The sequence below is a fragment of the Acomys russatus genome, chromosome 24, assembly GCF_903995435.1.
Source record: "Acomys russatus chromosome 24, mAcoRus1.1, whole genome shotgun sequence".
NCBI lineage: Eukaryota > Metazoa > Chordata > Mammalia > Rodentia > Muridae > Acomys > Acomys russatus.
The window spans coordinates 47934175-48004381 of record NC_067160.1 but is presented as its reverse complement, the minus strand read 5'-3'; the positions used below and the strand labels follow the sequence as shown (position 1 = coordinate 48004381).

Sequence of the window (70207 nt, the reverse complement as noted above, 5' to 3'; positions counted from 1 at the left end):
CCCACAGTCCCATCGAGCGCCTGCTGAGACCTGTTGGATCCTGTTGAAGAATGAACTTGGTCTCCCAATCAACTTGGCCAGATGCTCACCCTTTTCTCTTCCTGTATCTGACTTCCAAGGCCTGGACAGTCCTGGAGAAGGGGCTGGTCACTCATATCCCATGAGTCCTCTTGACTGGATCCTCAAAACACACAGATGGTTTTTATTGTAGCAAAGTAGACATAACACGAAACAGCACCGTAAACATTAAACACTCGGTTCCGTGGCGTTAAGTACATTGTGTCTTACACCCCCATCACCACCGCCCATCCCAAATCAATGTGGCCAAATTGATTAAGATAGGCTTTTAAAAAATTTTTTAATTTTTATTATTCATGTGCACAGGTTGCCTCTGCCTAAAAGTGAGGTTCAAAAGATCAGGACTGGATGTGAGGAAGACATGTGAGGATGTGAGGAAGGTTTTTATAGCTCAGGGGTAGGGAGTTTCCAAATGAGGAAGTGTTGGGGGGAGGAGGCAAAATATGTGGAGTTACAGGAGCAGAAGATAAGCATAACAAGTTAGTCCTAACAATATCTGAAACAAAGTCAGGATAACAAGCGGGCATGGTGGCGCACACCTTTAATCCCAGCTCTCAGGAGGCAGAGGCAGGCAGATCGCTGGGAGTTCGAGGCCAGCCTGGTCTACAAAGTGAGTCCAGGACAGCCAGGACTGTTATACAGAGAAACCCTGTTTCGAAAAACAAAACAAAACAAACAAACAACAACAACAAAAACCAAAACCAAAACCAAACAAAACAAAACACCGAACTACTTTTGAAACATAGGTAGGGTTGCAAAATGGTTAAAAAATTTCTTTGAAGCAAAGACATGGTTGCCATTTTTCTGGGCCAGACAATAAGAACCGTTCGTAGTTAAGGTCATAAGCCAATCCTTGAGAAACAAAGGTTTAATCATAAACAGGAATGAGCCTAGTTTGTCTTTACTATCAGATGGCTTTCAAGCCCGAGATGGAAGCAGGCTGGTTCAACAAACTGAAGCTCTGGCCGCTCTGGACAATAGCCACACATTTCCTTTCCCCTTACAACTGTCACTTCACTGTGCGCCCCTACAAATCTTACTCTTTTCCTCAGAGATTCACGGAAGCAGATTCACAGTGGTGCTGTTTTGTGACTGGCATATTGTCCTTGAAGTTTGTCCCTATAGCAGAATCTAATCTTTCTATTTGAATATGGTTGTTGATTGTGGATCCATTTGTTAAGGAACAGCTGGCTTGCTTCCAGGTTTTAGTCGCTGTGGGCATTACAGCAATGAATATGTGTGTGTGCTGATGTCTCTTTCCTAGCCGGCTGGCTTTTATAAGCCAGTGCTTTTGAACATTCATTTTATGAAAAACCCTGTCTTTGGATCTTTCACATTTGCGGTCATATTTACTGTTTTTCACTAGCATTAAACACACACACACACACACACACACACACACACACACACACACACACACACACACACACACACTTCGTTGTTTGTTTTGAGATCCGGTCTTGCTAGGTAACCCTGAGTGAGCTGAAACTTATTATGTAAACCAGGCTGGCCTCAAGCTTGCTTCTGTCTCCTGACAGGTCCACACCATCATACTTGGCAGAGAAGGCTGCAAGGACATTGAGACCCAGAGAGAAACTTACCCAAGCAACTGACCTAGCAAAAATAGCAGCTTTCTTCTTACAGGTGCTTTCATCTGCACCAAGCTATGCTAAGCCCCTAACATATTTTATCTGCTTAAAATTCCATAAGATTTACTCTTTTTCATTTATAAGTGCTCTCTCTCTCTCTCTCTCTCTCTGTCTCCTCTCTCTTCTCTCTCTCTCTGTCTCTCTCTCTCTGTCTCTGTCTCTCTCTGTCTCTCTCTCTCTGTCTCCTCTCTCTTCTCTCTTCTCTCTCTCTCTCCCCCTCTCTCTCAATCTCTCATATGTAAGTGCAGGTAACTATACAGGCCAGAAAGGGGTGTCAGATCCTCTGGGGCAGGAGTTACAGGTGGTTGTGAGCCACCTGGTATGAGTGTTGGAAATCAAACTGCAAGGGGAATATGTACTCTTAACAGCCCAACAGTCTCTCCTGCTCTCCTTACTAATTCTTACAACCTTCATGGGAAGAAGGTGTTACAATCCCTACCTACAGACAAGGAAATGGAGGCTCTGAGGGCCAGGGTGACTTGTTCAGAGCCAATCAGCTACTTAAGTGGGTAAAGTTTAATCCCTCACTTCTGCTAGTGGGAACACTTCCCAGACATGCCCAAATCCTCCCTTGGAGCAACTGCCTCCAGAAGCATCTCTTGTTCCTTTCCGCTCTGGCTGGGGCACCACAGACCCTGCCTTCCATCTACAGCACAGATCTCCATGCCACTCACATCTCCTGCTAGTCCTAGCCCCAAGTCACCATGCCCCTTTGTCCTCTTGACCTGTGTCTGTGCCTGGCCTCCTCGAGCAGTTGCTACACAGTTCCAGGAGTGGGATGGAGAGCTAGGACTCAGTTCTTTACAGTCCCGAGTTTCCCAGGCCTAGAGTGTCTGCCCCAGGGTAGGGAAACTGATTGCTACAGTGAGTCCTGGGGGGAAGAGGCCCTAGGCTCTCACATATGACCAAAGCCTGTTGCTTCCAGGTAATGGGGCCAGGAAGTGGTAGGGCCAAGCCTCCTCTGAACATCCTGACTTGGCTCCCAACACTAGGTGGGGCTGGCTCTGGGAGCTGGGAGAGGGTCAGTGGCTTCAGTTCCTTGGATAAGTCCAGCCAAACCCCACTGGCCATCCTCCCAATAGCTGTCCACACCCAGGATAGACTTGGCCAGGGCAGAGACCCAGCTGGCCATGTTAGGGAACCCTGTTCCATGAGACCCAGGCCTTGGCTCTGGCCTGGTTGCCATAGACATAAGTCTAGTCTATGGACACTGCTCAGGGGCCTGGAGACACTGCCTTCTTCTACTTGGTGTTATTTACAGAGATGAGAGGCCAGTGCCCATTACTACTGGCAGTCCCGTTTCTTGCCCCATTTTCCCCCCATAGTTCTATGAATGGGCATCTCTGTCCCTGCTTACAAACAAGCCCAAGTCCTATTTGAAGACTTATTTATATATTTTGAATACAACGTTCTGCCCACATGTATGCCTGCACACAAGAAGAGGGCACTAGTCTCATTGTAGATGGTTGTAAGCCACCGTGTGGTTGCTGGGAATTGAACTCAGGACCTTTGGAAGACCAGCCAGTGCTCTTAACCTCTGAGCTATCTCTCCAGACCCGCAAGTCCCATTTGAAATCTGTAGTCTTCCCCCTACCTAGCTCCAGGCTGCTACCATCCAGTAGGTAAGGATATGCCAAGTTTAGCCTCTGAGAGAAAACAGGTCATCCAGGAACCCTTTGAGAGATACTGTGTATCAGGCCTTGGGTTTCTTTGCTGTTCCAAGGGTCTGGCACCACCCTCTCCATTTTGAAAGGAGGGAACTGAGGCCTTGATTACAGGTGCTGAGGCCTGTGTGCTTTCAAATCCATGGGGCTTGCCAGGACTTGTGCTGGCCCTATTTGGTTCACTGGGTTTCATAATGGCCCTCTTTGTTTACTGACCATTGTCCCTACTGGCAAAATCCTAGGCCAGAAGGGTGGGTGCTCCCAGGGGGACCAGAGAAAAGCAGTGGGCCAAAAGCAAACAAGCTCAGAGAGAGAGAGAGAGAGAGAGAGAGAGAGAGAGAGAGAGAGAGAGAGAGACAGACAGACAGACAGACACACACACACACACACACACACAGAGAGAGAGAGAGAGAGAGAGAGAGACAGAGACAGAGACAGAGAGACAGAGACAGAGACACAGAGACAGGGCAGAGACAGACAAAGTGAGCTCTTGCAGTGAATGGCTAGCTGCCTGGGCGATCAGGAGCTGCAATGTCTAGGGTGAGGAACAGAACAGGGTGGTGTCTTCACAGCCTGCCAGGGCCCTTTGTACATTGAGGCGGAGGGTGGAGGATAAGGGTGCAAGGTGGAGGGTGAGGGTGAGGGTGAGGGTGGAGGGTGAGGGTGAGGCATCTCATCTGGTAGCCACCCTAAGAGGCACACAGAGATCCAGAAATTGACTCGAAGTTAACCACGGAGAGAAGAGGTCAAGAGATGGTCAAGGGCCCTGGATCCAACCGCAGGGGAGGGAGGGGCCCACAGAGGGATGTGAGCTGTGCCCCTCCATCCTGTGGCAGGTACTGAGAGCTATCTGATGTATAGGGGACCCTGGGCAGGTCGCACACGTAGCCAAGATGGGAAGTTAAGGGGGTCCCTAACTAAGGCCCAGTGAAGGGCAGTGGCCAGGATGCACACCAAACAAATTGCTGCCAAGCAGAGCTCCATTCATATCAGAGCAACCATCCCAGGTCTTGGCGTCTTGGAATGGAGGCACCACAGTCTTTCTCCACCCAGTGGCCATGGCCTGGGGAATCTTCTTAGACATGCTTTTGTCCCGGGTAATGGCATCAGGGATCTGGAGGGCTAGAGGGCTTTCCTGGAACCTCCTCTTGTCCCGGCCTTGGAGACGTGGTGATGCCTACTGCTGTAGTGATGTCTGGCTACCTTCTTGGCATGGGTTTGGACTGGTTTAGCAACAGCAACCCCTTTCCCGTGCAGGGTAGCTGCTCCCTGTCCAGGTGAGGTGAGGCCAGGGCTCCTGCTTCATCTCCCAGGCAGAACTGGGGCCCAGGAACCCCAGACATGGTTATGAATATCAGCAGCACCTCCTTCCACACAAGGGGCCCGAGTCTCCATTGATGATGTGCCATCATTTCTTTTGCACTTGTACCTATTTCTCCCGAGTTCATACATCTTCTTCCAATCAGGGCACAGAGTAAGATAAAGGTTACCCCATCACAGTCTTCACTTCCTGGTGCTCCATAGTGAGAGGTTCCAGGCTTTAGGGTCCCATGGGACAGCAGGCAGGGCCTAATTAGTCACTGGTTGGGGTGACATGCTAGTTCTGATTTCAGGCCTTCCTTCTCACATCAGGGGACCTAGGTAATCTGATTCAAGGTTATTTTGCAGATGGGGACCTTGAAACACAGAAGCAAGTAGGTTCTGAGCGGGAATAGTGCAGCCAGGATCTGGGGCTAGAAATGGGCCTTAGAGTCAGTCAGGGTATGAGGCCTTGCCTTTTGCATGGACACTGAGAGGCAGAAAGGGACAATGAGGTGCCCAGAGTCTCCCAGGAAGTCTGAGGCAGAGCCTTCCCTAACAGGGGGACATACCCTTTTCATCTTCACTTGGACCCCCTTGTTCCTTTGAACTCATGAGCTCGCTCCAGGCAGGAAGCAGAGCATTGTGCCCCACCCTAGTCTCCATTCACTGATGCCCTGGACTGAGAGTTTCTAGGCTTCAGGGTCCCAGAAGGCAGGGGCTGGGCCTTGGTCGCTATGGGCCAAACTCCATAGCCACATGGCCCACAAAGCTGCACCACCTTTGTGATTATTAACCCAGGAGGGGGGGACCCTGGGCTGATGGTCACTGACCCCAGGGGTCGAGGTCAAACTCTAATAGCCCTCTGTTAATCACCAACTGGGCAAGCTGGGGGCACACTGTTCCCTGTTCCCGAGGGGGGGCTGCTTAGGCAGGCTAGCTGCTGGCTTAGGCTCCTTATTGTTTCCCAAGTTGGCCAAGGACCAAGTATCCTTTTAAACATATCCTTAAAGCATTCTTTCTAAACTACAGCTCTAAATAAGTAAATAAAAACTCTATTGGATATATTCTTTCTTTCTTTCTTTCTTTCTTTCTTTCTTTCTTTCTTTGTTTCTTTTTGGGTGGGTGGGGGGCTTGTTTTTGAGACAGGGTTTCTCTGCCCTGGAACTTACTCCGTAGACCAGGCTGGCCTTGAACTCACAAAGATCCATTTGCCTCTGCCTCCTGAGTGCTGGGATTAAAGGTGTGCGCCACCACCGCCCAGCTGGTGCCACATTTCAGATCTTGTGCTTTAAGCTCAGTTTTTAGCAAGTGTCTCAGGGTGTAACTTGTGTAGCGTGCACAATTCACTCACTGACGTATACCATTCTGTGATTTTCTCAGCGGTGTGAGAAAATCATTATGGTGTAGTATTTAAAAAATGCCCACTGGGGCTGGAGAGATGGCTCAGAGGTTAAGGGCACTGACTGCTCCTCCCGAGGTCCTGAGTTCAATTCCCAGCAACCACATGGTGGCTTACAACCATCTACAATGTGATCTGATAGCTTGTCTGGACTGCAGGTGTACATGCAGGCAGAGCACTGTATATGTAATAATGAATAAATAAATATTTAAAAAAAAATGCCCACCACCCTGAAAGGTTCCTCGTGCCAAGGACAGTGATCTGAGCTTTCCCTTCCAGCCTCGGGCAGCCCTGGCAGTGTGCAGGGTGAAATCTCTCTCTTCAGAGCATATAGCTTTTAACAGTGTGGCATTTACTAACGTTGCAAATGGTTTGTGCCTCAACTATACACTTATAGAAAGGAAGAGAGGAGCCACTCTATAGCCACCATTGTACAATTTGCATCTCGCACCTGGAGGTCTCTCCACGCCTTCTGAGGGCCTACTATGTGCCACCAGGCACAATTGGCTCTAACTCATTTTTTTTTTTTTCACAGCTGCTTTGTGATCCATTGTGTGACAGCTCCATTACTTATTTCCCGAGGACATTTTGAGTCCTTTCCAATTCTCTTCAAACAATGCCCTCAGTGAATATCCTTGTCCATCGCAAGTAGTTCTGTAGGGACTGCTGTGTTCTGTGCTTTGAAGATGCCTCAGTCTGGTTGTCATCTAGAGAAGTTAAAATGGTGAATGCCAGGAGGGATGTCCACTGGGCTTTAATCAGGTTAGAAAGATGAGTCCAGGGCAGCACACTGCAGGCCTCAGGGTGGGCTGCCTAGACCACGGAGGTGTCATTAGCTAAGGGGGGGGGGGAGGGAGACGTCTCTCTCTCTCTCTCTCTCTCTCCCTCTCTCTCTCTCTCTCTCTCTCACACACACACACACACACACACACGCACACACACACGGCAGAGACAAGTGCAACCAGTTAATAGGCAAAAACTTTGAACAACAAACTAAGGTTTGCTCAAAAACAAAACAACAGCAACAAAAAAACTAAACCAAACCAACAAAAATCCCTTTAGAAATACAAAAAATGTTACTGATAAAAGAAAAACAAAAACAAAAGAAATGTCATTTTGAGGAAAGCAGACCCAGGGGCTACTGGTGGGGAGCCAGCACCCTTGCTTGTAGCCTGGACTGCGTTCAGTTCGGGGTGTCCAGACCCAGAACTACCCGAGATAGTGGCTGACAGTACTATATTAGCTGACTTCTTTGGCTGTGAACCTGTCTGAGCTATTTTTCACCCTCTTCCCCTCGGTGAAATGAGCTCTCTGGAGCACCTACTCTAAAAAGGATCCCCCAGTGAGTCCTTGAGTGGAAAGCGCCACAAACTTTGTTAGTTCCTGCTAGGAGAATTTTGTTGCTTTGTTTAGATTTTTGTTGGACCTGCTAATTGTACCGATAAGAATGGGCTTGCACGGGTCACAGAAAAACAGCTCTCACTGAGTTAGCAGCTGCTGTATGTCAGACCATATGCCGGATCTCGCTCTTGGAAACTAGGGTCCAAGGGGCGACCGCACCCAGTCGGGTCGGTCCCACTGGGAAGGGAACCCAAATGTCTCAGAGATCCGGGACAGAGTCCCGCCTCCCCCGCGGGCCTCAAGGCCCTCCCTGAAGGGCGGTCCCCAGCTAGGGCGGGATGGGGCGACCGGCTACTTAAAAGGTCAGAGAGACCGGGTGGCTGCGGCCGAAGCCTAGGTCCTTACGGTCACCATGGCTCCTCCGTACCGCTCCTCGCTGCTCTGCGGGCTGGTCCTGGTGCTGTGCGCACTGTCGCCATCCTATGCGGCTACTGCGTCGCGGGGCACGGCCCGAGAGAGGGCGCCCCAAGATCGGGTGTCCGAAGTGCGGGTGAGTGCCCGGGGGTCCCGGGGCTCCCGGAGTAATTGTCTATTGTAAGTTCTTGCAGATACAGCGCTAGGAAAAGGGGAGTAATTCAGGTGTAGAATGGAAAAACTGTTTTGTTGCTTTGTAAGTATGTCTTGCTGCTTTGGGGCTCCTGGGGGCCGGGGTGGGGGGGGGGCGGGGCCAAGGCTGTTACCCTCCCCTGCAGGCTAACCTCACCTTGGCCGGATCTTCCTCCACCCTCACTACTGATTCGGATCCCATCTCCTTCATCGTGTCTAATTTCTTCTGTCTAATTTCCTTGCTGGTCTCTTCTCAGTCAGATTCCTCTTCATCTGGTGTTTGTCGTGTCCCGCCCCCTCCCCGTTTTGTTTTCCCTAAAACCGCCTCTGGATAGGGCTGTTGTTTTAGTCTCTCTCTTTACCCTGACTATTGCTCCCTCCCCCTCCCTTCTCCCACCCCCTCCCACCTGTCGCTTTCCAGTTATGGTTTCCTCTACTCTCCTCGGCCGGCCCGAGTTTTTTCTCCCCAATCTGTTCAGACTTCTGTCTGATTTTTGCTCCAACCAGACCTCCCTCGGTCTGAGGTGACCGCTGACTTCCACCCTTAGGCGCCAACCTAACCTGTCTGCCCGTTGCCATCCCCACAGCATGTCTGGCAGCCTTCTCCTAACAGGTCCCCTCTCCCCCAAGACTTCAGGCTCCATCCCTCCCCCTTTTCCAAAACATGGACTTTGGGGGTGGGTGGGTGCTGGGGAGGGCAGGAGGGAGGAGGCAGGCAGCACAGGAGGCCACTTGGGCCCACTAAGCCAATCCTTTCTTGGGGGGTGATGAAAGATGGAGGGGGACAGAGTGATCCTACCCCTTTGGAAGAGCGAAAGCAAACAGGACTGGGACCTGGGGTCAGGCCCCTTCCTTTTTGATCCTGTCTCCCCGTTTGCAGAGTAAGGGTGGATAATGAATTCTAAGTGATGAAGGTTCTAGAAGCAAGCAAGCAGAGAGCCTGGGGACCCGGATCCCCATCTGGGAGAGTCTATCCACAGATGTAGAGAGTGCGCTTGGGGTCCCTGGGCCACCCTTTTATGTTGTTTCCTAACTGGGGGGGGTCCCTGAAAGACAGCCCACCTCTCTGTGCTGTCTCGACCCCGATTGGCAACAAAAGAGAGAGCAAGCGCTCTGCCTCTTCCAACTGGGAAAGCAGAGGGAGACCACCTAGCCTGTGGCCAGGGCCGAGGCTTAGAATACAGTTTCCCAACTCCCAGAAAGGGGCCGATTCTCCGCTAGCACGAGGAGAGCATGAGGCTCAAGTGAGTCCTTCTTGGTGCTAGAACCTGCCCTCCCTCATGCCTGGGGTCGCTCCTTGCTGAGACCCGCACTCTTGCTCAGGCTGTGCCCTGTCTCTCCGCAGCCCAGCACCATGGTGGTGGAGCACCCCGAGTTCCTCAAGGCAGGGAAGGAGCCTGGCCTGCAGATCTGGCGTGTGGAGAAGTTTGACCTGGTACCAGTGCCCCCCAACCTCTATGGAGATTTCTTCACGGGTGACGCCTACGTCATCCTGAAGACAGTGCAGCTGAGGAACGGAAATCTTCAGTATGACCTCCACTATTGGCTGGGTGAGTGAGGAGCTCCTATTCAGCCTTGTCCCTCACCCCTGGCCCCCCCCTTCCCCCTGGCCCCCTCCCTGCAACAGCATGGATATGCCTGGAAAGGTTGAACTGAGTGCTGTGTGCAGCCTGGCCAAGTTCAGATTGCAGCTCTGCCTCTTGACTATGATGGCCCTTCAGCAGGTTTTTTTTTTTTTTTTTTTTTTTTCTTCTTCTATAGAGTGGACATGTTGACAGCAATGCTACCTCAAGGGGAAAACCAAGCTATTTCAGGTGTCACAGGGACCTTAGATTACCCCCATCCCCACCCAGTGCTCCAATCACCTCATTTTTCTCTTTGAGCTGGAAGCCTAGACTCTCTCTAACACGGTCTCTGATCTGTTTGTTTTAGGGTCACCCCACTAGACAGATGGAATGACGGAGGCTCTTGGAAAGCAGGGAGGGTTTAGGTCAATTTCTATACTCAGGCCAGAGTAGAGCTGTTGACTCCAAATGCCTCCTCCTCAAGGGGCCGGGAGCACCTTCCAGAAGCCAGTCTCACTCTGCCCTGATGTTCCCTAGGCAGTGAATGCAGCCAGGATGAGAGCGGGGCTGCCGCCATCTTTACCGTGCAATTGGATGACTACCTGAACGGCCGGGCTGTGCAGCACCGGGAGGTGCAGGGCTTTGAGTCGTCCACTTTCCTAGGCTACTTCAAGTCAGGACTAAAGTACAAGGTGGGTTGGTGTTTCTCTCATTTGGGGACACAGTGACAGGGCTCACCGCTTTCCAGCCTCATGTGGAGTGATGGACAGACAGGCCAAGTGTCAGGCTCTGGTGTCGATCAGCTGTGGTTTGAACCCTGGGTCCTTCTTACCAGTGTGGTCTTGGACGAGACACACACACACACACACACACATACACACACATACACACACACACATCCTTTGGAGCTTTTGATTCCTTATCTTATGATGAAAAGAAGATTCTCTACAACCTGATAGAGTTTCCCCCAACATCACGGTGAACACATGAGTGGCTTTCTCGTGGCTTTCTCGTGGCTTTCTCGCGGCTTCCCAGGGGCTTATGCCAAGTCCTGATCCTGTACCGGATAACTGGTAGGGCTTTGTTGGCAGAGGCCCTGTGATAGGTATTTGATAGGCTCTTTCATTCACATCCTTCTTCCTGCCCCTCCCCTCATTTTCCCCGTAACTTGGACTTCTGCAAGTCTGTACCACATTATTTGTTTGTTTGTTTGTCTTTTCCATAAGCTTCTAGCCAGAGCAAAGCGAGGCCAGGAACTCAGGAAGCCGTATCCCAATATGCTATGCAACCTCTAGCCAGCCCCTTGATACCCTGGGCCTACCCTGCCTCTCTGGTTGCTGGAGAGCCTGTTATACCTGCCTTACAGGGCTAGGGAGAGGATTTGGTGAAGAGATAGCTGGGAAACATCCCACATTGGGGCTTGGTGCCTCGAAGGGCTCAAGAGAAGCCACATATTTATTTTGATGCTCAGCTTTCTTCGTTTAGGGTAGAGAGGGGATTGCAAGATTATGAACCAGATGAACCTAGATGTCTCAGCTTTTAGAGGCTGGGGGCAACTAAAGTACAGAGGGGTTGAGCAATTGGACCAGGGTCATACGGTGAGTTGGTGCCGGGGCTAAGGCTAGAACCCAGGTCACCTGCCTGTCTCCCATCTCCCAGTGTTTCCACTAAGCCAATATGTCTCCCATGACTGGTTCTAAGGAGGACACATACGCTACTTTTGCCACTGCCCCTCTCTGGGCCTCAGAGTTGTCTTTGTCCATGCAGAAGTGACTCCTTCTTTCCCAGGTGAGGGGCAGGGATTGAGTGGTGGAGGAGTGCCCAAGAGACTTAGATAACAAGGCAGGGCATGTCCTGGGACCAGGCTGGGTGGGGCTGGGATGCCTTCCCTGGCTTCTGCCCAGCTCCATTTGCTGGGTTACCATGGCAGAGCTCCTGCTGCTGAGCAGCTCTGCCTTCCTACTACTGCTGTTGTCGGGAGTCCTTGCAATCCTGAGGAAACAGGGAGCCTAGTCCTGGGCTGCGGAAAGACCTGCCTAGTCTCTCCGGTGGCCTTTCCCTCAGCAGTCAGTTTCAAGCTTCTAGATCAAGCTGGGTCTGGTGGCACACCCTTCTGATCCTAGAATTAAGGAGACAGAAAGTCAGGAGTTCAAGGTCATCTTCTGCCAGATAGTACACCTGAGGTTAGGTTGTGCCTCGCAAGACCATATATACGCGAGGAGCAAGGGAAGGAAGGTAGACCCATACCAGCATCCACTGTGGCTGTCATGCTGCGGGTGGGGTTCTGGGAACATCTGTGACCTTGTCATATCCCTGAAGATATCCATGGGAGGAGACCCGAGGCTCAGAAGAGTCATATAACTAAGTGGTAGGAGTTGGATTCCCCCATGGTCAGCTGTCACGGGGCTCAGTGTTGTACCTATTGCTTTGGGAGAAGCTGAGCAGATATAAATGTGACAGTTGTCATGAACATAAGAACAGACTGCCTTGCCAGAGAATGTCGCAGAGCAGGCTATGGGCTTTTCTGTAGAGTCTCATTTCGTTCTCATTGGTGCTGTTAGGGTGTCAGTCCCATTTCATAGATGAGAAAGTCGAGGTTCTGTGGAACGGACCTACAAGGTAGTAGACTGTTCTTACATCACTTGACATCTATGGACTTTGCTGTGCACTCTATTCAGTTCATGTCAGGCTATGAGGTAGTTGCTAGTACTGGCCCCATTGGGTAAGTGAGGAAAGGTGTGAAGTGTAGGGGTGTGAAGAAGTGCAGGGGTGTGAAGAAGTGCAGGGGTGTGAAGAAGTGCAGGGGTGTGAAGAAGTGCAGGGGTGTGAAGTGTAGGGGTGTGAAGAAGTGCAGGGGTGTGGAAAAGTGCAAAGGTATGAAGAAGTGCAGGGGTGTGAAGAAGTGCAGGGGTGTGAAGAAGTGCAGGGGTGTGAAGAAGTGCAGGGGTGTGAAGAAGTGCAGGGGTGTGAAGAAATACAGGGGTGTGAAGAAGTACAGGGGTGTGAAGAAGTGCAGGGGTGTGAAGTGTAGGGGTGTGAAGAAGTGCAGGGGTGTGAAGAAGTTTAGGGGTGTGAAGAAGTGCAGGGGTGTGAAGTCCAAGGCCACGCAGCTGGGAGTGATGGGAATGAGACTCAGCCTCAAGTGTGAAGAGTCCCACACAGCCCAGAGCTAGTCCAGTGTGGACTCTGTAGGGCTCATCACCTGCATGTCTGTCTAGAGTGTCTGGAATGTTCTTTACTATGTTCTGATTTGTGGCTTCAGTCATGAAGGACACTGGCCCCTGAAGGGCATCTGAGGCTGATGACCAGCCCTGGTTACCGCCTCCTGCGGTTCCCCGGGCTGCCCCCGCACTTGGCAGGCCCAGACCAAGGCTCTCGGCCTCCCCCCCTCATCTATTATAGATGCGGAGGATCCAGGCCTGTTACACAAGACTCGTTTCTATGAAAGCCTCCGGGAGCCACTTCTGTCTTGGAGTCAAAGAGAGAAGGGGCAGAGAGAGGGCGCGGAGCCGCCAGGGAGAGCTGCCCTCATTGTTCTGTGGCCCGGTCACTCCTAAGTCACTGTCCTGGGTGGGGGTGGGAAAGGTGGCCTGTGGCTCTCCCCTTTCATCTTCACCCGCAAGGCTGGGTGAGTTTGAGTCCTTTGTCCTTTGCTGGAAGGGAAGCTGGGCCTATCAGGGTCCTGGGCGCGCTGGGCCCTGGGACAGCTGGAAAGGAGACCTCTGCGGGGACTCGGGCTACAGCTTGGACAGGTCCAGCCTCATCGAGACGTTCTTTTATTATGTACACGCTTTGACTTTTCAGTTTTGCTCATGGAGATTTTAGTGCCTCCCCCCCCCCCCATCCCCATCTCACTAGCTGAGTAAGTCAAGCTTGATATAAGCCAGCAGCGCTGAGACTTGACCGGTCCTGGGACCCCACCCCCCGCAGGCGCGAGGCCAAATGGTGGTCGGGCACTTTGGTTCTTTCCATAAACCTGCCTATTAGCCGCCTCATGGCTTTAATTTCAGAGAGTGGCTCTCTAAACAACTCACCCTATAGAGTTTAGTTCAAAGATTTTTTTTTTTTTTATGACAATCTCTTCCTACACCACCCCAAATTAGATTAGATAGCAGTAATCAATTCTTTCAGTTAAAAAAAAAAAAAAAAAAAGAAAAAAGAAATAGAAAAAATTTCAAAAAATTCCCATCCTTTCTCTTATAGATCCACTCACTGGTTCTTCTGAGAACTTGCTTTATTTAGTGTGTGTGTATGTGTGTGTGTGTGTATTTATGTATGTATGCATGCATGTATACGTATGTGTGTATGTATGTATGTGTGCATGTATGTGCATTTATGTATATATGCATGTGTGTGTACATTTATGCGTGTGCATGTGTATATATATGTGTATGTGCATGTATGTATGCATGTATGCATGCGTGTGTGTGTGTGTGTGTGTGTGTGTGTGTGTGTGTGTGTGTGTACCTCTCCAAGAGTTGTTCCCTGGGTCAGCAGCAGTGACTGGAGTGCATCAGGACACTCAGGCTCACCAGTCAAGGATTAATGCGGTGACTGTTCCTACCTCAGTCTCGTTGTGAGTCCTGCTTGGACAGCAGGTGCCCAGCCTTACTACTGCTCAGTCATGTGGCCCCGGGGTCCGGTGCGTGACTGTGGAGTGAGCGCAGGGCGATGGGGTATGCTGCCCAGGATCCGCCCCTTGCTTCACCCCAGTGACTCCCTCAGCTCCTGGACTCCTCCAGCAACAACAGCATGCGTGGCTCTCAGGCATCATGGCCACCTGAACTCAGATTTATTCTTTCTATGTTGGGAAAAGTCCCAGGCTTGCTATTGACCTGTGGACTTCTAAGCCAAGAAAAAAGCCATGGATGTAGCCCTGCTCCATCCTGAGGTCATTTGTGCCCAGTAGCACTACAGCTCTGCCTCAAGTGCTCTTGACAGCTCAAGGGCCAGTAAGTCAAAACTGAGTGCTTTGACCTAGGCCTGGGCTATGCCAAGTAGGCTTTACGCTCATACCAAGAATGGACACCAGAGGGCGCTCCACCCCCCAGAAACGGAAAAATGCTTGCTCCTGGCTCTAAGAAGACCTGATTCCTGGGAAGAACATGGTTTTGTAGCTTCAGACACACTGGGGTTTGATCCTGGCTCCACCACGCACCGCACTGTGAGAGCTTGGGCAAGTTCCTCCGCGCCTGGGTTCTGCTATTCTTATCTGTGAGATACATGTGAAATGTGTGGTGTAGTGGGTATGCGCATGTGACAAATACACCCATCCGTCCTGTGCATAGCAGGAGTCTGACTTGAAATGTCTGCCTCTGCCTCTGCCTCCTCGCCTCCATCAAGTTTGTATGGCTAGTGTCTGCAAGGAGATGGGAAGATAGGGTCCTGGCTAGAGTGTTCGGAGGACCTCTAGAAGCCCCCCCCCCCAGCTTCTGTTCCCCCCCCCCCCCCCGCCCCATGGTGCACAGAATGCGCATCAGACCCCCCTTCCCTCCAGCAGGCAACAAGGCTGGAAGCCTTGACTGTGCCACAGGCTTGCTGATCATGCCTGAGGAAGTCTCTTCACTTCTCTGGGCTTTGGCTTAGACAGGACAAAATGAGTGTAAGGTCGCGAGGGCTGGCGGGTACCTGGGGCTGCAGAGATCCCAGCCAGCTTCCTTTTGGCGTCCTACTGAACCAAGGGCATGTGGCAGCTGTGGCAAGGAAGCCAGCCCATGAACAGGCTCCTTCAGAGTAGGGTGGGTGGAGGGGAGGCCTGAGGCTGAGAGAGGGGAGGAGGTTATAGAAAGTCGTCCAGCGCCGTGGTGGAGGCTGCCCCTTCCCTCTCCCTGCCTCTGAAGGCCTCAGTGGACTTGACACAGCGGGAGAGAGATGATGTGGGCTGGAGAAGTCCACAAGGATCTTCAGAGTACCTCGAAGGACGGAAAGGACAGAGATGACTTGGATGAGCACTTACCAGAGTGTCATGGAGAAACAGGTGCTGGAACGGAGTGAGATGGAGAAGAGTGGTGAGCTAGGGAGAGACTTTACTTGTGTGAAATGGAAGGCAAGTCTGAGTGCTCGCCATAGGCGCCTTCGCTGTGTTCCTGTGCAATGTGCAACAGTCAGGGTCACTCAGTAACGAGCAGTCCCTACACTTCGATCCTAGATCCCTTTCCTTGAAGAGTATCTTGTATAGGTTGACACAGAGTGTCCCTTGGGGAAAGCTGGTTTTGAGAGAGGAGTGTTTGCCATCCTCTGACCTAGGAAAGTGGCTCCAGGACTCTTTTAGGCGGAGTGTAAGGTCCGGTGGGATGTAGTGTGTAGAGGGTCTAATGCTTCTCAGCCAGGTAGTCTTTGGTAAATATTATTCCTTTTCCTGAACTTCAGAAAAGAATGTCTCAGTGTCAGCCACATTCACAGTGAAAGTCCTGGGTTAGCCGAGCATCCACTGGTCAGAAGTTTCCTCACCTCAGTCTAATGTCAACTCCGGCATCCACTTCACTGGACTAACACTGTTCCCTTGACCCGGCAGAAAGGAGGTGTGGCATCTGGATTCAAGCACGTGGTACCCAATGAGGTGGTGGTACAGAGACTCTTACAGGTCAAAGGCCGCCGTGCAGTCCGCGCCACTGAGGTGCCTGTGTCCTGGGACAGCTTTAACAACGGCGACTGCTTCATTCTGGACCTGGGAAACGTGAGTCCTTCTCGCCCTCTTTCAGGGCTGTTGTGGGGAACTCGGCCGGGTCTGACTCTGCGGAGGGGCAAACACTTGTGAATGGGGGCATGAACACTCGGGGGATGGGCCATGGTGGCCAGAAGGCCCAGTGTGTCAGGCAGACAACCACGTGTGGATGTGTCTGGTACTAGAGTCCCAGGTGTGGACTCAAGCATGGACCTTGGGTCCCCATCGTCTGCACAGTGTTCTTGACATTCGATTTCCCTCATATCAGATGTGCACAGCTATAAACCTTTTAAAAAATATATACATTCACTGCTAAGCACATAGCAGTAGTGGGCAAAAACGGACACCAACGTCGCAATGAGTGGCCATGCATGTACTCTTGGACCCACAGTGTATGACGTAAGCATCGTTGGTTGCACATGAACCTGGTATGTGACAATGCGTAGGGTACACACTCCCAGGACCACTTACAGGTAAATGGGTGATGCATCCTCCATACTTTTGCCTCATAGCTCCACATGAGCACAAACCTGCAAATCGGCGTAGGCAGACATCGCACCCTAAAACTTTTGTGCATATGAGCCCGTGGTGTGTGTAGGCACCATGTGTGCCTCGTGTCCACAGAAGCCAGAAGAGGGAGTTGGCTTCTCTGGGACTGGCATTGCAGGTGGTTGTGACTGCAGCGCAGGTGCTGGGGGTCGAACCCGGGTCCTCTGCAAAAGCAGCCAGTGCTCTTAACTGCGGAGCTGCCTCTTCAGCCTCGGTGGTGTCTTTTGTTAAATAAAACATCACAGCTCCCTGAATACATTGGCTTTGTCCTCCCAGTCCCTTCGCCCCCGAGGGCAGCCAGCAGGACACTCTCAGCAGGACTGACTCACTTTTGCACACTTCTGAAGTTATGCGCAGGAGACCTTCCTCTTCCTTTCAACCTCGTGTCGATGAGGGCCCTCCATATTGCTGCATTTTGGTGTCGCTCGCTTGCTCCTTGCTTTGTAAGAGTCAACTCTGCAGGGACTCAGCTGCTTCATCTGTCGTGTTGTCCATGGGCACTCGGGTGGTTTCTGGTTTGGGCCGCTCTGGACATGCTGTCACAGGCCTTTTGGTGGCGTGCAGTTTTATACATGCAGTTCTGGCGGGGATGTAACTTAGCGTGGCGTTGCTGGCTCACAAGGTGTTCTGGTTTGCTTTCTGCTGCTGTGTTAAGCACTGTGTTCAGAAGCGACTGAAGCAGATACCATGGAAGAACGCTGGGGCCTCACCTGCCTGGGGAAATTGCTGCCCACACCTGCAGGCCAGAAGAGGGCACCAGATCTCATTACAGACAGTTATGAGCCACCATGTGGTTGCTGGGAATTGAACTCAGGACCTCTGGATAAATAGTCAGTGCTCTTAACCTCTGAACCATCTCTCCATTCCGATAACATAACTCTTAAGCAAAAGTTTTAGGCTCACAGGCTGAGGCGGTCGAGATCTGGCAGCAGGGTCTGGAGGCTGACCTCCTGCTTTACAGAAGGGCCAGTGTGACAGGCAAACGGCCATATGCAGCACAATGGAGATACAGAGGGGACCTGCACTGTAGTAGGAAAAACACAACCCAGAAAAAAAATGTTAATCCCACGAATCACCTAGCAACCACAAAGGCCTTTCCTCAGAGCACTGCCGCACACTTGGACAGGAACTTCAGAGAAACAAATCATAGGCAAGGCAGAGCAGCCTGCAATCTGGGTGTCCTGCACGTCAGTATCCACAAACGCAGAGATCACCTCGTTGGGCGTTTGCGCCCTGACAGCCCCGACCTGACAAGCACAGGCCAGGGGACCTTGTACACAGCCACGGTCTGCGTATCGCCATCCTGCCGGACAGGCTCTAACTTCCTGGGTTTTCTGTCTTTTTACAGAACATCTACCAGTGGTGTGGCTCCACCAGCAACAGATTTGAAAGGCTGAAGGCCACACAGGTGTCCAAGGGCATCCGGGACAACGAGAGGAGTGGCCGTGCCCAAGTGCACGTGTCTGAGGAAGGTGGAGAGCCAGAAGCGATGCTCCAGGTGTCTGTGGGGCGGGTGAGGTGGGCGGGAAGTGTGGACAGGGGTCAGGCTACTCCTGGCTCCTTTTTGAAAACTTGCCTTTCAAGACTTTTCTTTCTTTCTTTCTTTTCTTTTCTTTTCTTTTCTTTTCTTTTTTTTTTTTTTTTTCCTTTTTTTTTTTTTTTTTCCTACTTAGCCTGAACATTTAGGGAATAGGAAGATAGCTCCCTGCAACTCTAACTCCCCTGAGATCTGAGCTGGGATTTCAGGGTGTGATGCATGCTGGGAGTACATGTGACACCCTTCAGCTAGGAGAACCAAATCTTCCGAAGGAGCAAGCTAGGAAAAACGTTCTCCTGACATTCCTTGAGGACTCGCTGAAGCAATTGTGACCCAGCTGTCAATGTCCTCTTTGGACATGCCTGTTTATTTATGGCTCCTTTAGCTAATGGTAGGATGGGATTGTCAGCTCAGCTACCACGCTTTTAGAATCTACCAAGAGAGAGGCAAGGCCCCCCAGGAGAAGGAGAAGGAAAAAAAAATGTCTGCTCCATGCTACTTTGCTCCTGCTTGACGGGAGCATCACGTTCTGACTTTTGCAAAGGGATTTTTATGGAGAGAAAGAAAAAGACCCTAGACACCAGGCATAGTAGCTGGGCTGGAGCAGAGCAAACCCAAGCTCTGAAATCCTGACAGTTGAGGTTCCAATTCTGACAGCCTCCTAAAGGCTGCGTGGACGAGCACTCCTGCCTCTCGGCTTCTGTTCCTCTTGCTGTGTGGATGGAGAGTCTTAAGTGAGGTGTCCTCCAGGTCTGGCTAGAAGGTATTTGGCAGATGCAGTTGGCTCAAATGCATCTGAGGGAAGAAAGTTCAGCCTGGAGGCGGGCACGGGAGGAGTAGATTGAAGATGTCAGGGCCAGGCAGGTTCCGCATGGAACACGGACATGGCTGTCCATGTAGCCTGGCCTCGTGGGGTGCTCACTCAGAAGCTTCCGTGCTCATGGGCACCTTTCTACCCCATCTTGACATCTCCTCCAGGTGCTGGGCCCCAAGCCAGATCTGCCTGCAGGTACCGAGGACACAGCCAAGGAGGATGCAGCCAATAGAAAGCTAGCCAAGCTCTACAAGGTGAGGCCCAGGGGTACTGTCTCCCATACTCAACAGGGTCAGGCTTGGCGGGGTGGGCAGAGGCCCTGCCCTCCTCAGCTGCCCTGGGTGGGGGACTGATGTCCCAGGTCCCAGTGTGCTTAGAGTAAGAAGGCATGCTGAGCTCAGCTGAAGCCTGGAGCTCTTAGCTCCCCACCAATTCCCTGCAAAAAGAAACAAAACTTTTGTTTTGTTTTGTTTTGTTTTGGATTGGGTTTTGGGTTGAGTTTGGGTTTGTGGGTTTTGTTATTGTTTGTTTGTTTGTTTGTTTGTTTGACAGACTCTTGTCTCACTGTACAGCCCAGGCTGGCCTTGACACCTCCTGTCTCAGACGTTTAAGTCCTGGGCTTACAGGCGGGCACCACTGTGCCTAGCCAGAGGGTCATCCTTGCAGAATTTTGTAGGATTTCTGGGAGTCTGTGCTGGGGCGAGGAGGATGAGAGGTTGTCATAGGAAAACACTACACTGCAGAGCTGGGTGAGGGTGAAGGTCACAGCTAACATTTCTGATGACATCTTCCTTGTGCGTATTTGGGTCTACGTTTCAGCGCTGGGGGCCATTCCGGGCATTGGCTTGTGAGCACTGGGCAGATGCCAGCCCTTGCCATTTCCTGGTCTGTTTTTGACCCGCGGGTTCAGTTATTTGTGGAGTGGTGAGGAGGGTTGCGACCTGTGAATAAAGAATCGGGTGAGAACAGAGACATGGGCCCAGGAAAATGTTGCTTATTGAGGGCCGTTTATTGTAAGGGGGTATTTAAATTTAAAGTAAGCTTTTGAGAGGGCGGGGGTAGGAAGGAATGCAGTGGAAAGTTACAAAATTTTTTGGTCCAGGCCCAAGGACAGCAGGTGTGGAGTGGGGCGATTATTTAGAAGTCGCGATACACCGAATTTTTTTTTTTTTTTAAGGTCAGGCTGGATCTATGTGGTTGCCAGGCAGAATAATTATTTCAAGTATGCAGACAGCTGTGGCTTTCAGCCAGCAGGGCCTCTCAGCCACTGGGGCAGGTCAGGCAAGGTCCTATGACTCCTGACACTGGTCATTATGGAATCTGCCTGAGGCTAGTGGGCTTTGCTCTGTGGCAGCCCCCAGCTCCCAAATCTTGCTCCTCAGGGACCCTGCAACCTTCGCTTACCCAGAGGCAGTCGTGTGAGATTTGGCTAGTGGACACCTTGTATTAAGTTGGATGAACTCTTTATATTGGAATTTCTTAGATTTACAGGAATATTGCAATAGTCCATATGCTCTCACCTGGCTTCTCCTTAGCATCTTAACGTAAGTAGGCATGCTTGTCCGCTAAGCAACTGCTGCCAACCAGTTACAGGCGTTATTCTGATTCCAAGCACAGTCCAGGATGGCACATCATGTTTGGCTCTTGTCATTTTTTTTCATTATTCATCATTTCAAAAGCTTTTCAGTAAACTCTCCATCTTCTCAGAGGCCCCACAAGTTTCATTTGTTGTTTGTTTTTTGAAACAGGGATTGTCTATGCAGCCCTGGCTGTCCTGGACTCACTATGTAGACCAGGATGGTCTCAAACTCAGAGATCCACCTGTTTTGTGTATGCTAGCCTAGCACTGGACCAACTGTAAGCTACAGGCCCGACCCCAAGCTCCTCCTCCCTTTCCCTCCGTCCTCCCACCTTCCTCTTTCAAGTGTAGCATCCATGTGACACGCTAGATGGAAAGGCGAAAGAAGACTCGGCTGTGCTGCAGAGCTTGCCGGGCCTGGATGTTCCCTGCCCCTCTGCCTGTGTCAGGTGCTCACAGGCCCCCTTCTCCGTCCCCACAGGTCTCCAACGGTTCAGGGAGCATGTCAGTCTCCCTCGTGGCTGACGAGAACCCCTTCGCCCAGGGCGCCCTGAGATCCGAGGACTGCTTCATCCTGGACCATGGCAGAGATGGGAAAATCTTTGTCTGGAAAGGTAAGAGGCAGGCACCTAGGTTCCGCCTGTCACCAGAGGCTTCTGGGATCTCAGCCCCAGGGAGAACAGTGCTGGAGGCTGCTGGGCCAATGACGTCAGTCAGGAACCCAGACTCATGCCCTGTTTTGCAGTTGAGTTAGGCCTTGCTGGGTCCCGGGTCCCTCTTTGGGCGCAAATGAATGTTTGTCAAACATGTGACAAGTTCAGTCCTCGGAGAAGTTAATTGACACCATGTAATAAACACACACACACACACACACACACACACACACACACACACACACACACGATGGAGCTCTATGAGTTATGAGTTCAGTACTTTCTGGGCGCCAGTATGCTGAACAGGGTTGAACAGTATGCTATCTTGAGACTTGGAACTCTCTGCTGGATGTGGGGGCCTTTTGTGAAGGTGGCGGTACCAGGAGGCACCAGGGAAGTCTTTGAGGATGGTTGGCTCCTGTGAGCCTTTTGGACCCAGGTGTTTCTGAGACTCCAGAGACCCCCAGTGATTCCTCAGACATTGGGATGGGCTAGGAAGAGGGAGGGAGGGAGGCAGTGAGTGGAGACAGCAAGAATTTGAGAGGCCCCCTGAACCTGGGCTGTTTGTCCGAGGGATGTGGGCATGGACCGGCCAGGGCCTCACCTGACTCTTCCAGGCTCTGAGGGCTGGAGCAGAGGTGAGGCTGCGGATAGGGAGGGCCACATTGCCTCAGAAGGAGGCTCCTGGGCAAAGTGTGCAGCCTGCGTGTCTGTACCAATGCGGCAGGCTAACTTCCTATGGCCTCTCTGAGATCCCCGTTTCCTTATATATGAGAGGGGACAAGGCAGCCATGACCTCTGTGACCTCTGTGAGTTAAGGCTGTCGTGTGGATAAAATGGACAAATCTGTGTATAAGTCTGGCACCTAGTCTATGTTCAGTAAATCGACCACTGGTTGTCATGGTTGCTGTAATTGGCCAGGACCCCAGAGGGTGTGCTTCCTGGCTATTGTCTTAAGTCTAAGGAGGGCGGGGAGGTGGGCCGGCTGCCCGTTCCTGGGACCTCTAGAGGCTAACCTTGCATTGTTCCTCTGACTTCCGGCAGGCAAGCAAGCCAACATGGAGGAGCGGAAGGCTGCCCTCAAAACGGCCTCCGACTTCATCTCCAAGATGCAGTATCCCAGGCAGACCCAGGTGAGGATCTGAGATCAGGGAAAAGGAACTTTCAGTGGGGGTAAGGGATGGAGAAGGTCCCACCCCACCCCCACCCCCACTCCCGTGCTCCTCGGAGAGTGACGGGGCACCCAGGGCTCCCTAAGACCCCTGCTCGGCAGTGTGGCCACATCCTTCTCCTCCCTTGCCAGGTTTCAGTCCTCCCAGAGGGTGGTGAGACCCCGCTCTTCAAGCAGTTCTTTAAGAACTGGCGGGACCCAGATCAGACGGACGGCCCCGGCCTGAGCTACCTCTCCAGCCACATTGCCAACGTGGAGCGCGTGCCTTTCGATGCTGCTACATTACACACCTCCACCGCCATGGCCGCCCAGCATGGCATGGACGATGACGGCACTGGCCAGAAACAGGTACCGGAACCACAGTTCTAGAGCAAAGGCCTGGCTCCGCCACATTCCACAGGCCAGGCTTAGAATGGCGAAGGGCCGACCCAGAGTTTATCAATGTAGCCACTTTGGGGAGAATAAGAAAAAGGGCCTCAAGAGCCCCCAAGTCCATCTTCACGGCCGGGACATGAGCTTTAGGCTTAAATAGGGGTGGAGTTGGGCCTGGAGGTAGAGGTGTGTATTAAAAAAGCAGCCTTGAGCCAGGCGTGGTGGCACACGCAAGCCTTTAATCCCAGCACTCGGGAGGCAGAGGCAGGCGGATCGCTGTGAGTTGGAGGCCAACCTGGTCTACAAAGTGAGTCCAGGATAGCCAAGGCTACACAGAGAAACCTGTCTCAAAAAATCAACCAAACAACCACCACCAACAACAACAAAAAACCCCAACAACCCCAAAACAAAACAAAACAAAAAGCAGCCTTGAGCCAAGCATGTCCTGGTTAATGATCTCCGATCCAGTTCCCAAGGAGGTCTGAAGAGGCCAGTTTGACTCCAGGGTGCTGGCCTGTCCTCTTGGGTATGCACCGTCATTGGAGGTGACCAAGGGCCTTGTCTTGTGCCTTCAGCCTTGAAGGCAGGTGAGATAGGTCAGCAAGACACCCCTCAAGGTAGTAACATGTCTCCATGCAGGGCTGAGCAAGTGACTCAGCTGTGTAAGGGAGACCCAAACAAAATGGAGCCTAGATGGCTTTATGTCCTCCCAACTTCAGTTACCCCGTCGGCCCAGACGAGCCGGTGCTTTCTAACCAAAGCAGTTTCTAAGTACCTGTTACAGTGTCGCTGAGCCTGGGCTGGCTTCGACTACATGACTCCCCTCTCCGTCTCCCTCCCTCCCAGGCACCCACCCTCTGCCGCCCTGATGGTGTTTCAAGTCTTCCACCACAGTTGTGATGGATGAGATTCTTCTTGTCTTTTTTTTTTTTTTTTTCTCTTTGGTTGGTTTTTTGACAACAACCGTTCCCTGTGTACCTACTGTGTGCCAGGCTCCCAGACCCCATCCTCTTCTCTAGGAGTGCCTGGATGGGAGGGGAGGTGACCGCAGCCACATCAGAATCTTGAAATCTGTTATTCCCAGGGGTGAAGGGAAGCACAGGGGATTTTGTGGGAACACAGGAAGGACAGTGGGGTGGCTGGGCTTGGGTACTGGGGAGAGGGGGCACATTCCAGGCAGGACCCTCGCCTTAAGGAGGATGACACTGGTGGCATCCTCAGGAGGGACCGTGAATGCCACCCATGAGGTACGGCAGTCATAAGGTATTTGGGGGTTTCCTTTGTTTTTGATAGCTAGATTTGGTTCTGTGCTTTAAAAAACCCACCATAAAAATAGTAGGAGGCAGAAACGTGAGCTGGGACCCCTGGGAGGGGTCACTGTGATGGCTTGGGGAGAGAAGGTGAGGCCCCTGGGCCTGTGAAGACAGGGTGCCGCTGGAAGTGTGTCCATAGAGTCCGGTCCAGGGCGGCATCCATTGTTTCCCCACGAGGCTTAGCAACAGTCGTCGTTACTGTCCTGGGTGCCGACATTTCGTTCTTGCAGGGTGTGCAGAGGAGGCAGCGAAAGCATTATTTAGTAGTCAGAGTTGAGTCCCCTGTGGCCGTTTACTCTGCCTCTCTGAGCCTCACTTTTTCTCTTGTAAAATGGAGTTTGATCCATCACCTTCAAGACTCCGTGTTGTAGGGCTCAGTGCCTCTACTTTACCACCAGGCGTCACTGCAGGGCTGCCCAATAACCAGAAAAGTCCTGTCTCCGGAGCTCTCTGTAGAACTCTGCCTGCAGGGGTCATTCTGAGGCCACCTGGCCAAGGCCCTGAGAAACGAGGTGACCCACCAAATCCTAGTGGTTCTGTAACCATGAGGAAAATAGACATGGTGTTATAACACCAATCCCATTAATAGCAGCTGAGCCTGATAGAGCCAGCTTGTGGTACGGGCCGTCATGCCATCTTCCTGACTAAAATTTGAGGCTCGAAGGATTTCCCCTAACTATAGTAACCATCACTTTACTATAGTTGTCGGAAGTCATGTGTCCCTCTCAGGGGGCAGAGTTTAGGTTTGCCTCAGGCCTGACTCAGTCTTCAATCTAGCGCTATCTTGAGGGGGGCCTTTCAGCCAGAGGTACAGGGCTGACCAGATGTGGTGGGGAGAACAGAGCAGGAACCCCCGGGGGATCATATCCCTGCCGTGCCTCTCAATGGCTCTGTGTGCCAGGCAATTTAGTTCACTTTGCTTGGGCCTGGATAGCGCTGCGTGCCCATGAAAAGCTTGTCCTGTGATCTGAACTGTCCACTGTCCTCAGCTAGCCCACTGTGGTGGTGTTTGACCTCAGCTCTACCTCTGCAGATCTGGAGAATCGAAGGTTCCAACAAGGTACCAGTGGACCCTGCCACATACGGGCAGTTCTATGGAGGCGACAGCTACATCATTTTGTACAACTATCGTCATGGCGGTCGCCAGGGACAAATCATCTACAACTGGTGAGGGGCCTGGGCTGTCTGCTGGGGATGAGGGACAGTGTGTGTGTGACCCTGACTGTGCCTGGATATGGTGACAAAGGGAGTGAGTTGATCTGAGGGAATCTGGAGATACAGGCCTGAGTCTGGACAGCCATACCCTGCCCGGGACCCATTCGCACCCAGGGTCACAACTCTGAACTTTTTGTCATCAGACTATGACATGTCTCATCTTAGGGACAGAAACGCCACCACCCCATCAGCTCTGGGCAGGTAATGGCAATCATAATACAAGTTTATCCTTCTAGAGGCTTCCATTGTAATAATTACAGATTATCCTGTACTACATAAATACGTATTATATATCAATTATGATAATTATTTAAACAGTTGTTTTAGAGCGCAGCATAGAATGGCATCGTTCCAAACCCAAAGCAGGATCCAAACGTGTCACCCCTGAACTGTTTGTTGCACCTGTGCCCAGGTGACTCACCCACCAAGCCCCACCCTTTCCGCTTGATCAGTTTAGGAATGTGTATGTCTGCTTTTTCCATAATCTCTGGAAGGATTATGTAATGTGAGTGCATTGCCTGGGAGCTGCCCTTTTGGATACTAGCTTCCTGGAAACTGACAGCTTCCTGATGTGATGTGGGCATGGGTGCCCAAAAGCCGTGCCATTCCTTTGGGTGCTATGCCGTGGTTTACTGACAAGATCCCACGCCCATGCCTACGTGGGTGCTAGTCCGCTGCTCCTTCGGCGTCATCAAGATTAATAACAAACAGGTGGTGGCTTAGAGAAAGTCTCTGTGGTGAGTTCCCAGAAATGGACTGCCAGACTCAGAGAGTCAGTGGGCCCGTCATTTTGATAGATGGCCCCAGTTCCCCTGACTAGTAGTGCTCGGGGCCTTTCAAATTCCAGTATTCCTGCCAGCTGCACGCAGGACTCCCTCTTTCTCTAGATCTACCTCAGCTGACTGTGTTGTTAAACTCACGGATGCTCATCAGCCTGATAGTTTATACAGTGGAGTCTTACTAGACTTTGAATTCGTGTTTGGGGTCAACAGTGTGGTTCAGTGGCCGAGCAGGCAAGTGGATGCTGGCGGCTCTGGGTCGCTCCCCTGGCACTGAAAAACAAACAGTAAGGAAATGGTGTTCCTGTTACTAGACAGTTTCAGACTTTTGTCTGAATAATAGTTGTTGAATTTCTTCTTCGTTAACGTTTTCATTTTGAAGTAATCTTGGGCCCACTGAAAAGTTTCAAACAATAACAACAAAAACCAAAAAACCCAACCAGTTATCTGGCCAGTTCTCACATCCTTCATGCCACAGGCTAAGCAGCTGTGGACCAGCTGATGCAGGGCCGTGCACTTGTCTGCATCTAATCCAGTGTCACCAAGTCTTCATTCCTGTGTCTTTCCTGGCCCAGGCTTTAACCCAAGACCCCACAGGACAGTCTCTAGGGCTTAGGACTCCACAAGACATTTCTTCCTGTGTCCCCTCGGTCTTCTGGGATCTGCTACACAGCCTGCCCGTTTCTTCTATGACCATAAACTCTGGAAGACACTCAGGAATCATGCTCCGTTTTAAAGTACTTGCTTTTTGTTTGTTTGTTTGTTTTTTGAGACAAGGCTTCTCTGTGTAGCCTTGGCTGTCCTGGAACTCACTCTGTAGACCAGGCTGACTTTGAACTCACAGAGATCTACCTGCCTCTGTCTCCAAAGTGCTGGGATTAAAGGCATGTGCCACCACCTCCTGTCTGCATTTTTAAACACATCATTATTGGAGGGATATAGGGATGCTAGAGTTTGAACCCAGAGCCGGGTACATCCTAGGCAAGCCACTCCCACTGATCTAGAAACAGGCTCAGTACCTTTTTACCTTTTGTTTTGAGGCAGAGTCTCGCTAATTTGCCCATGCTGGCCTTGAGTTTGCAATCCTTCTGCCTCAACTCCCCAAGTATCTGAGACTACAGGACTGTCCCACTAAGGTCAACGTATGATACAAAGTTCCTAGAAGGCTTTTTGATATATGGTGTATGCCAGGTACAGGTGCAAGGCCTTGGCAAGAAGCTGAGGCACAGGGACCCCAAGTCTTTCGGTGAGCGGCCAGGCAGTCCTTTGCAGATTTCCCCGTGAGGCTAATGGGCTGGTGTCTTTCTCCACAGACGGCACGGGTCATACCTGCTGTTTCTGACCCGCCTTTGTATACAGGGAGATGCCTTGACTGTTTTTGTACACTTTGCATTTAGGTCTTGGTGACCTCTCTTGCATGTCCTTCAGGGGACCCAGGGAGCTCCCCACGTGCACATTTAGGACAAGGAAATCGCCCATTGTGCCAGGACCTAAGAAGGCAGACGATGTGCTGTGCTAGGGGTGGGCAGGTTGGCGAGGCTGTTGTCTCTGGTTCTCCTCATGGCTCACAGACCTCTCCAGCCCAGATCCATTCCGGCAACAAGCAGGTTCACGGGTTATAGAACTCCCGGCATGGAAGAATCCTGGAGCGCTGTGGAAACTAGAGCAGAGTCTCTCTCCTCTTTTAGGCAGGGTGCCCAGTCTACCCAGGATGAGATTGCTGCGTCTGCCATCCTAACTGCTCAACTGGATGAGGAACTGGGGGGAACTCCTGTACAGGTGAGCTTCTTAAAGCTTCAGCCAGGGTCTCACTTGTCTGCTCACTTAGCTGCCTGGTTATCCATCCACTCATCTATGCATCTGCCCATCTACCCACCCACCCACCAACCCATCCATACATCTGTACATCCATTCATCTACCCACCGAACCATCCACCCACCCATCCATCCATACACCTGTCCATCTGTCCATCTGTCCATCTGTCCATGCACTTTCACCCACCTACCTACCCATCCATCATCCACCCATAATCTATCCATCTACCCATCCATCTATCTATCTACTTACCTACCCATGCAATAAATATGTATCCAGGGCTTCTATGCACTGGACTTAATGTCTGCATGCATATATAGAGACCCTGTCCTTGCTGGACAGTGTTTCCATACCCTCCCTTGGCTGTCCAGCAGGGGATGATGACACAGTTGGTCCCTACAGGGCACGTTTAAGACAAGGAAATCCGTGTGCTGTGTTTAGATCTAAGTAAGACGACAGGCTAGGAACAGGGGAGAGTTGGGATCTGGGGCTGGGTGGGGTGCCATGGTGCCACGGTGCACCCACCCACCCTCTCACGTGTCTGGGACTGACATCAGCATTCAAGCCCGTACTCAAGCCGTCTGTCCTTCCTTTTAAGGTCACACTTGCAAACTTGGGCTTCCCTGGTTCTTGGACCAGACTCAGAGGCTGCAGGCCAAGTCTTCACAGAGGCAAAGGGTGGGAAAACAGCACCCAGAGGACCTTGGCAGTGACATCATTTCAAACTTTCCTTATTCGGTACCCTGGTGCTGCGGAGTCACGGTGCTCCCTGCATGGTGCTCCCTGCTATGGTTGCTATAGTTAGACACAGTATGGTGGCCTTACTGGAGGGCATGCCCACCCACCCCCTAAGACAGAAAGAAAGAAAGAAAGAAAGAAAGAAAGAAAGAAAGAAAGAAAGAAAGAAAGAAAGAAAAAGGAAAGGAAAGGAAAGGAAAGGAAAGGAAAGGAAAAAGCTGACTTTCTTTTCTTTGACTGCCAGAGCCGAGTGGTCCAAGGCAAGGAGCCTGCACACCTCATGAGCTTGTTTGGCGGGAAGCCCATGATCATCTACAAGGGTGGCACCTCCCGAGACGGTGGGCAGACAACCCCTGCCAGCACCCGTCTCTTCCAAGTCCGCGCCAGCAGCTCTGGCGCCACCAGGGCTGTTGAGGTAATGCCGAGTCCCAGAACATGGGCATGACTGCTCTCCTGAAGTCTTCTAGGCCCAATGAGTAGACCTCCAGAGGCCCAGGGTTGGGTGGGCCTGGATGGGAGAAGGGAGCAGGGTTTTCAGAGCTTCCTGCTCTGGCAGCCCTTTGCCCATGCAAGATTCCTCACACACTTTCCATCATAGGCAGCTTGCTACTTCCTCTAGGACTCATCCTGGGCAGCCTGGACACTGTTTCTGATTCTACTCTAGTAGGCTGCCATGGTCTGGGCACTGTGGAGAATTACTCTATTAGTGCCTTTTTTTGAACATCCAACTTTTGTTACTGCAACTCCAAACTCCAGACCATCCTCACTCATCATAGTGCGTCCAAGAAGCTCGGGAGCTAGCCAGTCCTGTCACTGTCTAAAGTCTGCTCTCAGAAGTTTGTCCCAAATGGATGCAGGGCCTTCCTGCTGTAAGGAGGAGAACTGGATTGATTTTTTTTTCTGGTTCCTGATTGGTTGAGTGCTGCCTGTCCCACCCCGCCTCCAGGTGATGCCTAAGGCCGGTGTTCTGAACTCCAACGACGCCTTTGTGCTAAAAACCCCCTCAGCCGCCTACCTGTGGGTGGGTGTAGGAGCCAGTGAGGCGGAGAAGACTGGGGCCCAGGAGCTGCTGAGGGTGCTGCAAGCCCAGCCTGTGCAGGTGGAGGAAGGCAGTGAGCCAGGTGAGAGCAGGGAGGGGAGGGTGGGTGGGTGGGGGGCGGGTGGCCCACCACTTCCCACTGTCAGGGCTCCATCTCCACACCCCTTTTCCTGTGTCTTCAGCCTCTTGTGTGTTGCTAGAATGAGGGTGAAGGCCAGTAACAGGATAACCTCCTGTCTCCTGAGGAAAGGAGAACTTGGAGTGGGTGGTCCAAGAGGCCTCGGGGGATGGTGACCATTTCCCCAGAAGTCTTGTGAGAGAGAGACCAGTGATGGTGTCAGAGGAGCGCCTCACCTTTAGATGTACGGAGAGGAAGGCCCACAGCTTCAGCCCTCAGCCCTCTTTTTGCTGATACTCAGAACCACCCCCCAACCCCACCCCCCCCCCCCCCCCCCCGGTTCTTGGTATCTCTCAGAAGCAGCGAAGGGACAGCCTCGATCTGCATGGAGCCTCTCTGTCCCGCAGACACTTCTGCTAGGGTGGATGGTCTGTGTCTCCCAGTTCCAGACTGGTGGCTGATGGGAATGAGAGGGCGCGAGGAAGGTGTATCTTTAACTGTGATAGACTTCTATAGAAATGGTCACGCACACACAGAACACACATAGATGGAACAAACATTGTAGAAAGAATATGGAAATTGGATGTAGGAAAAGTTTGCCTCCTGGCTTCACCCCTCCCAGGCTATATGAATTTAGGTGAAGTGCTGTCTCTGGGCCTCTACCACCTCACATGCTGAGTGGAGGTAATTACCTCCATCCTGTAGTGCTGTTGTCTCTGCCAACTGACCCTCTCAGGCCTCCTTACGTTTCAAGCCTCTGGGATCTTAAAGTGGAGAGCAGCCAGCTGGATTTGGGCACAGTTCGATCTGGGTCTGGTGAGATGTGCTCTGAGGGGGCCCGGTTTCCCTTGGGAATTGATGTGATCTCCCCTCACAGATGGCTTCTGGGAGGCCCTGGGCGGGAAGACTGCCTACCGCACATCCCCAAGGCTGAAGGAGAAGAAAATGGATGCCCATCCTCCTCGCCTCTTTGCCTGCTCCAACAGGATCGGACGTTTTGTGGTGAGTCTGGAGGTGACACCTCTGCTTGTATCCAGCGAAGGGTTTAGAGGTCACTGAACCTCAGAGCCCAAAAGGACAGTCTGATGACCCAGTGCAGGGGGTGGGGGGGGGGGGGTGAAGGTGGAGGGTAAGCACCCAAGGCAGGACCAGCTCTTCAGACGCCTCCTGGGAACCAATGGGGCCTGATGCTTCTTCACTGACCCCCTTTGACCCTTCCCAGATCGAAGAGGTTCCTGGCGAGCTTATGCAGGAAGATCTGGCTACTGATGACGTCATGCTCCTGGACACCTGGGACCAGGTGAGTGAAGGAGGAGGCCAGGGTAGAGGGAGAAGTTGGATTCGTAGTTCCAAGATGAGCCATCAGGAGAGCATAAAAGAAGCAACGCCAGGTGTTCCCAGGAATGGCTACAAGCCACATGCCCTCTCTGAGCCTCCTTTCCACAGGTATAAAATGGAAGTGGTGGGACCTGCCTGGTAGGTGCATGGCCCTTCAAAAACTGCAGAGCACCCTAGAAACCCGGGTCACTAGCCTTTCTGCGTGCATTTGTTGGATAAGGGATTGAGTTGAATGCCTCCACACTTTGACCCTGCACTGCAATGATTATGAGTGAGCCCTCAGGGTTGAGGATGTGTGGCCTGAGGCAAACTGGAAAAGCCTACCAAAGAGGCACACCTTGGAGCATCAGCCAAGGGATGAAGGTGATGGCCCGGCTTCCAGATCCTCCTGGCTCAGGAGAAGCTGGCAACCCAGCCTCTTAACGCCATTGTTGATAACTAAGTTAGAAGACAATATTATTACAGGCCAACCAACACACGTTAACGGCAAACACGTATGTGGGTCACTACTCTCCAGGCCTCTGTCCCTATGCTCATCCAGGAGCTGTCTAAAAGGTTGTGGGGAGTTTTGTCTTTTTCTGTCACTCAGGACCCACTTCCATCCTTGTTCTTTATCCGTCAGCGACTGTCACCAGCACCTCTCATGTGCTTTTCATTTCATATCTCACCTCCAGGTCTTTGTCTGGGTTGGAAAAGACTCACAGGAAGAGGAAAAGACGGAAGCCTTGACCTCTGGTGAGGACCCGAGGCTCTAGGGTGGGGGTGGGGGTTAGGTCTCTGGCTGTGGGTGGGTGGGAGCAGCTTCTGATGCTGTTTTAGTAGTTAGCATCTGTGGAGCTGTGGGCTTTCGCTCATAGGCTGACCTTCTAGAGCCCTGCTTGGGGTGATGTCCCAATAGCTTTTTGATGACTACCCAAGGCAATCAGTTCATAAAGATAGAAGAGGGCTATTTTGGAACTTTCATCAGCCCAGGTGGATTGACTCTGGTGGTTTTGAGCCTGTGGTGGGGGCATCGAGGTGTGAAGTGTGTACGAAGTAAAGCCGCGGGACTTAGAAGGGAGGGGAGAGGGTGGGTGTCACCATCGCCTCCGAGGCTTGCCTCACGGAGCAGATGATACCACCTCTTAGGGTTCTCACTGCCCCAAGCTGAGGGACAAGGCTTTGAGGGACAGCCTAAGCTCTGGCGGGTGTGAAGAGACAAATGTGTCCCTTCAGAATGCCCGAGGGCTTGCGGGGGGTGGGGCTAGGGGAGGAGAGGAAGGAACAGAGGTGAGTCCATGTCCGATTCCCAGCATGCCCAAGGGATCCCCTCATTAGGGTCCCCAGGTAGGAAAGCAGAATCTTGGGAACTAACCCAGAGGCTGGGAATTTATGAGCAGTTTCTTCGTTTAATATCGTTTCATCGCCAGGGGGAAGTGATATCCCCAGGGAAGGCCTGAGAACTTCATGAAGCAGGAGTTTAAGCAGAAGTTTCTGTTCTTCCTGTGTTGTGGGGAATCTGTGTGGGTCTTGGCCTGTTCGCCATGGTAGTGGTGGTCAGTAGGGCTAACAGCATATTTTCTGGGAACCCCTACTCTCTCCCGGAGGAGAGGGCACTAAGGCCTGGTCTCCTCCTCCTTGCGTGTCTGCAGCTAAGCGGTACATCGAGACGGACCCAGCTAATCGGGACAGGCGAACCCCCATCACTGTTGTGAGGCAAGGCTTTGAGCCTCCGTCCTTCGTGGGCTGGTTCCTCGGCTGGGATGACAACTACTGGTCTGTGGATCCCTTGGACAGGGCCTTGGCTGAGCTAGCTGCCTGAGTAAGGACCAGAGCCACCAAAGTCACCAGTCAGTGCCTTCGAGAATTGTCGATCTTCCAAAGATAGACATGGCAAACAGGAAAACTATGGTGTGTGCATGCATGGTTTTTGGTTTGGGTTTTGGGGGGGTTTTGTTTTGTTTTGTTTTTTACAATAGCCAAAAATAGCCCTGGGAAAATTCAGGGTCTTTACAAAATTTCTTCAAGTATCTATGCTTTGGAAATTAAATTCAATAAAAGCTTTCTGAAGTGTGCCTTCTCAGTTGTGTCCCTGCTTTTCTCACTGCATGGCTCATGGCCCTGGTGATTCTGTGCCCAGGCAGATGGGCCAATGAAAGAGCAGATGAACTCCACCCACCCTATGTGAGCATCTTGGTTCTTGTGAAGCCGACAGCACATTGAGGAAAGCTGCGCGTAGCTCGTACGGAGGACTGCCCTCGTTTGCGCTCTGTTACTGTGATAAAAACACCAAGCAAAAGCAACTTGGGGGAGGAAATGGCTTATTTCATCTTAGGGCCTTTCATGAAAGGACGTTGGGTCAGGAACTCAAGACAGGAACCTAAAGGCAGGAACTGAAGAAGAGGACACGGAAGAGTGCTACTTGTTGGCTTGCTCCCCAACCTGCCCGGGGTGGGCACCCTCCCTAGTGGGCTTAATGGAGAAAATGCCCCCACTGACTTGCTTACAGGTCACCTATTAAAGGCAGTTGCTCAGTTGAGGTTCCTTTCCCCCCACCAGAAGGCCTGGCTTTTGTCTAGAGGACAAAAGCTAGCCAGCATGAGAAACCATCAAACCAAGAGGCAGGGCTGACCTACAAGAGGCCAGAGGGGAAAGGAGGTGGAGCGGAAGTGTCCTGCTCGCTGTCCAGTCCAGTCAAGTTTGCGAAGCTCCTAGCTAGGCCTAGGCCAAAGCTGAAACCTGTAAAAGGAACTGTTACTCTCCTGGCTCAATTATTGTCTGGGAGTGGGAGGCTAACTGCCTCCTCCTGCTAACCTAGGCCTAGTCCTGGAAGCTTCTAGCTTCCCTATAATCTATCCTAGGCCTAGAGTGTTTTCAGCCTCTGAGACTTACTGCTTAATAAGCTCACCCTTACTTGTTCTTTCTGAGCTCTGGGCTGGTTCAACTCAGCTGTTCTGGCTCAAACTCTTCTCCCAGCTGATTTGCTTAACCTGGCTTCTCTCTTGGCCCAGAATTGCTCTGCTTGGCCTCAAACTAACTCAGCCATCTGCTCTAACCTTCTGGCGTCTTCTCATTTTCTGGCCAGTTCCGTCTTCACCTGAGTTCTGTCTCTGCAGCCCATCTCTCTGTTACTGCCCTGGTAAAACCTGCCTCCTCTCTCTGCAAAATTATCTCTTAAGTAACTTCTGTTTCCTCGCTCTTCTTGTGAGAGTTGGGCCTATCTTGTCAAATGTCTGATTCGTCACTTTTTCTGCCACTCAGTTAGACTTCCTTTTCTTTCTTCTTTCTTTCTTTCTTTCTTTCTTTCTTTCTTTCTTTCTTTCTTTCTTTCTTTCTTTCTTTCTTTCTTTCTGCCTTGGCTGTCCTGGGCTGCCTTTGTAGACCAGGCTGGCCTCGAACTCATGGCAATCCACCTGTCTCCTGAGTGCTGGGATTAAAAGTGTGTGCCACCACACTTGGTTTAGATTTCACTTTCAAACATGAGTGCTTCCTTCTACAAACTAACTTTACCTTTGTTTGGGATTAAAGCATGTATCGTCACACCTGGACCTAAGTTTTTCTTTTTCTTTCTTTTCTTTTCTTTCTTTCTTTCTTTTTTTTTTTTTTTTTTTTTTTTTTTTTTTTTTTTTTTTTGGTTTTTTTGAGACAGGGTTTCTCTGTGTAGCCTGGGCTGTCCTGGACTCACTTTGTAGACATCTTCCTGCCTCTGCCTCCTGAGTGCTGGGATTAAAGGCGTGAGCCACCATATCCGGCTATTTTTCTTTACCTGATACTTGCTCTGTACCAGGCTGGGCTTGAACTCAGATCTGTTTGCCTCTGTCTCCTGGATTAAAGACGTGTTTGTATTCCAGCCAGATCACACAGACCTAGAAGATCTTTGGATGTGATCTCTTGCCAGAGCAGCCATGTTCAGAATTAACATTCCTCTACAGAAACACTTTGTTTCATTTTACTTTGATGGTAGTGTCTTGTTTTGCTTCTTTTTTTCAGGCTGAACCCCAGATTCTGCAAGTTAGACAAGTGCTCTATCACCAAGCTATACTCCTAACTACAGCCCCTACCCTGTGTGTGTATGAGTGTGTGATGTGTGTATGTATCTCTGTGTATGACCTCCCCCGTGTGTGTGTGTGTGTGTGTGTGTGTGTGTGTGCATTTCTCTCTCTCTCTCTCTCTCTCTCTCTCTCTCTCTCTCTCTCTCTGTATATCTCTGTGTCTGTCTGTCTCTCTCTCTGTTTTGTGTGTGTGTGTATCTCTGTATCTCTGTATGTGTGTGTATCTCTCTTTCTGTCACTCTGTCTCTCTCTGTCTCTGTCTCTGTCTCTGTCTCTCTCTCTCTCTCTCTCTCTCTCTCTCTCTCTCTCTCTCTCTCTCTCTCTCTGTGTGTGTGTGTGTGTAGGTGAGGGGACAATTTTGAGGCGTCCCGTCTTCTCTGCTGCCACTCTGGGTTCTAGGGATCAAACTCGGGTTGCCAAGCTTGAGTCGCAGGTGCCTTTACCCTCACAGCACCCTAAGCAGCCCTGTCTCCCCTTCCTGAACCCTCTTCTGTTTTGTTTTGAGATACTCGCTAAGTTGTCCAGATTTGATTTGAATTGCATTGCAAATCTTATCCTCCCCCAAAGCTGAGATTCCGGGTATGTGCCACCGTGCCCAATTCTTTGTTGTTTTTCATATAGCAAGCTGTGTATGATAGAGTATTTAACTTGAATCACTCTTAGGCATACAACTCTGTGATATTAAACAGATATATAACATGATACAAGGTGTTACCGCTACCTGTACCCAAACGTGTCTGAGTGTTTTGCCTGCGTGTTTTGCATATGCGCCACGTGCATCTGTGCAGGCAAGGAAAAGGCATCGTATCTGCTGGAGTTGCAGACTGTTGTGAGGTGCCATGTGGGTGCTGGGAATCTAACCTGGGTCCTCTTGAAGAACAACAAGTTCCCTTAGTAGTTGAGCCATCTCTCCAGCACAATCTAAACATTTTTATAGCTCTCAACTGAGTGTATTATTATTATTATTATTATTATTATTATTATTATTATTATTATTATTAATGTTGTTTTGTTTTTCAAGAAAGGGTTTCACTATGTAGCCCTAGCTGTCCTGAAACTCCCTGTATAGACTAGGCTGGCTTCGAACTCACAGAGATCGACCTGTCTCTGTCTCCTGAGTGCTGGGATTAAAGATGTGCACCACTGGCCCTGGCTTCTAAGTCTCTCTTTCCACCACCCTAGGAATTCTCTATTTTTCTTTTGCTCTCGATAAATTTGCCTATCCTACGTACCTCACCTAAGAGGAGTCATACAATATTTACTGTGTGTCTGGCTTGTTTTACTCAGGAGTATGTTTTTCTACACTGCTGGGCGAATACTATCCCACTGCATCTATACGTCTTATTTATCCGCCACCCTGGGTGGTTGGATTATTTCCACCTTTTGACTACTGTGCACGGTGCTTTTGTGAGTGCAGGGCACAAGTACATATTCTAGAATGTTCTGACAAATGAGTTGTATATCTCCTGTGAGCACATGAGTCTTGCCTCCCCTGTTCGGTGCACTGTCATTAGGAGGTTTGGCCTTAGAGCAGTGCTGGGGATAGAGGTGAAAACCAGCTACATTCCCTGGCGTAGGAAGGGGGCAAGATGTATTGTCACAGGGCCACATACTGTGATGTCCACCCGGGCCTGTTTTTACAGCTGGTTCCTTCTGTTCATTCTGTTACTCAAAAGACTCTTTGATGACATCTCTGCACTGGCAACTGCCACAGCCTGGGAGGCCCTGAATACGCTCCAGCCTTTCGAACACAGGAGAGGGACTCCTTGGTGTCCAAGGACTCCTTGGTGTCCCTCTAGGCCTGGATCTCTGTTGGTGTTGAGAGCGTCAAAACTCCCTCATGGGCACTCCCACGAACTGCCTCAAAAGCTGTCCTCCAGGGAGGTGCCAGACCAGGGCAAGAAACTGAAGGCCAGGGCCTGTTCCCTCCCCTCCTTCCTTCCGGTTTCTTCTTGCCAGCTTTCCTCCTCTTGGTCCATGCCATTCCACGTTATGGCATGGACCATCTGTTCGTGACTGTAGATCAGAGCCCAGGGCGAGGTATGGTAGGAAGAGAGAGTTGTGTGTGTTTACGCTGTTGTATCCAACTCTGGCTGAGCCCTAAAACTGTCCAGGGAGCTCTTTAGAAACATAGTTCCCTTGGGGCCTTTTCTCCAGAGATTCTGAGTCATTGCCAAAGTGCTGAGGGCAACAGAGGAGGAATTTTCCAAGTGGAAGAGGAGATGGGTTATGGGTGGAGGCAGATCATCATGAACAGGGCTGTAGCAGAAATAAAGGTGGGGTGCTGTGGCTACAGTAATGCACCTGGGGGCAGACGGCCGGCCAGAGCAGCTTGTGTGTGCCAGGCTTCAAAGCTGAACCGTAAGCAGGAGCCTTGAACGCTCTGCCAAGGGGCTTGGACTCGATTCTACCTCTGAAGGGCGGCTCTCGGTAGTCACCGTGATTGAACCGGCCAAGTGTCCCAGGCTGAGAATGCACAGCAGAGCTGGAGACTGCTTCTAGGGCCTGTGAGCAATTTCCTCCCACAGATAAAACACTTGATCTTGGAGGGGAATCCATGAAGCAGACAACACAGAAGCTTCAGGAAGTCCTTGAAATGGACCAGAATTGCCAGGGCTCTCTCTTCCCAGATTTATATAAGCTGTTACAGACTGTTGAGAGACAACCTCAGAGAAGCCAGACTGTCTCAAAGAATCTCAGAGGTGCTGGACTGAGGTGCCCAGAAGGGACAGCTCTGTCAGCTCCAGGTCCCCAGTTTCTACAAGCTGTTCCCCTTGCTGGGGTGGCCTTTGGGGATGCAGCTGTCTGTGAGTCATTGCTGCTCCTGTAAGTGACTCCAATAAACCCGTTTGGTCCACCAAGTTGGACTTCATTGATATCCTGTCTCCATTCTGCAGTTGGATCACTGTCTGAGTGAGTAGACACACCTCCCCAGGGACAGTGCCACACCCCCAACAGGGATTTCCCCACAGGGAGGTAGGAGGCCACTCTGGACAAAGCCAGCTTACTTCCTGGAAATCCATGGTTCTGCCTTAGCCCAGTGTAGGACTCCTGCTAAGTGGTAGGAAATTACACATACAGAGTCTAGTGCTTTGAGGTAGCAAGCACGCCCTGGGCTGGGTTGGATAGGTTGTGTTGGGCTGTATATGATGAAGAGCCAGCCCAAAGCAAATTGCCTCAGCTCTCTGTGGTGTCTGGCTCAGGCTGTAAGGTCTAAGTTTCCCACTGGCTGCCTTGGCTTTGAGTGTCAGCGTGGTAGTGAAATGTCTGCAGGCTTTTGGCTCTCAGTTCTGCATGGGCAAGTCAGGGAAAGACAGATGCATTGTTTGTCGATGTTCTCCTGGGAGAGGGAGGGTGAGCTGCTTCCAAGTCCATAGAAAACCTTACTCAGTTCCCAGAGAGGTCATAGGTCAGTGAGGTCCATCTGGTTGCTGGGTGAATTTCTCCTCTCCTGAGTGAACATTCTCAGAGGGATCCCTGGGAAGAGGGCAGAGGTTTTGAGAAAGGATGAGGCAAATGGACGCAGTGGATGATGATTCTGTTGCCTTGAGGGGATGGGGGGAGCAATGCTAAAAAATAAAAAAGTTTTAAAAAATTAAAAACTGAACAGTAGGCTTCCTACAGCTTTGTGGTGTATAGCCATTCTCAGAGGGCTCAATTTCCAGCCCGTTTCTCCCTTTCTCAGCAAAATCTTAAGGATTTACTTCTATTTTTATGAGCATTTGCCTGCATATACATGTGTGCCTGGTGCCTGAGGAAGCCAGTGTTGGATCCTGAGGACTGAGTTGCAGCTGCTTGTGAGCTGGTTTTTGTGACAGATAAGACAGTGCAGAGGTTCCTCCATCTTGTATTCTTGCTGAGGTTTTAACTAGAATTTGATCTCCTTGATGGAGAAGCCCATGGGGAACCAACTACCTAATTGTATCCTAGGAACCCAAGGTCAGGACATCCCAGTTAACTTCTCTTAGTGCCTGTTAAGCTGCCTGCTGGTGCAGAAATGCCTCCAGCTAACTGTCACAGCTTTTGTCAAATTGCTTGCTTGCTTACTTGAAGCATACCCCTTGCAGCTGCCAATCAAGTGTGAGACAAAAAACAGGAACAGGAACAACACCTCTTGCAAATTAATGGGAGTCCCGAACAGGAAAAATACACCTTATAGGTTAAGAGTTCTGTTTGCAGTGAAGACCCAGTTAGGAGTAAATTCCCATTGGTCCTGTGTCAGTTGGACCATTCTGCACAGGAAGTGTTTGATCATATGTGGGAGGGAGCTGTGTGGGCAGGAAGTGTGTCAGGACATATGTTTGCCTCGATTGGACCTGATGGGATATGTGGTGAGTTGTGGGTTGGCCTTTTTAAACCTCTGCACAAATGTGACTCCTGGCCATCTTCCTGGAAACCTGGGTATGGACCTGGTGAGAGTCCATCCATCTGGCCGGTATTACATTAAACCTTGCTTCAGATGTCGTGGCCTTATTCTCCACTGGTGGGATTAACACAGGCTGCCCATGCTCTGGCCACTCAGGGCTACCCCTGGGTTCCCAAATACCTGCCCCAAACTGGTATTCCAGAGGGATAAAGACTTTCAGTTGGCTATAAACTGCATCTGAGTGGTCGTCTCTGGTGAGCTCCCTGTAACTATGGGGGTGCTGGAACAGAGCCTGGGGTCATCTGGCAAGGAACAAGTTCTCTTAACCTTGGAGTCATTGCTCTAGTCTCTTTCCCCAGAATCTTTAAAGAGGATTATATTTTGTATGTGTGGGTGCATGTGCGTGTCATGGCAGGTCTGGGGAGATGGGAGACAACCTGTTGGTTCTTTCCACCATGTGTGTTCTGGGAATTGAACTCAGGTCATCAGGCCTGCAGGCAGGTGCCTTTACTCACGGAATCAGCTTGCTGTCCCTACCAGGAATCTTTTAGACCATGTTACGCGTGCCAAGTCTCTTGATTTCTAAAACCTGCTTTAACAATGGCTTTCAACATCCTCTCATCAAACCTTTCTGGCAACAGAGCAGATCCAAAAGAGCTGCCTGCATCTTTTTAGTGTCCTCTCTAGGCACCTGAGCCTGGGCCCACTGGATACCTGCTGTCGTGGGCAGCACTCTGAGAGACAGATAAGCCTAACCGAGCAGGGATCCTCCCATAAGCTGGTGCACACATCAGGCAGGACCAGGAAAGTAAATGAAAGATGGCAGCCTGCTGTGCACAGCCCTTGGCACTGGATAAATTACAGTTTCCTTGGTGCAATCTTCAGTTGGCACAAAGCTGTCTTAGGTAGCTGGGTATTTGTAGAGTATAGGGGTAAAGTTGTCCAGCAGGCCTGATGTCTGGAAGGTACGGGTAGCCGTGTCAGTGTGCGTGTCAGTATGTTCCCCTTCCTACTTAAGTGTACATGTTTGTGTGCTCCTCCATGTGAGCAGTTGTCCAGGATGCTTTACAGCGTTTAACACACTCTCACAGGACGGCACATAGGAACCACCCAAGGTCAGGAGCATGGTTTTCAAACAGGGATCTGCAGAATTCTATGAGGCACTTTGGTAATGTTACAAACAGAATTCAAGCCCCATTTCAGTGGTAAGAAAATCTGACGCACAGCTGAGTGGAGAGCCCGAGTTAAAGGCTGCCATCTGTGGCTGATTAACAGCCTTACTTTCCCCACTGAATTTAAGTGGTATAGATGTGACCGACACTCCCTGTAACCGATGCGTTAACTTTTTCAACAATGGATCATTTCCTTGGAAGGAAAGTTTTGCTGCTAAAAGAAAATCTGAAAAGCACTGGTGGGTAGGCAGGCCTGGGATGACCACAGTGCACGGACTCGCATAAAACAATGTACTTGAAAGCACAATCAGACTCAGTCTTTTGAGTCTTTTTTTTTTCTATACCAGCGCTGTAAACATGTGGTTACAGCTACTCAACTAATTCCCCTCTGCCCTGAATCGGTAAGGATCCCACAATCCAAAACTGAAGTTAAAGTTTAAGGTCCTCTCAAGTGTGAACGCAAACTTCAAAACAGCCCGAGTGCAGACAGAAACAAAACTCTCACAGACTGAAACGGGTCATGGGGCACACACTTTATTGTACACGGCTGAAGGAGGAAGCGCTGAAACCCTCCAGCACGGCTCCTATAAGCTTGCTTTTCCCCACCTCTCCCCGTGGCTGAACTTCAGCCTATTGCATTACTAACTCATAAGGCACAGAAGCAAAGGCCAGCTGGTGTCTGGAAGGGGAAACTGAGAGAACCAAGTTGCATCATTTTTCACCTCCAAGAAGATGTTTTCACCAGGACACGGGCTTTCCTGGCCCTCCGTGTAGGGCGAGCCACTTCTCCAAACAGATGAAACCATCATTTTAAATTCAAAATGTAAATGCAACTTGAGTCCAAGGTGGGGGTACTCTATACACTTCTAGAAACCCCAGCTGAGTTCCAAGCTTAGAAACAGGGTGTGTATGTGTTGTGGAGGTCGGTGCTCCATGTGGGCCTGACAGTGAACAGCTAAGGGCAGATGTCAACAGCGTTGCTACAAGAGGGAGCCGTTCCTTCAGGCTTCTCCGAGTAAACCAAGAGCCTTAAAGACGTTGCAAAAGTCACCACCAGCCTTTCCAGGTGCCACAATAGCAGACTGTGGTTCAGAGGGCTGGACCACTTCATCTATTGGTATCAATGTTTTGTATGAGAAAAACAAAGCCAAACTAGTCGAACATAAGCATTCTCCTGCACGGGATGGGGGGGTGGGTGGGGGGGTGGGTGGGGCTCAGTACGCTGTCTGTGCAAGAACTCCTTAGTCATCATAATAGTCACAGCACCCAACAGCCAATAGTATGCAAAGAGGAAAGTATAATCTTAAAATTTTTATCTTAAAAAATTTAAAAAGCACTTCAGAACTTAAGCTATTCAAAGGGGCATATAACAATTATCTACGAAACTGAAGAAGTAATTTCTAAAAATCAAAATGATTTTAAAGACCTGATACATGAAAATAGGCAAAAGTGAGAAAAAAAAGCACTTCTGCGATCAGAATTTAGCTCCTTTTAAAGGTGACACGCAGGGATCGGCAAGTCTGAAGGTGAGGCTCACAGAGGCCTTTAAAAACAGGAGCCTCTTGTTGGGTTCTGACAGGATCAAGCAGGAAGAGTGGATTAGTCCAAAGCACAGGCTGGGCTTAGAGTGGATGGATGGACAAAAGACATGCCCTTCCTTAAGGTTCCCCAAAGGGCCAGGCTGTGGTGGTGCACACCTTTAATCCCAGCACTCAGGAGGCAGAGGCAGGTGGATCTCTGTGAGTTCGAGGCCAGCCTGGTCTACAAAGTGAGTCCAGGACAACCAGGGCTACACAGAGAAACCCTGACTTGAACGAAACATTAAAAAAACAAAATTCCCTGAAGAGAAGGCACAGGTGGCCAAGAGAAGCGGGTGGCACAAGTCTTCACTGTCGCAGAGCGTTTGCCAGTGGGGTCGGGTGGCATGTCTAGGCTGGTCCCTTGCCCTGACTTGACTGCTCACACATGGCTCAGAACGACTAACAGGAAGTCAGAAGAGGGTTGCAACTTACTCCAGAGTAAAGACAGAAACCTAAACAGTCAGATGTCGCAGGTAACTCATCTGTCTCTGTTTTTTGTTTTGGTGCAGAGGATTAAACTCGGAGCCCCGAGCATGTGCTCTACCCCTGAGCTACGCTCCTAGCCCCAAAGGGAGTCCCCCACTGGCTTTAGGACTGCTATCCACTCTAAGAGCCCCACACTCTACTACAGAGAAGGAGGGGAGGGGACAGTCAGGCTTTCTGCTAATCTCAGGCTAATTTGGTCCCCACTTCCCCGGGGAGGGTTTGGCCCTCGGCCCTGCCCTGCTGCTCATTTTTTAGGACTCAGGAGGCCCTGCAGCATGTCTATGGGCAGGGGGAAGACGATGGTGGAGTTCTTCTCTGCAGCGATCGTGGTCAGCGTCTGCAGGTACCGGAGCTGAAGGGCAGCAGGAGACTCGGTGATCACTATGGAAGCTTCCTTCAGGGCTCGGGACGCATTCATTTCCCCCTCAGCGGCAATCACCTACAGAGGGGAAGAGGAGGTCAGACAGGCATGGAGTCTTCAAGTGAGGGTTCCTATGCCTTCGACAGCATGTGGGACTCCCAGGAGCCATCAGTCCCCAAGTACTCAGTTTCCAGTCAGTCTTTCTCCTGATGCTGAGTTACTTAAGGACATGTCAGGCTCAAGACATTCTCTCTCAGGGCCGCCTAGTCTTCCACGGAACAGCCGGCAGCACTGCAAAGGGGTGAGCGGCTGACCTCAAGTGTGCATACTTTGCAAGTCAAGTGGATTGCCAGGTATTTGAAATCAAAGGAAGGAAAGACTTTACTGAAGCGAAAACTGGCAGATCTTGTTTGCTAAAAAGATGGCAGTGTGAGTTTCAGCTAACATGTGTGCACGCTAGGAAGTGCATGACAGAAACCAAAAGCCCCGCCTCCATCTACTTATTTAAATACAGTTTCCTAGTTCTATCAGCACAAAAGCTAATAAAGTTGGTGCTTCATGCTGTCTCTTTCTAGTCACCCGTGCTAACTGCACAGACGTGTGAATGACTCCTCTGTGTTCTGCACTCCGAGGAGCGTATCTAGTAACGATGACTTACTTAGGAGAAATTCTGAAACACTTACAGACTCCCTTTCATACCTACAGAAAGCTTTCGTTCCAGCCCACCCTAAATACACCACCGTACAATAAAAAAAGAATCCCCAGTAAGGTGCCGTGGTCGTGGTGTTTTCTGCACAGCAACAGAAAAGCGGCCGATACACGTGAAATGGGGCGGCCAGCAGACAGAGCAGGGAGCCGGGTTCTGAAGGAGCACGTGGAGCCTGCTACCGCGCAACAGTAGGACAGGGTCTCTCTGCAGCTCTGGCTGCCCAGTACTCACTGTGTAGACCAACCTGGCTTCAGCCTCACAGCACTCCACCTTCCTCTACGGCATGGAAGGGGTGGAGACAGGATGTGAGTCCAGAGTTTCCAAATCCTGGCTGCAAGTGCAGTATCATTAAATAGGATAGAGGGACCCAGATGTTATGCTGAGAGAAATGATCCAGTTTATAGGGTTAATCCTTCAGTTTAAGGTGGGACAAACTGTCATGTCCCACCTTGGTCTATGAGATAGGGCAAACGTAACAGTGTTCTGAGGCAAACACTGGGGAGTACATGAACACATTCCACTACGTGTGGCAGGCTCAGACTTTCTTCCATGTCATCGCATACATCCAAGTAGGTACATTTTTTTTGTCTGGGCACGGACCACAGATATTTCATTTCCCACCTCCAATCAATAAGCCATTTATTGGCCAGGAAGCGAGACCCACTGTGTTGGGCACACATATAGTTCATCAAAACGCTACTCTGTGTAAACTACCGAAGATGTGAACACAGTGCCACCGGCTTTCTCGGGATGTAGCCCAAGTGCGCTCCTGTGGATAGCCAGGTGGGTGTCTGGCCAAATGGGCATCAATTCAATAGAAATCAACACTTCATTTTCACAGACCACCACTAAGGTTATCACATGTCTTACTATGATGGAGACTCAACCCACGAGTTGGTCTACACACTTGATGGGATTTGGTCAGAGTTCAGTTCTGTGGGGGAGACTCTTCCCTCAGCTGTGTCTTCCTGCGCAGACACGCTGGCATGGCTTCCTCTCCTCAGAGGATGTTTGGGAGCAGTTCTATGTTCATTTGTCCTGTGTACTATTATATTTTGGGGTGTGAGCCTAGCCTTTAAGGGCTGGCCATCTCTCCTGCCCTTTTCTGCATACTACTAATTCCTGTGAATCATTATGCCCTTATGCACGCGACTCGGGACGGGGACTTAGGAAGTGTCCAGGTTCCAGTGAAGGGCTGCGTTGGCACACTGCTGGTGAACATGAGTGTATACTGTGAGAAATGTGTTGAGGGGTAGAGCCACTGGCCACAGGCTCTGCAAACATGTAGTTTTGGTAGAGCTTGCTCCACTGTCTTCCACAGGTGGCACCAATGGACACTCCCACAGAAGAACTCCAGTGCTGCCTCCACACTCCCGAGTCCTCTCACCTTGTGTTTTCCAGCCATCCTGATCAGTATCTAGGGTGACATCGGCCTGGGACTTGAAGTTGAGTTTCCCTGTGGCTAACTAACTTGAGGGCTGTTATTCTGAAGTCTGTGTCTATGGGTCCTCTCATCACTCTCTGTCTCTGTCTCTCTTTCTCTCTCTCTCTGTAATCTGCTTACTGAAGAAGTGGCCACCTTCTGTTTCCCATGAGAGCTTGCACGTGAGCTCACAGCTGTTTCAGAGTTACTCATTTTACTAGTGAGGTTTTTCAGAAGCAGGTCCATTGTGTGACCCTTAAACCCTGAGGACCATCAGCCCTTGCCCAGGATCATGTCACAGCTGGCAGGCTAACCCGACAGCCTCGTCCAAGGGACCGCATTCTATCTGGCCCTCCCTTTACCTTTGCTCCTTGTTAGACAGTGAAGACAGGGACTTTTGAGACTGGTGGGAGGTTCCCGAGAATCAGGAAGGGAGCGAGGGGAGTAGAGAGTTCTCACCGCCTCTCAGCTGTGGGACCTTGAGGCAACCACTCAGCTGTTGGGCTTCAGTTTTCACTGAGGAGGATGGCAACAAGTTTTATTTTCAGGGCTGATGCCAAGCAGTTAAGGGTTGTTATCTGGAGCACTGTAAAAGGATCCTGATGCCAAGTCTAAGCTCAGCGGAAAACAGCTCTGTAGTTAATCACTGACATGGGAATAGAAGGGCGGGCTCTTGGATGCTCTAATTCTGATATTCTGTGTAGGAGAAACTATTATTCTATATGGTCTAAAAATGGGCTTTTAGCTAATGACAGATAATAAGGTAAAAGCAATTCCTAGTTTTCAAATAATTGGATGGTAATAACATTTAATAATGCTATACATAGGTTTTAGTTCCTGAAAGTGATGGCTTTGTAAGCAAGCACTTGAGAGCTATGCAATGTTATCATGGGCAGCCACAAGCACACGCAGACTACGTGGACACTCTGGCTGATACAACATTCTGGAGGCAGTACCTGCTGGCTAAGACATTGCAACGGCAGTGTGTGCCTTAAGTGGGCGGGCCTCTTGAGATGGACAGGTTTCTGGGGTCAGCCAATCACCATCTACGACTCCTGTGTTCAAGAGATTTGTCAAAGGCACAGCAAGCCCTCCTGTGAAAACTGCTCTAGCTGCTCAGAGGCTGTGTGGCCAGGCTTGGATGGAGCCTCGGCCTTGCAGCAGACAGAATCTCTCTTCTATACATGCAGCTCTGTCCTTTACTGCTCCCTTGGGAAGCCCTCCACCACGGCCACGCACAGTGAGACAATGCTTTGTCCAGTTCCAGTGAGGCCTGCCTGAATTTCCAGTCCCTGGGTTTGATGAGATACCTTTGTATTTTGACACATTGTCATTTTGAAAGATACATATTTTTTTTTTAAGTTAGCTTAACAAGTATTTACTCAGCACTACCAGAAGGGCCATTCATGCAGGCTAAAGATAAAGGCAAGGTGAAGATGAAAAGAAAAAAAAAATGTAGAAAATGTAGAAAGAGAAGGAAAATGTGGGAACAGAAGAAAGAGGAGGCAGTCTGAAGGAAAAAGTTCCTGGGGAGGAAGGAGGGGATGAAAAAGACAATAATGAGTGAGTGAGGGATGGATGACAGCAAGCTGACCCAACTGTCTTGTGCTCTCAAAGTCAACCTGCCTTTAATAACAAATCAAGGAAATAAAGGACGCAGCTCACCACCGTGAGAGAGCGACACAACTCTAACAGACCTACACGAAAAGGCCAAGGTACAGGACAGTGTGGTAGCGGGCGGCGTGGCTCCACCGGGGCCACTAATCCGATGACCTAGTCAAGTAAATGCAAGTAAAGGACTAGGGAGGGGCTCACCGATAAAAGTGCTTTCTGTACAGTCACGAGGACCAGCCTTTGGATTCCCAGCACTCATGCAGAAGCAAGGCGTGGCAGCACGCATCTGCAGCCTCAGTATGGAGGAGGAACGCAGGTGGGGCCTGGGGCCTTGCTGGCCAGTCTCACCAGATGGTGAGGCCCAGGTTCAGAAAGGCCTTGTCTCAAAAATGCACACGCGTTCTTGCAACACCCACCCCCCACAGCACACACATGTGCATGCACGCACACACACACATGTGCATGCACACACACACACACATGTACATGCACACATACACACATCTGTTTAGAGTGGTGACCTCTAAGGAAACAGGGCTTGAGGTGACGGGCATGGTTTCATCTTTAAGCGTCCCTGGCTATTTTGCTCTTTTTCGGTGACAGAGTCTTATTACTGTGGTATTGAAAAAGAAAATCAAACAAAAACAAAAACAGCAGACGCTAAACAGACAGGGAGCGTTACCTTGGCTCTGGCCTCGCGGGACGCTTCCGCCTCCGCAGCCATGGCTCTCTGGAGCTGCACAGGCAGCTTCACGTCCTTAATCTCCACACGCTCGACCTTTATTCCCCAGTCATCAGTGGCGTCATCCAGCGTACTCTGGGAAGAGAAGAGAAGGCAGTGAGGCACCTTTGCTCCTGTCCAGATGCCGGGAGTGGCAGCATTCACCGGATGTGTTGTAGATAAGGTTTGGTAAGAGAAACAGCGTCATAAAAACGCTGAGATGGGGGCCAGAGCGTGAGGAAATAATGAGCTAATGTAGGTTGGCAAATTTCTAAGGGGCCATAAAGAAACTGTTTATTCCAAATAGTCTGTCCTGCTACCATAGGTCAAGAGCAGCATAGGTAATACACAAGTGAACAGCCAAGGCTGTATTCCAGAGAACCATTATTACAAAAACAGGGGGCAGCCACCTCCGTGTTAATGTGATGCACGTGAGCCTGTTTCTTTTTCCTCGTTTACATTGGTAGATTGACACTCTCTATCTCTCGAGGCCGTGCTGGCGTCATACAGGTCAGACACTGTTAGCAGGGAGGTGGCTTAACACTGGGGCAGAAACACAAGGCCCACCTGGGCAGCACAGCGCATTACTGGACACTCAGAACTGTAGAGTGACTGCTTATTTCAAACAAACAAATCACAGGTTTTAACCACAATGAAGCCTCTGTGAAGAGTAGGATTTGTATTTTACAGTACTCTAACTTTTTTGAACAAGATATTAGCATCTACATCACAGGCAAGACTGAGAAGCCTGGCATTTACGTGGGGCTGCATGGGACTTGTCCTTAGGCCAGAGTTTTAGCAGTGCTTATACTGTCTTGCAGAACAGCCCTCAACCCATTATGATCTACAAGGACGATAATATGGATTCCAAGGAAAATAAAACACCCACAGGAATTCAAAAATAGCATACACTTGAGTTCCATGAACCCATGGGTGCTGGTCTGAAAACATGTCTATAAAGTCTGGAAAACCTGAAAAAGAAAAAAGGGCAGCCCTTTACCTGTCTGGTCATGAACTCAGCTTCACTTCTCTGCCTCTGGTTAGCTAAGCAGCAGTGGGGCATCCCTCGCCTGCATGTGAGTGTGATCCCATCCTCACCTGCACGTATGCGATCCCATCCTCATTCCCACGTGTACGATCTCATAATCACCTGCATGTGTGTGATCCCATCCTCACTCCCATGTGTACGATCTCATCCTCACCTGCATGTGGTGCGCGATCTCTTCTCTGTCAGACAGGATCTGAGACAGGTTCTTGGTGCCCAGCGCATTCCTGAGTGTAGTTTGAGCTAAGAGACGAGTTGCCGAATCAGCATTGGTGATGTTTGCCACAGCCAGGGTTGCGTTCTGAACACGGTAATAGACCACGCCATCCACGCTGATGGTCACGGAATCCTTCGTGAGGACCTACAGGAGGAGGAAGGCAATCATACACTCGCTGTAGCTTCCTCACTGTCACTACAAACACCATCCTATGGACCCTCTTAAGCAATGGGTGATTTTCTTTAGGAAGTCATCAAGTTATTTATACCTTTAGAGATTTAATAAAGCAGTCCTATTTATCCAAGTCCATAGATTCATTCAAACACTCAAACATTCAACACTCTGGCTCGTTTCTTCCCGCCATTCCAATGCCTTCTCAGTGGACTTCCTGACTCTCCACCCGGAGCGCCATTCTGTGCGCAGCCATTGCCCATCTGTGGAGTGATGCACTGAGCGGAATGGATGGGTGCCTCTGCCTCTCCCTTAGACTGTGAGTTTCTGAGGGGCACATCTGTTTCCCTAGCACTGGCAGTGTGACTGACACATGGCAGAGGGTCACTAAGTGACAGGGGAACTCAAACAGGAGCCTAGGAAATGAGTGATGAACCACGCAGGAGTGGAGACCAGAGCCTGAGCTGGGTGGGCTGCCTCGGGGCTGTGCGCCATGTGACCGGCCAAGCCCTGGTCTGTCAGCTGAGGCTGGCAGCATTGCCTCCTGTCTGGGATTCTGATAATCGATCGAGGGAGGAGGTGTCATGCAGGAAGTCTTCCGTAGGCCTCCCCAGCTGTGCCAGTGAGAGGTAATAGTAACGGCTAAGCAGCTACGGAGCCCTTAGCTCTGCAAGCACCACAGCAGCAGTAACTCTCTTGTTTTGTAATCTGAAACACCTCTGACTTGGAAGAGAACAGCAGATTTGTTAACAGACGCAGAGGTCTAATATTACCATCTAGCGAGGCAGCCTCTCATAAGGTGGTAGGAAAATGAATGCTACTCACAGATTCCTGCCACAGCTGCCAAGTCGAACTCTGTGGCTTCTCAGAGCCCTGGCTACTGTGGGCAGACTGTTCACCTTCCCCCTGCTGTAGGTTCACAGGGGCTGGGAAAGAGTCACTTGTCAGGTTCCAATCACTTGGGGTTGGCAGCTTGCCGGGAAAGGGAGCAGAGAAAGGCAGAAGCTCACAGTCACATGCCAGATGCCCGCGGTGTTTACACAAGGAAACACCTCGAAGGGGCTCTGGAGAGCCGGTCTTCCTGAGTGACAGGGAAATGTGGAGAACCCAAGATGCTCTCGGGCGTCTTCATGTCAGGCGTGGGTGGGGTTCTCTCTGGCTCACTGAGTCTGTATGGACTGAAGTCTGTCCCTACCAAGTGTTTGGTAAGGGAGTGCTCAAGCTGGCTCCTGGGTTTTGTGATTTACGGTAAGAGAAAGCTGCGCTCCCCAGCTAGCCCCTCAGCCGCCTATGGGTTTCCTGTCTGCGATGGCTATTATGTCTCCTCACATACGGGTACCAAATGGCCATGGCAGAGCTGGGGTCCAGTGCTGGGAGCTGAGGGTCTTTCTCAGTGCGGCCGTGTCCATCTAGGAACAGGCTGTAACGCCGACTATGAGCTGTTTGTGAAGGGATCTCAAAGGGCTTGAAATGATCACAGAGATTCCTAAAGTGCCAGATGAGCAGTTTCTAATTCTTTTGCTTCCAATCAATTTATCTCGAATAAAAATGAAGACCTTAGAAAGAATGGTGAGCTAGATTGTTTGTTTCCTGCCAGGAACCATGGAAGAGAGTTGTGGCCAGCATGCCCATTACAACAATGATGGCAGCCCAACGTCCTTGGCGTCACTGCGTGCTTCCAACAACAGTGACAAGCGCCCACACAGCACTTCAGCTCCAGGTACCTCTCCCTCCGTACAGCCCACCCCCCCCACCCCCCCGCCAAGTAGACCTTACCATCACAACCTCCATTTTACAGTTGAGGACACCAGGTCACAGAGCTGGGAAAAGAGATGGCAGGCAGGCCTGCAAGCTCAGGCAGCCCTAGTGAGAACTGCTTACCTCCTGGGGAGGAATGTCGAAGGAGATGGTCCTCATGTCCACCTTGATGAAGCTGTCAGTGCACGGCAGGATGAAAAACAAACCTGGAGCACACGGGGTCAGAGACAGCGATTAGGCTCGGCTGACCCTCATCAGGTCTATGGCATCAGCTCAGACTGCTCTTCCTAACAGGGCTTGCTCACTTCTCACCTCTAAGAACTTAAAGTTTCTCTCTCTGACCCATTTTCCTGAACGACAAAGCCAGAGACACACATGGTCTCTCCACCCCCCCCCCTCCCTCCCTCCCTCCCGTCTCTCTATCTCTGTTTCTGTCTCTCTCTCTCTCTTTCTCTCCTGCTCTGCGTATGCTGTGGTTTCTGGCAGGGCCACCTCAGTGGCTAAGCCTTCTCTGTGCCTCAGGACTCAGGACAGCCACAGTGGTGCAGACAGGTGTTTACAGTACTTGGAAGACTAAGGCAGGGGGATTGCTGAGAGTTTGAGGGCAGCTTAGGGTACATGGCGAGTTTCAAGTCAGCCTGTGAAATACTGTCTCAAAAAGAAACAACAGCAACAAAAACCAAAAAACGAGCAAAGTAGAGGGGCTGAGACGGCTCTGTGGTGAAGAGCACTTACTGCTCTTCTCAATGACCCATGCTCCGCTCCCAGTGCCAGACTGACAGCTCACAACTAACTGCCTCTAACTCCAGCTCCAAGGACTCCGACTCCCTTCTGGATTTTAAAGGCACCTGCAACTCATGTGCGCGCGCGCGCGCGCACACACACACACATACACAGACATAAAAATGTAAAACAATAAAAATAAGTACTTAACAAAACAAAACAACGAGAGAGCTTTGGTCTGTGGCCACTGGCTCCTAACACTAAAGGCAGGCCTTGGTATCTATTTCTTTATTGGTGTCGGGCTGTTGGATAGCAAGCCCTTTGGTAAAGGGCCTGTGTTCCGCTCTCCCTGGAATCCCCAGAGCCTTGCTGGATGTAAGGCATGTTCCTGTAAGGCCAGCGTTGGAGGGACTGTAGTCCTTTCCTTGGAGAGGGCGCTCCTGCTCAGCCTCCCACAGCCAAGGCCGTTGTTGGCCAAGGCCAGTGATAACCTAATCACTCTACACAGATAGCAACGGGAAGGCTGGACAGCACCCAGACTGGCCAGAGCCTCTGCTACTGTTACGCAGCTTCTGCTCCAAGCAGAGGCCTCACTGGGGAACTCACGTCAGTAAGACCGGAGGAAAGGCTCAGCAGTAAGAGTACTTGATGGTCTTCAGAGGACCCGAGTTCAAGTCCCAGCGCTTACATTAGGTGGTTTCCCAGATTCTGTAACTCCAACTACAGGGGGATTCCACATCTCTGGCCTCTGTGGGCACCAGTACTCATGTGCACACACCCACACATAGGCACACACATACACAAATAGGTTTAAAAATACAAAACACAACACTTCGGTTTCCAGACTGAAACCCAGTACTGACCAGGTCCTCTGGCGCCTCCTTGCAAAATGCGACCCAGTCTAAAGATGATGACTCTTTCATATTCTTTTACAATCTGGAATAAAAACACGGATGGAAACCCATCAGGACGAACACTGACATTGACGTGCATAGCTTCCAAATCATGTTTCTGCTCTGGCCAGGCTCAATGCCTCCTGCTGTTTTCTCCATTGCCTGACAGTTTCTATAAACAGCGTATCTGGTGTTTACTCTTTCCAAGCACAGTGCTTATTTATTATGTACCCACTGTTTTTTCTTTTACTTCTTAGAAAAGCAACAGACCATCCGGGGAGTGCTAACACATGCCTCTAATCCCAGGACTCTCCAGGTAGAAGCGGGAGGATGGTGAGTCTAAGCCAACCTCAACTACAAGGCCAGCCTGCACGGTCCAGGAGCCCCTGCCTCAAAACACGGAACTAGACTGGTCATGCAGCCCTGGAGATCACAGCGCAGAGACATCCGTCTCCAGGCCCATCCCTTGCCTGCTAGCATCCCTGCTGCTTACTCACAGTTTGTTTGCCCAGAAAAGCTTATAGGTCTTCTTCTGATTCCATTAATTACGATACAATTTATCAGAAAATGCAGCCACATATTCGTTATGTTAGGAACATGCAAATGACAGTTACTTGCCTAAATATTAGTAACTTTGAAGGAAAGACAACTGGGCCGGGGAGCGTTGGCTCCATGCCAGGCTCCGCAGGAAGTCTGTCAAAGCAGGCTGTTTGCGTCCTCCCCACTGTCCGTCCTAAGGAAGGACTGCCATTTTGTCTGCTTTTACAAGGGAGGAGACACAGGAAAGGAGGTGCTGTCAGGGAGCCTGCCACCCAGCCCTGCCACCCTAGCTGTAGGACCTCTTCTCACATGCCAACACAGAAAACTGTGGCATGGTGACCCACACTTGGCCTGTGGGGAAGGACGGAGTGGACAGCAGCTGCAAGGAGGTTAGGATTGTGCTATAACTCACCTGCAGAATCTACTCGAAAGAGAGATGAAAGAAAAGAACCATAGGCCAACATGGCATCCCCAATGCTGTTTCACAAGTGAAAGAAATGTTCTTTACCTTTATGCAAATCCATATTGAGATCGGGAAGGTTATAACTACAAACAGGATGGAGGCAGCCACCAAAAACCAGCCACAAGGTCCCAGTTCTGCCTTGGGATTATCTGTCAAAACAAAACCATGGGCCTGTTACAGGCACAGTCACTTCATCCCCGCTTCTCACTGAACAGCTCTGCTTGGCATTTTGCTAGCTGATCTTCCCGAGTTCCCTTGTCTAATCTCACACAGCCCTGAGGCCCTGGAACATGCGTACCTACTTTTTTTGTTGTTGTTGTTTTTCGAGACAGGGTCTCTCTGTGTAGCTCTGACTGTCCTGGACTCGCTTGGTAGACCAGGCTGGCCTCGAACTCACAGCGATCTGCCTGCCTCTGCCTCCCGAATGCTGGAGTGCTGGGATTAAAGGCGTGCGCCACCACGGCCAGCTGCATACCTATCTTTTCTCGCATCACCTATGGTTTTGCTCAGCAAATGCTGATCAGATACTGCTTGTTTATTTTGCTTCACGACGTGAAAGAACAAAAACGAAGAACACTCAGCTTCTAACAAGATCTGAGTGTCGTGAGGAGTAAAGACAGTTATAATGCTGGGCGGTACACAGAAACAGGAGGGGACGGAGGGGATGGAGGGGACAGAGGGGACGGAGGGGACAGAAGGGATGGAGGGGATGGAGGGGACGAAGGGGATGGAGGGGATGGAGGGGATGTGGAGCACAGCCACCGTCAGCATCCTCACAGTAAGGAACAAACTGGCAGAGAACGAAAGTGGATGGGGATTCTAGTTTCAGGCACAGCATGACTCAAGATGAAAACCATGACCCAGGCACATAATCCCATGACAGTGTCTTTCTGCAAATTACTTCTGCACACTGTTGCCCTGGGCATATGGCCCCCACCCATTTCCTGATTAGTGGCAGGATATTTCTGGTTTCTCGCCATTAAAAACAATGCTGCGATGACTCTCATGTGTATAAATAGTGCTTTTGTCAGATTACAAATATAATGCATACACGCCTGCTGCAAAAAGGCTACAAAAGTACAAAAAGGTGGGGGAGATACTCTACACTCAGAGCCAGTAAGCCTTTTGGTACATTTGTCCAATCTTTTTCCTGGTTCACACTATATTTTAAAATTCACATAAATAAAGTTAGTAGCATATCCCCCCCCCCTCTAGCTAACATCTATATAGCCATGAACTTGTGCTTTTCCTGTATTTGATTTTAATTAAAAAAAAAAAAAAAGGTCAAACAAGGGGCCAGTAAGACGCCTCAGCAGGTAAAAGTGCTTGCTGACAAAATGGAGCATCTTGAGTTTGGTCCCTGGAACCAGCAAGGTAGCAGAAGAGAACTGATTCCTGCAGGTTGCCCTCTGACCTACACGTGTACTGTGGCGTGCACATGCACAGAAACACATTTTTAAAAAGTCAGACAGTTCTACAAGCTAACCCAGAAAGGTGCAGTTTCTGCTCTGCCCACTTCTCACCATTTCTGTGTCCTCAAAACCAAAACCACGCTCATCTCCTGGCTGTGCTGGCTCGCGGCTACCTGCAGGGTCTAAGTAACCCACTGGCTTGGCCTTCCCTAGCATTTTCGGTCTGAGAAGTACCACACAACTTTCCATATTTGTTCTTCCTTATCTTTTCCTCCAACATGAATGTAAAACTGCACTGTAATTTTGGTTATATTAATAATCATCAATATGCCAGCCAAAGCTAAGCCGGTGCCCCTTCCCAGTACTATTTTTCTTTCTGTTTTTTTCACTTTGTTTAGTCTGATTTAGTTCCGGCTGATCCAACCGTAAGCTTTAATCCACAGTCTAAATCTCCTTTCACAACAGCCAGATATCCCATCAATTTCTTCTCTGGTTTGCACAGCTATTATTGTGAGAGGGCCTGGGAATCCACCATGGCCTCCTGGGCTGAGTTTTCCATTTCCTGTGTCCAGTGTCCTCCTCGTTTTAGTTTGTTTTTCCTTTCTTGGAGCAGATAGGGACTGAGAGAGGCCCACTGAGCATCTCATCAAGCCCAGGGTTTTGCCATCACTGCAGGTCATGCTTTGTAGACCAGGCTGGCCTCGAACTCACAGCAATCCGCCAGCCCCTGCCTCCCTGAGTGCGGGCATTATGGGCGTGCGCCACCACACCTGGCAAATGATCTTATTCTCAGTCATCTAAATTCTCTCCCATCTGGTCACAGTTCAGCAACCACAGAAACCACATTTCTCAGGAGACGAGGTTCCACCAGGCTCAGAAAGGAATCTCAGCCATCCATTAATGCTGGGCAAATAAGAAAAGGCAACTCAAGCCGGGTGTGGAGGCGCACACCTTTAATCCCAGCACTCGGGAGGCAGAGGCAGGTGGATCTCCGTGAGTTTGAGGCCAGCCTGGTCTACAAAAGTGAGTCCAGGACAGCCAAGGCTACACAGAGAAACTCTGTCTTGAAAAAATAAAATAAAAAATAAAAATAAAAATAAAAATAAAAAAAGAAAGAAAGAAAAAAGAAAAGGTAATTCTCAGATACCCAAATCATAAAACATAAAAGTACACGTTGTGCAGTAACTTTTGTTGTCTGGCTGCAGGGAAAGTAGGAGTACCTTCCTTGTAAGCTCCTAGACCAATGTTCACGGCAGCGTGTGTTGCTGTCCATCCAGTGTCAGCTGGCTTAAGATGGACTGGAGCTAGCATGACAGAAACATCCTGGGGAGTGATGAATCCCACTCGCTACTGAGATCTAATTACTCCAAGGTTCAAAATGTATTGGATTTCCTCTGCTGAGAAAGGCCAGAAACATGCCTTACATCTAAAATTAGGCTGAGTCACATGCACCATGCACAAGGGGAAAGGGGCTGGCGGAAGAGGTGGTGAAACCATCCGAGTTGCACTAGTGAGGAGGCAAGCCCTTCCTTTCCCTTACACAGAACGTGGGTGAAACACTTTATGTTGTAAACTGCCATGCGCAGTATTGTCTGGGTAGAGACCGATAGGATGGCTGGGAGTTTTATCTTTAAAAACACAAGCTATGCAGGTCTACAGCACTTCCCCCCCCCCCCAAGGAGTAAATAGTTGGTGAAAAGAAAGTCTTGGCAATTTTTAAATTTTCTTCTTAAAGCATTTATATTCAAGATATACGTGTTTCTCCTTCTCCTCTTCCTCTTCCTCTTTTTCTTCTTTTCCTCTTCTTCTTCGCCATTATTCCACACCAGGCTGTTAGAATTTAGCAAGTTTTTCATGAGAGGGACAAAGAGAAAGCAGAGAAAGCAGGCTTTGCAGACCACAGAGTCTGAGCAAATCCTCAAGTCTACCATGGCAGTACAAACCGGTCATGGGCAACACACAAGTAGATGCAAGGATCGTGCAGTGTTCCAGTAAAAGTTACCTGTGTACAGTGGAATCTGATTTGCACATGTAGCAAAGCAACAATAACAACAACAACCCTTTTAAAAAGACTACATAAAAATGAAAAAGCTGGAATAAAGGGATTTTTTTATGTAAAAATTATTTTTAGAGGCGGGAGAGATGGCTCAGCAGTTAAGAGCACTTGTTGCTGAGCAGAGGACCTGGGTTTGGTGCCCAGCACCCACATTGCTGCTCACAACCATGCAAACTCAGTTCTAGGGGGTGTGATGCCTTTTTTTTTTAACTACAGCAAACACTAGGGACACATGTAGTGCACATATGTACACATAGACAAAACACTCATACACATAAAATAAAATTTAAAATATAAAAGGGGGCTATTCACCTAAAAAGAGGGCTGCTCCGGTGACTCCTCAGGAAATGAGTGTGACAGCAGTGTGTAGCTTACACTGGTGACACCGACCAAGTGCTGAGTGAGTGGAGCGGAAGAGAAAAGGAACCTACTATGTGAGACAGACTGAAACTACAGGCTACAGGCCAGCTGAAGGGATCTGGAGCACACTGCAGAACCGCTCTGTGTCCTAACAGAACTTTCGGCTGCTCTCCTCTCCTCAAGTGTCCGTTCATAAAACACAGTAACAACAACAACAACAGCAACATAAAAACCACAATCTTTTTCTACTCTTCCCAGGAAGGGCTAAGCTTGACCTTGTTAGAGAAGCACAAGACCCTTCAGAAAAGAAGAAAGCAATCTGCCAATGAGTACTGACGTCATTAAACAGCGAGTACTGACATCATTAAATTTAGACTTGGCCCAAGATACATATAAACAGGACAGGGGATGCCTTGTGTTAGTGTTTCTTTCTCCCCAAGACTCTTTTATTTATACATCTTAAAAATAGCCAACCTTGTTTGAAAAAACTTTTTTAAAAATCCATAGTTCAGAGAGTCTTGTAAGTCTCTAGCCAGGCATGGAGTGCAGGAGGCAGAGGCAGGCTGGTCTCTAGGAGAGTGGGGCTAGCCTGACTGGTCTAAGAGTGAATTAGAGAGCAGCCAGGCCAACAGAGAGAAACCTTGTCTCAAAATTAAGTGCATACGTAAGTAAATAAATAGATAATGTCTTTGAAGGATAAGATTATGTTCATTTAAAATGAAAACGAAAAGCATAAGACACAGTATCATTAGAGTCCTAATTCTCTCTCAGATGGCCTGAGAACATAAATAGAGCTTGACAATTTGGTGCCAGATCCCAACCCTGGAAGAAAGAAGAGTCCATATTTCACGGTGTCATGAAGACCAACTGAGAAAAGACGTAAAATGTTTGACACTTAAAGAATATTCAAGCAGTAGCCATTATTACCAAGACAACTTAAGGTTATTATTAAATAGCTTATAAGGTGTCTTAGTTAGTGTTCTATTGCTGGGAAGAGACACCATGACCACCACAGAAGAAATAGGTGTTTTATTGGTTGAACTGCCTTCTGGGATCTAGGTACCATGGAGACAGTGTCAGGACTAACAATCTGTTTGGGGATTCCGTCTCAGGGGGAGGAACAGGTCACATGTGGGACTGCAAATTAGTTCTGAACTTCATAAGGCATCTGTCATGCGCATCTATCCAACTTTCCCCTAGATGGGGAGCGAGTGGGAAATCATTATATGTTCTGCAAGTCTAGCCTTCACCATTTTTTTTTCTTTTCTTCATGATGTATTACCATAATAATCTTTAAAGTTTCAAAAGAAAATTCACCTGTAACTGTGGGGGTCTCTGAGACCACCACGGCCAGCAGGATGTTCATCCATAAGACACACGAAGGCAGTTTGGTTGACGTGACTCGGCAGTCAGTGCTGCCTCAGGATCTCATTTCAGGCACATCCAACCGTGGCACAATTCGGTGAAAACAATTCCTGATAATTAACTCAATCCCATGTGTACAATAGAGCTTACAACATGACTACATTGAGGATGAGGGTCTGGGAGAGGGTCTGCTGTCAGCTGTCTGGGTGGGAAACAGGTTGTGCATCCCTCTCTCCGAAGAGACAAGCTGGTGTGTTTAAGATCCGTGGTCCCCCAGTGCTTATCTGTGAGTACAAGGCCCCCGGAGCCTTCTACATGCATCTTTGTATTTGATACTTAATACAAAGTGTAACTCCTGGGAGGTCGGGCAGTGAGATCATGACTAACTGTAAGATGAGGAACTGACTCTCTGCAGTTGCGGAACTTGCGTAAGTGGCCCAGGTAGAACTTGCGTAAGTGGCCCAGGTAGTCAGTAATGGAGACCGCACTGCAGTCTTTCCATCCTGAGGCCACTGCTATTTCCTTACACTACGCTATCCTCACAGCACTGGCCTAAGTGACCCAGGTGGTGGGTAATGGTCCTGAGACCACACTGCAGTCTTCACTCTGAGGCCGCGCTATCTTCCCTGCACCGCTCTCTGCAGTGGGCAACACGTTTGGCGTCGTTTTTGTTGTCTCGTCCTTGAAGGCATTTTCTTGGTTCTATCTTCAAGGCTCCATCTACTACGATATCAAACAAAACCAAGAGGCTCAAGTTTCTTTATTGGCCCCAGAAAGTAGAGACTGAAAAAGAAGGAACAAGAGTGCAGCAAAGGACCGACCGTGCGCACTTTTTCCTTCCTCACCCTCTCACGTCCCTCTGTTTTCAACTCTAACGGCTGAAATAAACATATCAGTCCCATGGTTCTGCTTATTTTCAAGAGATCCTCCCAGAGGGATTTATCCTGTTGACATGGCTCCTCTGTACAACAACACATGTCTTTGCAATCCACCTGGACTGTTCCATTACAGACGGAATGCTCTGGCTTTAGGTTAACTTCCTCCATTAGTTTGGTCATATTTACCTATTGAGAACTCGTTCTCTAGGAAGGCACAAAGAGCCAAGAGCTGAGCTTTGTAATTCCACTGCTTCCATAAGAGGCAGTCCCCTGCAGTGGCTTTGTCTGAGAGGTTCCTCTGGGCATCCTTGACTATTGTCTCTTCACCTCAGTGAAGTCCTGAAGTTGGTACCTGCTTTACTGATCGCTGCAGGATGGGGAAAATGGCTCTGAAAGTCAGAGCCTGGGCTGAAAACTTGGTTCTGAATTTTGGGGGCTGTCCGCTATTTTATCACTCTGACTCAGTTTTCTTACTGAAAGATGGGGAGTAAAGAGATTTCCTTGTGGCAGGATTTCAACTAGATGTTTGTGAAGCTTTTAACCATGTTTGTCACATGACACAGATTTAAGAATGCTTGATAATGATAGATTTCCTCCTACTGTCAAGTCTCTGAGGCTTACCAATAAAAAACAAACAAACGAACAAACAAACAAAAAAAAAACCCTAAAAGGTGGCCAGGTGAGCTGCATCGGCCCACAAAGGCGCTTGCTGTCAGAGAGGCTGATCAAATTTGATCCCTGGATCACACATGTTGGAAGGAAGGGTCTACTTTCTGATCTCTACAAGACAGCCATGTCAGATGTGTGTGCATGTACACACACACACACACACACACACACACACACACACACACACTGCAAAGCTTTTTAAATAAAAAGTGACAAAGCCAAGCAACCAAGTGAAACTTCATTCGTATATATACTTGAGAAAAAGCACATTCATTTTTACTAGTTCTAAAAGATTTCTGTCTAAAACAGCTTATTGTAGGACCTAGAAAAAGGATTTAGAACTAAAAGGCAAACTTCTCTGTACCCAAGACAACGGAATCATCTTTCGGTACAGAGACTGTGTTTATTCCCAGGGCACTGGGCCAAATCCACTTCCCACTGCGGCTGTCCGGGCACAAGCAGACTACCAACACACCCACACTTATTTTGTTTCGTTTTTCAAGACAGGGTTTCTCTGTGTAGCCTTGGCTGTCCTGGACTCACTTTGTAGACCAGGCTGGTCTCGAACTCACAGAGATCTGCTGCCTTTGTCTCCTGAGTGCTGGGATTACAGGCGTGCGCCACCACGCCCGGCTCACACTCACACTTTTATCTAGGCACACACCATTATGAAGAGTCAATACTAGACAGTTCTTTCCTGTTCAAGTTTTAGAATCAATTAAATATGAATTTAAAATACGACTCCACTAATCCTGTGTGACCAAGTCGATCTCTTTGAGTATCAGTTGTAAGGATTCAATAAAATAACATTTGTAAAATACTTAGATAGTGCTTACCCTATTAAGCGTGGCTTTTTTGTCTGTTTTGCTATTACTCTCTTTAATTTTATACTTCCAATTTGGACGGGGAGGATAAAGTATAGACAAAGATACACACACACACACACACACACACACACACACACACACACACACACACACACGCACAGCTTTTATGCATGGTACTGAGGCTGGAACCTAGTAGGTTCTTTACCACTATGCTCTGGAGCCGGCTGAAATTCCCAAGAATTAAAGGTAGATGTTCCCGGGCAAGGCAGTGGGCCTTCGCTGGGAGGATGGGCTGGCTTTGTAAATAATCCGAATGGATGATGGGAAAACCCACTCAGCCTCCTTAATCTCTTCCGCTGCCTCATCCTCTCTGAAAATCCATCTTTAGAAACAATTCCTTCGGATTAGTAAAGCTCCCGAGAGGCTAGCAGCACTCCTGCGAGGTTTATTGTCTCTTACTGGGCACCTCCCGACCCCAAGGAGTTAACACAATTTACCGGCTTAAGGAGACAGTTCGCTGTAGGGCTCCAATTTCTTCGCGGAGAATAGGGTGGGGTGGGGTGGGGCCTCTTAAGAGTTAGTGCTCGCCTTCAAGACTAGGAAGGTCCCAGTAGAGTGGTGAGCACCGGGCTATTTACGTGGAAGGAAAGATCTCTAAGTATGAGGCAGACGGTGGGGCTGGAAGGAAAGCCGGGGACACCACCTTTCTTCTGCATATACCGCCTACTGTGTCAAAAGCGGAAGCCCACTAGCCCTTTACTATGAAACTGATTAGTTTCCAAAAGCTGGGGATGGCGGGAAACCGGTGGGAGCTCCTCCGTGGTTCAGAGGCGTGGGATCACGTGGGGGTAGATGAAGGCTCCTTGGAGGGACCGCTTCCCTTCCCGGGCGCCGGGGCAGGAAAGAAAACGAAGAGTGGACAAGGCTGAACCCGAAGGACAGCCGCCTCTACCACTCCTGACTGCCAGGGACTGCCGTGGTCCGCGTGCACGGCGGGAGATAAGGAAGCGCTGCACCTGGCATCTCGGAACCGAAGGATAAGCCTGCCAGGGTACCGAGCAATGGATGCACACCCCTGCCGCGGGTGCGCCCTCTTAGCTGTCATGCAAGCTGCACCCCTGCACCCTGAAATCATCATCTACCAGCCCGAGGAGCCAGGGGTAAAGGAGAAGACGGCGGCTCTGAGAATTACACACAGTGCCGCCGAGACACGCCTTTCCGAACCCGGTCGTCAGCCGGGTTCTCGCTGCAGGCAGGGGACTCGGTACCCAGGGCGTCTGTACCCAGGACGAGAGACTCACCCCTGAAGGATTCGGGGAGCCGCTGAGTCTGGCTGTGGCCGGCCTGTCGTTTCTCGGACATATTGCTGGAGTCGGAGTCACTCTTCACCATGTTAAAGGCAGAGCCTCACAGAAAGCGGTTAGCAACGACCCGGCACGAGCTACGCGTGCAGTCCCGCCCCCAATCGGCGAACCGCCAATAGTCGCACGGAAATGGGGAGGACACGCCCCTTACCCCGCCCTTCTACAGCTTGGCCTGTAGGGCGTGGCCTGAGGGGGCGTGGCTTGAGGGGCGGTGTAAGCTCGGCGGGGGCTTGGAGAGAAAGGTGGTGGTGAGGCTGGAATGCTTAGGGATCTGCCAAAGTCTCGCCCCAGCTTCCGAAGAGCGGGGTGACCCGAGGAGAGGGTGCAAGAAGAGGGCGGTGCTGAGGAGCGGTTCTAGAGCTCCACTTCCTGAGGTCCCGGGGCGTTAGCTGGGAGGAAGGAACGTCCTCCTGTAGCGGGGTTCGTGCTTCTTGAGGGGCTCGATGAAGGCCGTGAGGACAGCCTTGGAGCACAGAGTAGGAGGTGTAAGAGGAAGGCGTGCACGCCAACGCCCTTGCCTCAAAGAGGACGGATTCCTGGGAGGTGCATTTACTTTTTACAAACAAATTAAGTTATGGAGCATCTGATCTCTAACAGGAAAGCCCTCCCAATTGGTGATGCAGTGGGCAGGGGTGGCCCCAATGCCAGCCAGCCCTCTTAAAGTTTATATTATACCAAGTTAAGGGTGTTGTGAGACCAACAGCGTAAAGAATCCACTTCGGTTAAATGAACCCGGAAGGCTTCTATAAATAAGGATGTGGCCCTTGGGTGTTCCCGGAAAGATGACAAGGCGCCAACATTGAGAACGGGCCAGTCTTGTTCATGAGAGTGGGAAGGTCAGGCCTTGATTCTAACATTACATTTTTACAACTTTTGCCGGAACACTCCCAGTCTCAAGTTGCCTCCTTTGGAGTTTGCGACTGAAACCTCATGTTTGAAAAACCACTGCTGTTTTAGTCTCCCTAGTTGGTCCTAATGCAAACTGTTCAGGGAAATGTTAACAGTAAGTTCTCAAAGCATTTTATTTGGAATAAACCCTGGGTCACAGAAAGCTAAAAAGACATTACAGAGGTCCGAAGTTAGTCCTGTAGTTAAGCCTTTTTTCACATGTAGTCTCAAAACAGGAAATAAACTCTGACAGATTAAGTACATAAATATGCCATTTTACCATATACATAGCTTCTTATAAACACTGTTATAAAGATACCGAGCTATCAGAGCTATTTCATCACTGTCAGGAACTTCCTCTTGGAAACTCTTCCTCCCCCACCCAGCTCCGTGTGTGGGAGGTGGGAGGCAGTATGGGGAGGTGTGGTGTTGTGTGTGTGTGGTGTTTATGTGTGTGGTGTGTGTGTGTGGTGTTTATGTGTGTGGTGTGTGTGTGTGGTGTTTGTGTGTGTGTGATGTTTGTGTGTGTGGTATGTGTGTGTGTGATGGTTGTGTGTGTGGTATGTGGTGTTTGTGTGTATGTGTGTATGTGTGTGTGGTGTCTTTTACTGTAATTTCAGATGCTTTGTGATGGTTCCCTGTCATGATTGATAACCGTTCCTTGACTTTATAGCTCTGGAGCACTGATGTTGTCCGGAAGAAAACAGGAGCACATGACTGTAGAGGGGGATCAAGGCGACCTTTGCTTGACAGGGAAGGTTTTTAGATGTTTAAAACCTTGTAATTCAGCTCTCCCAAATTGACTTCCTATAGACTAGGCCAAATATTTTCGAAGAACTGTTTACAGCCTTGGGAGTGAGACGACAGCTCATGTAACCACATTATTATTCTTTACAGATAAGCTGTTTAGTGGAGAAGGAGAGACTGCAGTAGTCTCATGGTCTGTTCTCTTGGAATTGTCCTTTACAAAGTCCACAGTTCATATTTTTTTTTCCATTCTGCCATAAATAAGCCCTAGAGGCGTGAGCTTCCTGAATATACTGTGGTTCTCAGGGAAGCAGAGCAAATAGGAAATTAATCCTCCTTGCATATTGTGGTAAAGTATTTAGACTTCACTGTTTTGTTTTGTTTTGTTTTCTAGAAAGGAAAATGGTGTTTCAGAGTGTATTTGTCTGTACTGTTCCTGCGATGGAACTAAACTCTCAAGGCAATCCCAACCGGCGTCATTTCTGAGGCACCGCCCTCTGGGACGAAGGGTTTGGTAAACATTTGCTGGCGCTCAATTCGGGTTGCATCAGTTCTAGCATTAGCTCTGGGCCCCAGATGAAGTACAAACTTTTGGGAATAGATGAGTGTTTCTAACGCTGAGTAAAATATTTTGGCTTTCACTTGCCCATAATATTGCTAAATTTTGGCTTTCACACACATTTTCTGTAAATGCATGGTTTAAATATTTTAAAAATAAGTTTTTGGTGGTTCAGTGGTTAGGAGCACCTTCTTGTTCTCCCAGAGGACCTGAGTTGAGTTCCCAGCACCCACAATGGGCAGTTACAACCACCTGTAGCATCAGCTCCTCACATCCAGCTGCTCTCATCCCGTCTCTGAGAAAGCCAGGCACACCTGCAGCACACTGACATACATGCAGGCAAAACACTCACACACACACACACACACACAGAGAGAGAGAGAGAGAGAGAGAGAGAGAGAGAGAGAGAGAGAGAGAGAGAGAGAGAGAGAGAGAGAATGCAAATATCTCTCTTTAAATTTTCCAGAATGATTAGAAGACTTTCCTAAAAGAGGACCAGAGAGACGGCTTTCTCCCCAGTCATAAGGAAGAAATGTAGATCCCAGTGATGCTATCGACCCTGGAGGCAGAGGGAAAGAAAGACGGAAGGGAGATGTTTATGGACAGAAGCATGGGACCAAATCACTACACTCGAAGGGGCACATAAGCACCTTAAGTCCAGTAGAATAGGGGCATCATCAAACACAGGATATTTGAACCCATAGAAAAGCACAGTCCCTTAGCATCAGTGACTTTCAGCTCTACAGACCCCTAAAGTCCGAGAAGTCTGTACAATGTTTTTGTTTTGCATCAAGCCATTTTCCTGTCTTTTAGTTGCTTAGTAGACAGAGAAAAAACATAAACACACACAAAAACCCATCTGCTAGTTGGTGTCACTAATGCCCACACAAGCCTAGCATCCTCCAGTTCTGAGAAATCTGACCTCCGTGCACATAAATGTTTGTACACTGGCACACATACATGCTCATATGCAATTGAGGACAATTTGTTTTGTTTTGGTTTTTGGTTTTTTGAGACCTGTGTAGCCTTGGCTGTCCTGGACTCACTTTGTAGACCAGGCTGGACTCAAACTCACAGGGATCTGCTTGCCTCTGCCTCCCGAGTACTGGGATTAAAGGCATGCGCCACCACGCCCGGTGACAATTTGTTTTTAAACAGCATTTTCTTTCTTTTTTCTTTTTTTGGTTTTTCAAGACAGAGTTTCTCTGTGTAGCCTTGGCTGTCCTAGACTCACTTTGTAAACCAGGCTGGCCTCGAACTCACAGCGACCCACCTGCCTCTGCCTCCCAAGTGCTGGGATTAAGGCGTGTGCCACCACACCTGCCTTAAAAAGCGTTTTCTAAAAGAACTTTAGGCTTTAAGAGTGAAAACTCAGATGAAGCTATGAATCAATAGAAAAGAAAATTGCTTACACTTATATCACCTCTATTATTATAGGGACTTAAAAAGATGTGTGCTGGTGTTTTGCTTTGCATGCATGTCTGTGTACCACTTATGTGCTTGGTGCCTGCAGAGTTCAGGACAAGGTGTTGGGTGTCCTGGAATTGGAGACATAAACCAGTCTGAACCCAGTCCTTTGGGAACTGAACCCAGTCCTTTGCAAGAGCATAAAGACTCTTAACCGCTGAACTACCTCTCCAGCCCCTTTCATAACTTTGGTAATTAAAAAAAAAAAAAAAGATTTTATTCTTAACTATGTGTGTACTGTTGATCTCAAACCAGAGACAATGGCCAACCAAGACATCTATTTAACATGTGAAAGCAGACCTGGCCACAAGGTTCTCCCAGCATGCCTCAGTCCTTCCTGTTGCAGGGTATAGCTCGCAGATCCCACCCCCTACTCTAAGCCTCTCCAGACCAGGGGCTGGGCTGCCCTTCCCTATATAATCCAACCATTTGGGTTGCCTGGTGCTTTGTCTACCCTTTACTCTCCTGGTTCTTCCCTCTCCCCTCCCCCTTCTCCTCAGGGTCATGTCCACTCTGGACTCTGCCAGATGTCCCTGCCTCTGGCTATGCTCTCCCTCATATCTATAATAAACCTTCTCTTCTGCCATACTTAGGAGCATTCATGCCCTCCTTTTAAATCTGTTTTACATTCATATATGTGGGGGGGGGGGTTGTGCGTGTGAGTGTCGTGCTCATGGAGGTCAGAAGATGCTGTCAGAACTCTGGAGCTGGAGTAACCGGCAGTTGTGAGATGCCAAAAATGGGTGCTGGGAACCCAACTCTGGTCCTCTGAAAGAGCGTCAAGCTCACTTAACAACTCAGCCATCTTTCCAGGCCCTTGATGGATATTTTTTTAAAAAGGCTATTGGAGCCAGGTGGTGGTGGCACACACCTTTAATCCTGGCACTCGGGAGGTAGAGGCAGGCAGGTCGCTGTGAGTTCGAGGCTAGCCTGGTCTACAAAGCAAGTCCAGGTCAGCTAGGGCTACACAGAGAAACCCTGTCTGGAAAGCCAAAAGAAAACAAAGCAAAACAAACAAACAAACAAAAAAGATATTTGTAGCTAAAAATCAGAACATATGTTCTTTAATGTTTCTTCTTCTATGTTGCTGTTATTTGATTACTATATTCAGGCTACCAAGTTAAATATTGATTGATGATGATGACGACATTAGGGCATGGAGACAGGGTTGAAAGATGTGCCATGAACCCATAATTGAATGAGTCCTAAGGAAATTTAGTTAGTCTTTTTCCTGTGCTCATAAAACATGCTTCAATGGGAACAGGAAAGTTCTTAATTATCTGGTACTTTAAGCTGCTGATCCAGGCTGTTCTGCTGCCTTCAAGGAAGTTAGCTAATGGACACCTTGCAGAAATAGGAATTACATGCTGTGCGCGTGTCCTTCCAGGATGCTAAATCTGATATGTTTCTCTGGGTGGGTTAATTCCAGTTTACTGCATCACAGCAGGACTTTTCTGTCTTTTCTCTTCTTCAGGGTATTGCTCTAGGATGTGACACATCACCAGGGAATTTTGTCCATTTGGGGTGTGGCAGCAGATCCATTACATCACAGTATGTGGTAAGCCTTAGGGAGTCCAGCTTTTGGGAACTTACAGGTGGGAGGCATTACAGTAGATAGCATCATTGGTACTTAACCGATTTATCTAAGGCTCGCTCTTATTAATCTGCTTTCTGAGTTCACCCAGCCAGTGTGTATTGATGGTCTACTGTGTGCTGGATAGCATACTGTGGTTAGAGTGTATCAGTGAACAAAATAAAGCCATTCCCGGCCTTATCGATCTAGTATTCCCTCTGTGCATGATAGTTGTTAGTTTTCTAAAACAACGTCCCACGGGCTGGGCAGCTTAAACATTAGAAATTTGTTTTTCTTGTTCCAGGTCAGTGGTTTTCAACCGTCCCAATGCTGCGACCCTTTAATACAGTTCATCATGTGGTGGTGACCCCCCCATTCCCCCCAGGCATAGAATTATTTTTGCTGCTACTTCATAACTGTAATTTTGCCACTGTTATGAATTGTAATGCAAGTATGTGATACGTAGGACTTCTGATATGCGACCTCATGGAAAAGGGTCGCTCGCCCCACAGGTTGAGAGTCACTGTTCTAGAGGCTCAAAGTCTAAGATCGTTGTCTTAGCAAGGTTGGTTTTTTTCCCCCTTAAAGACTATGAGAGAATGATCTGTCCCAAGTCTCTCTCCTTGACATGTAAGTAACTCTCGTTTCTCTGTACTTTCACACACACACACACACACACACACACACACACACACACACACACACGCTGTTTGCTTGTGTTTAGCTTTCCCTTTTTCTTACAATACAATCCTATTGGGTCTGAGTCTATCTACCCTAGTGACCTAATTTCAACTTAACTACTTTATAGGTCTTGTTCCCAAGTGCGGCCTCGTGCTGAGATACTGCCAGGCAAGGCTTTAGCATCTGGATTTGGGAATGCATCTTAACTCATAATAATATAAGGACTACAGGTGCTTTCCTTGCTCAGACAACTGTGTCGCTGTAAACCACGGGCTACAGCAAACCGTCCCTCCCTCAAGGGCTTTTGTTTATTTATTAGTTTGTTTCGGTCAGTTACTTTACTGTTTTACAGCATCGAGAAAAATAAACAAATGAAGGTAAACAAATAAAGGCCACTGCTGTGACTGACTTGACCTGTGGTCCTTAGACTTTTGTATTTGTTTTGCAAGAGGGATGTAGGACGCTGTAAGCAGAGCTTAATGGGTCGTTTGGGAGGGCGGGTGGAAGTCCAGAATGCAGATAGGGGTGAGTACAGCGAAGGCCGAGCCCGTGAGATTATAGGCTGGATCCAAGGGCACGCGGAGGAATTAGATTAGAGGCTGTTTACGTCACGTTCTGGAAGAATGAGATCCTGTTTTTGCCCTTGGCCTAAAAGTCTGTTACCCCGAGTTCTGAAGAAAAGGACAAGTAAAACAATTTGTTTGGTGGAGGAAATTTCAAGCTAGCCTAATATCCAGGCTGCAGTGTGATTGCTTCCGTCTGCCTTTAATCATGACTGGAGTGAGGAGTGGGGGAGAAAAGATGGAGGGGGCGGGGGGCAGGCTGGGGGGAATGTTTGGCAAGGCAAGGAGAAAGGCATATTTGAAGTTTGGACACAAGCCAGGCTTGGCGGTGCGTGCCTCAGTCCCAGGGTTTGGGAGCAGAGGGAAGAGGATCAGGAGTTCAAAGCCATCCTCAGGCACACAGTGCCTGTGGTCCAGGCCTGTCTCAGCCACACCAAGGCCCTACCTCAAAAATAAGCCAATGCCATGTGGACAAGGCAGGTCCAAAGAAGTGGGTGCCACCGAGAGGAGCCTCACACTTCATGCTTCGGGGACCGGAAGGCCTCACTTCTTCTCTTACGTGCTGCTCCCTCTCTGCTGTTCAAGGTCCTGCCTCCACAGACTACCCTGATACAGGTGCCATGTTTTCCCTGAGATGACCGGCTGTACCGCCCGCAAGCCAATATAAATAGCTCCTCCCTCAGGTGGTTTCCATCAAGTCGCCGTGACCAAAAAGAAAAGAAACGAACGCAGAAGGGAAGTTTGAGAAGGAAGAGAACAAAATCCCAGGCATCACAACTTTATATAGGAAAACCTCAAAGAATTGACTTAAGCCTCCTTTAACTAGTGAGTGAGTGTAGCAAAATTCCAGGCATAGGTTCATATGCAAGAAAGCATCAGTTGCTTTCTCAAATATCATCAATAACCAACTAAATTTGAAGTTAAGGGCAAAATGCAATTTATATTAGGCCTGCTTGTTGGAGGGGGACCGACAGAGATGCTCCTGTACTCTTTCCTAAGTTGGTTCTTCTTCTTTTTTTTTTTTTTTTTTCCAAGACAGGGTTTCTCTGTGTAGCCTTAGCTGTCCTGGACTCACTTTGTAGACTAGGCTGGCCTCGAACTCATAGTGATCTGCCTCTGCCTCTCAAGTGCTGGGATTTAAAAGGGTGTGCCACCACATCTGGCTCCTAAATTGGTTCTTTCCCTGTCGGATCCATAGATCTTACAGTGTGTGCGGCCCCGACATC

General features: G+C 49.6%; 2 protein-coding genes across 2 annotated transcripts; one reads left to right on the top strand and one right to left on the bottom strand.

Moving 5' to 3' along the window:
* Nucleotides 1-7803: 7803 nt before the first annotated feature.
* Gsn (gelsolin) lies at nucleotides 7804-33221 on the top strand. Its single transcript, XM_051166088.1, has 17 exons — nucleotides 7804-7983; nucleotides 9385-9589; nucleotides 10142-10296; nucleotides 16119-16280; nucleotides 18166-18315; nucleotides 19333-19422; nucleotides 21229-21361; nucleotides 22445-22533; nucleotides 22704-22919; nucleotides 25290-25423; nucleotides 27939-28029; nucleotides 29049-29219; nucleotides 29751-29925; nucleotides 30839-30963; nucleotides 31184-31261; nucleotides 31974-32034; nucleotides 32931-33221. Exons 1-17 carry the CDS (start codon nucleotides 7846-7848, stop codon nucleotides 33098-33100), a joined length of 2343 nt encoding a protein of 780 aa, XP_051022045.1. The 5' UTR covers nucleotides 7804-7845; the 3' UTR covers nucleotides 33101-33221.
* A 9447-nt stretch (nucleotides 33222-42668) lies between these two features.
* On the bottom strand, nucleotides 42669-62603 carry Stom (stomatin). The gene is made up of 7 exons (XM_051166524.1): nucleotides 62441-62603; nucleotides 53618-53721; nucleotides 52540-52612; nucleotides 51077-51159; nucleotides 48965-49168; nucleotides 47724-47858; nucleotides 42669-43373 (listed from the first exon to the last, which is right to left on the bottom strand). The coding sequence occupies exons 1-7, from the start codon at nucleotides 62529-62531 to the stop codon at nucleotides 43179-43181; spliced, it is 885 nt and encodes a 294-aa protein (XP_051022481.1). The 5' UTR covers nucleotides 62532-62603; the 3' UTR covers nucleotides 42669-43178.
* Between the last annotated feature and the right edge of the window lie 7604 nt (nucleotides 62604-70207).

Bases quoted from the DNA above. Each gene is read 5' to 3' on its own strand.
- Gsn (XM_051166088.1), top strand. From the start codon at position 7,846: ATGGCTCCTCCGTACCGCTCCTCGCTGCTCTGCGGGCTGGTCCTGGTG. The intron at 9,590-10,141 runs GTGAGTGAGGAG...GATGTTCCCTAG, and splicing joins TGACCTCCACTATTGGCTGG to GCAGTGAATGCAGCCAGGAT. The intron at 10,297-16,118 runs GTGGGTTGGTGT...TTGACCCGGCAG, and splicing joins AGTCAGGACTAAAGTACAAG to AAAGGAGGTGTGGCATCTGG.
- Stom (XM_051166524.1), bottom strand. From the start codon at position 62,531: ATGGTGAAGAGTGACTCCGACTCCAGCAATATGTCCGAGAAACGACAG. The intron at 51,160-52,539 runs GTCAGTACTGGG...CGTGTGCTCCAG, and splicing joins AGGAGGCGCCAGAGGACCTG to GTTTGTTTTTCATCCTGCCG. The intron at 43,374-47,723 runs GTAACGCTCCCT...TCCCCTCTGTAG, and splicing joins CCCGCGAGGCCAGAGCCAAG to GTGATTGCCGCTGAGGGGGA.